Raw genomic sequence first — 72,089 nt, forward strand, 5'->3', positions numbered from 1 at the left:
AGATTCCAGTGATCTTGCTGTACTGTACAGCAGTACAACTCAGGACTTGCTGAATTAGTTACTGTTTGAGGCAGAACACATGATGTAAAAAAGTACTGAACCTATATTCACACACTTTTGGTAAATATATCTGTTTTAACCTGGATGGGACCAGGAGTCAGGATAAAAGAAAAAAAAAATTCTTATTTAGGTTTACCTATTGCAACAGAGTTTTGGGTTCATTTTAGAAGTATGGAGGTTTTTCACATATTTGCGGTCTTTAGACAACATTCCTGCATTTCAGGGCCAGAACTCAATGAAAAAAAACCAAAACAATGTTTTCCTCGAAAAATGTATTTTCCTGGCATTTTTAGGGTCTTTATCACCTCCTGAAACTCCTGAAGAACTTCTGGTCTCAACTGACTTCTAAGTAACTAAGTATGAAAAACTTCAAGACCAGCATGAGAAAAAAAAATCCTACATTTAAATTCCCTTGGTTTTATGAGAGGATTAAAGTGTGACAGAAGACTTGATCTGCATACCATATGACAATGCTTCCCTCCAGAAAATGTCCATAACTAATGCTCTCAGCCTACAGGGTTCACTCTGGGGTAGGAAGAGCCCTTCCTGTGTGATGACATTTCATGCCCCATCAGAGCAATGCTGGAGGCACAGTGAGAAGTTTGATTCATGCAGACTAAGGCATGCTTCAATTCTTGCTGGTGGCAACCAGGAATCAAAGCTTTGTCACCTCTCTTATCCCATTTCTCACCACATAGCTGCTCTTTTCTGGGTGGCTTAGATTCAAGCAGTTTGGATAGGAACTGGGTTTGGGGCCAAGACAAATTATCAGAAGGCAGAACATGTGTACTCTCTGTTACTGGGGTGGAGGAATTAGCTGTGTCAGTAAGTCAATATTTAGACACTCATTTAACGCAATGACTGTTGATGGACCTAAAAAGTCTGACATCTAAATTTTAATTTTGAGTGATGGGTTTTGGTAAATTAACATAAAATTAAGGATTTGTAGTCCTGGTGTAGGTAAAGGAAAGTCTTAACATTAATGATGTCTGGTGAATTCCTCCAAGCAATTGATATGAATTACCCTCTGACCTTGGAGGAACCACAACTTGGCTCCTCACATAGTAACAAGCTTCAACATTTTGTATTAATATATTTTTTAGAAATGTAATCCATACTTGCTTCTGCTAACCCTGTTCAACATAATGTATTGAAGCAGGTTTTAAAATGCCATTAATGTAATACTGAGTTCTTGAAGACATTAGTATGTACTGACAGCACATACTGTCAGCAGGATTTTGCAATTGATATTTTAATAGAGACAGGTTATCATGCAAGAAAATTCCACCCTTTTCTGAGCTCAGCTCAGGTAAGCATGCAAAGGTAAGCTAAGTCAGAAGAGGAATATTCTTCTTCTAGGAACATGGTTTTACATGAACAATTTATTACGTTTTTGTTCCTAATTCAGGATTCAACCTGACGGCGTTTTCAGAGTTGGCTCAGTCCTTCAATTTACTCAGACCTTACAAAGATGCTTTGGCATCGAAATACAGCTTAGCCTTGAGTAAAACAATGATATTGGCTTCTAATAGTCTTCAAAATAAAGGCATACAAAACATTTGAGGAAGTGGGAGTTCTAGCTCTAGGGTGCTCAGGACCTTGGTCGGCATAAAACCAGACAGCTACAGGAAAGAGAAGTAAAAAAATTGAATCCTTCGTCCCTTAAGTGCTGACAGTTCCTTTCTCTCCCATCCTGAAGTACATCTTCTCACTGAGCAAGCCCATCCTAAAATATTCTTTACATGTTTAAAAATAAGACAATTTTCCACATTGGTATTTGTTTCTGTGTCGCTTAGCAATTAGTAAGACACAAAGGCCAAATGATCTTTCAGATAAGCAATCAGCAATTTAACTTTCTGGCAAAATTTGTTTATTCAGTTGGCAGTTTAGGCTAGACATCTTCTGCCAACTGGAACGAAGGCACAGCTTTCAGGATTTTCTGATGCATAAGCAAAGTTTCTGGCAGACTAGAGCAAACTTTTTACTATTTCTTTATATATCCTATAACTAATTCAACAAAAATTGTTATCAAATGAAAAGCTCTGAAAGCCACTTACCATATCAGCCTTTGGGCACTGTATAATGGTTTTCCATTATGGGCTGAAATTAAGCATTTATAAAAAAGCAGTAATTTCACAGTTAGTCACCCAGAAGTTTGGCCATGTTAAAACAGCATTTTAGAAAATTACAGGTAATATTATTCCTGAATGCAAATTGCTGTAACTTCTGTTTGCCTCATGGGATAGGAAAGCTCAAAGAATTTTGCAGGAGGAAATAGCCACTAAGAGCCATCATGATTAGTCTGAATGTCAGAAACTGAGTTGTGAAATGAAATAAAAGTACAAGTAATTCAATACAAGAATATATGAACTCATAAATAAGAAATAAATGACTGTTGTGACATTCCAGTATGACCCTATGGTTTCTGGAATGAGAAGACGAAATACATGGTTTTATACAGTACTCAAAACCTATCCAAACAGCACTGAAGCCTCAAGAGTCTTCTGAAAGTCATGCCCCAGAAATGAATCCACATTAAATAATGCAGCACTCACATACTCCTTTCTATTTTTTCCATTTATCCATGATGGCTTAACTTTAATACACTCTCTTATTGAAAAGAATTTGATTTGATTCACTTTTGCACCTGAAGTGACCAAGGAATAAGAAAGAGCCAGTGACTTGGAAAGAGCTGCACAGTTAAGTAGACAAGGTGCTTGTTCTATGTCCTCTTCTCTGAACAATGATACTCATAGCAGTAACGCTCTTCCTACAGAAGAACTCTAGCCACCCAGCCAATAAATCAACATCAGCAACAATAAAACTACATTACTCATATTTTTAGAATAAACATCCAGTGCCCATGACCTCAAGAGCTTCATTCCTGAAAGGAAAATATTAAATGTGAGCCTTCAGGCCTGCCATCAGCTGGGTGAAGAAGGTGAGCAGGTACTGCAATAATGAACACTGGCACAGAATCATAAGATGCTCCCTTTGATGATTAATTCACAATATCAACCTTCTCTCAGCCATCTATTAGCAAAACATTTTGCATGAACTGACTTTCAAGTACATATTTACAACACAGTGAAGTCGATCTGAAGACAAACCTGAAATCCTTCCCAAACTGTGGCCATAGTTTTGTTGCATTTATCAAACAAACAACAAAAACAATTCAAAAGGAATTAAATGTAATTTTTAATTTTATACTGAAGTATACAAGCATTTAGAGAATTTATCTATCTTTCTAAAATACTAATGGAAGCCTTAAGCAGCGTACTGAAAACAGAATAAAAGTATTGGTTAAGCTGAAATAGTGTTACCCTCCATGACTATAAACATGATCACAGTTTAATATGTAATAATAATTTGATTTTATTTATGAGTTGCTATATTTTGAAAAATAGTTTTGAAATACTGCTAATTTTAAATATCTTCAGACACTTTTTCATTTAGATTTAGAAGTTTATAAAGACTTAGATCTTATACAGCACATTACCTGACAGGAAAATAAATTTGTTTTCAGATTTTATTTCTGACAACCTTATACCCTTCCACATTTTCAAAGTACTTTGTATTTTTTAAGCCCAAGATTCATTTCTTGCCAGTAGAGAGCATTTCAATTAGCATCTTTAACTAATTGTTTAGTATTGGCCTGTCCACTACCAATACTCTGAAATGGCCATTCTGGCTCTGAAACAGCCAGAAAATTCTGGAATTTTCTGGCTCACCATTCAGCTGACAAAACACAGCCATATTACAATACAGAGCCTTGCTGATAGAGCAGTACAAACCTTTAAAATACCAACATTTAGAGGCTTGTCTGTTGCCAGCTATACACAATAAGCATTAAGGAGTCGTGTGTCCTCTTACAGCCACAGTGCTCATCTGTAGAGGAAATAGAAAATCCACACAGACTTTTAGGTGAGATTTTCTGACTGCAAGGGAGTAGATGAAAAATTAATTTGGAATATTTCTCCCTCTTTCTTCTTTCCTTTGAACAAAACTCGATGCCCTTCTATATAATTTTGAAAAATAAAATATTCACTTTTTTAATGAACTGGAGAGGTGTATTCAAAAGTAAAACATCAGTAGGTGAGAAATTTTAAATATTTTTCTCTTCTGCAATGACATGTAAAAATGCAGCATTTCAGCTTTGTTAGTGCACCTTTTAAAGATACTTTGAGAAATCCATAGTACATGGTATATCTTTTAATACAAATGCCTTTTTATCAGATGGTACTACATTTTTAGATTTCATAGTAGTAATTAATGAGAACCTTATAAAAACAGATAAAAAACAGATGAGCAAAACATCACAGCATGCAAAACATCAAGTTAAATAAGGAAAAATGAAGGGCTGACAAGGAATGAAGGAAAAAAACTGATCAGCAAAGACAGACCAAAGATTGCACAGACAATAGTATGAAAGGGTACAAAATTTAGACTGACATGCACATTACAAATTAGATTTAAAAAATATAAATAAAAATCTTGTCAGCCATACAGAAAAGAAGAAGGGAGGGGAAGAGGAGGAAAAGGCTTGGCAGCTGTGGAGCAAAGATACAGAGAGACCCAAATCAATATAACACAGAAAGACTGCCTAGCAGTAACGACAAAATAAAATGAGATTTCTGCATCCAAGATGGAAGGAAAACTCAGAGGCTAAACCTTTCATATGGAGGAGGTTCATCATTATGAGGGTTCTGAAAAGGATAACAAATGAAACAATATGTTGCCTAATTTGACTTGATGTATACAAAAAGCTGGCATCAGTAGTAGAGAGCCATCATATAGAAACCCCTACAGTTACAGAGGATAGTTAAAAGATGCACAAGGAGAGATTTGTTATGCTTACTTCAGTGGTGCAGAAAGGAAGCCATACAGATTTCAGAGGAAAGATTAACTTTGAAAAGAAAAGGCAGAAAATCAAAATGCAGAAGGAAGAGTATTACATAGATTTACCAACTAGATCTGGTAAGACTATCCTGACACTTACACTTAATAAAATAACTGCTTTCCTACACAAGGGGAAAGAAGCTTGTCAGTCTGTTTGGATTACAGCAAAGTACAGCACCACATGGGAAATTATCACTTATATGGAAGAAAATGTAGCTCTTGTACAAAAACTGTAATGCTGTTAGAAAGAACATATTAAGAAAAAAAAACCAACAAAGAACAAAAACCAGACAACCAGACTATGTGCTCATTCTAGATGTATTTTAATGCAGCAGAGTTTCTTGATTGCTTGTCCTGGTTTGATCTTATTTAATATTTTTCTTAGTCATCTCAATGTAAAGGCAGGGAGTGTGCTAATACAGTTTCTAGTCACACAAAATTTGGACGCATAAAAGGATCTGTGTATAATTCAGTAAGCTAAGGATATTAAGAAATTATCTGAAATAATGGCAATAAGTGAATAAAAGGGGTCAGATGAAGACACCTAACACTAAGAGGAAGGATATTCTTTTAGGAACAATAAAAAGACATTGTTATTAATTGGTCAGCAATGGCTATCTGAAACCCATGTGAATTCTGCATCTCCCAAATCGATTCAGATCTGGGAAACATTATTCCTAACTGACATCTATTAAAAACAAAAATTCTTCTGAGATCTCCTACAGTCAAGATGGCACATTCTCCTTGGATAATGTACTACAGAACCTTTTTTTTTTACTGTCAAATCTCTGCTTAATATGTGTACTTCTTCTTCCATCATTCAAGTCCTAAGAAAAATGCTGAATATTATCTGACACAGACAGACTATCAGAAGTCCTCCTCCAATCTGAAGTCATACCTGTGTGTAGAAAATATAGATTTGGGCTGAAAAGGACAAAAAGTACATGGAGAGTCTATCACATGGAGGGGGGAAAAAAGGTGCAAAAAGGGGAAAAAAAGTCATACCTGTGTGTAGAAAATATAGATTTGGGCTGAAAAGGACAAAAAGTACATGGAGAGTCTATCACATGGAGGGGGGAAAAAAGGTGCAAAAAGAGATTTACACTGAAGCATACTTCATATATAACAAAAAAAAAAAAAAAAGCGGGGGGGAGGGGAGGAGGGAGAGGAATAAACCAGCTATGAATCTAAGTAAGGTTGGTAGAAAAAGATTTTTACCCATAAGAGGTACTTGCTGCAAATAGCAGCATCAGAGACCCAAAAAATCCTGGTTTTAAGTTGTTTTTAAGACCATTAATAATGGTTTGTAAAGGAACTTATATGAATGGGTTACCTGAAATAACTGAAGCAAAACTCACGGAAAAGAAGGGGACACTTCCAGACCTCTGTTCCTGGAAAGGGGTCTTTGGCAACTCACAGAAAATATCTTTAGGATCTGATTCAGGTGCAGCAGAGAAAATGTGACAAGAGTATACCCAAAGCACAAAGTGGTTTGGCTGCAAGGTTCTAACAAGTCTCTACATAACCTGTGCAAATTGCAAATTTGAGACTTACGTGATTCAGCTGAAGTCCAAGCTCTCTTACGCAACAAAGCTCTTTGCCTCTCTAGCTTCCAAGTTCTTCTCCAAAGGCTTGGTGAACTAGAGCAACTCAAGGCAAAATGCACAGGAGGGTTTTTTAACATGAGCAAAATAATGTAGTTTTCTTAGTTTTGCTCTTGCACACAGGTTGAAAATTTCCCCTGAAGTCTCTCAAGAAAATTCTGGCTTGTGACAGACACAGAAAGTTATAGCATAAGGGATATGAGCCAAAAGACTACACAGACAACTAAAAAGAGGCTTTTCTATGAATTGTGTAGTCAGCTGGGGGGTATGTGCTGGGGAAGGACAATGACAGGTATCACTGTCATCTTTCCTGTGATGCCAAAAGTACAGGCCTTAGGACAAAAGTCTTACAGTGTTAACAGATGGTAAAAAAAAAAGTGAAATAAGTGAAATGGCTGCAACTAATGTATTTTTGAGTAGACACAGGAGATACCAGATAATGTTCAATGTATTGCATTTAAAGTAAAAACAAGGAGTCCAAATGGGCATTTAGTTCCTTGATAATTAGCAAGCCAGCAGGTATCAAACCAGGCATGGTGCAGATAAGCCCTTCCTGATCACATCTGACCCTGTGGGAATTTTTAAGCTCTGAATGCAAAACTCCATACAGAAGTGTTAAAGACTTTGCTGCTGTTTCTTTGGGAAGATAAGATTCCAAAGAACAGGCTAGCACTGATGTGGAGATATGCATACAGGAATCCGACCCATAAGCATTTGCTTTTTGGGGATGTTGCCAATTCATCCCTGGGCAATTTTACGTTAAGCACTCTTTTGTTGCGGCTGTGGAAGAAAATTAGTTGTTCAGTTATTCACAGTGGTAACACAATGCTCTTGTCACGGCTCTCATCAGCTTGGCTGCAGCTCTCCAGATTAGCTCAGTGGTATTAGCTTAGTCTCCATCCTACCAGGGTCAGAACCTATCAACTTCAGATGCTTCGTGCTCAGTCTGTCACATAAGAGCTGAAGGGTGCACATGAATAAAGTAAGGGCTTTACCTCTGACTTTCAAAGTGAAAAGCTCTCAGCTAATGACGTTTCTCAGTAGTGTTAAGAGGCTAAGAGTGCTCCACATCGTTTTGAGACAAGTGATGATTTGTTGGCTAGCTCTTCTATTGGAGTAATGCTTTAGATTATTCAAGGCTTTAAAGTGATTAAGATCTATTTTTGTCATACAGAGAAACTTACTGGTCATCATATGGTCAGACTGTATATTCCGACATGGAATTTTCATTTCTTCTCATTGAGTTTCAATGCAGAATCTTCTGTAGTCTGATCTGCATATGTTAAATAGTGTAATTATAAACCGACCCTTTATCCAGGGAGTTCAAATGCAAATATTGGCTCTTTCCTTAGTGCAGGAATTGGTTTGTGCAAGTGAATTGCAGTTTAACTGAAGCTACTATGCCCTATTTTACTTAAATTAATGTAATTATTACCTGGCTAATTATCTTGTTGAATTACTTGTTCTGTGAGTCATTAACTGGGAAATTTCTTTCTGGATATAGAAGAATATCTGAACATCCACCTATTTGTATCACAAAATACTGATTAGGAATAAATCGTGTTACCCAGTGAGGTAGACATTTCTTTTAGAAATGTCTTTTATAAGAAAACTCTCGAGTCAGTAGAAATGAGTCTATTGTAAGGACTGTGAATTACTTCTCACCCTTGGAAAAGGCAGTCAGTTTTATAGTAGGAGCAGAAGACAGATACAAGGGAGCCTTCACAGCTGGTATCTGGTGCTGTCCCCTTTCCATAAACCTGTCTTGTGCTGTCTAGCACAGCCCTCTGTTTTATAGCCTCTAATGGTGTTACATATTCAAGCAAGGAAGCAGTGGGGGAAGAATATTTTCACAATTACAAAACACATTCCCAAACACTGATATAAAGTCTATTCCCAGCACGAAATTACACAAATAAGTCAATAAACTTTAAATCATCTTGTGCAGAAGCGACATGAGAAGAAAGTCCAGAGCATCCTTGTTGCAGTAAAGAAGCAGAATTGCAGTGGCTGTTTTATAAGGGTTGTATCTAATTGAGGAGATGATATATAAAAACACATACAGTTACTTTTGTTTTCCAAAGTTTCTTTTGCCATTCCTATTATGTTTTGCTATAAATTAAATAGTTGCTGCTGCAAAGTCTCAGTATAAATACGGGTGGAGGCAAGCCTGATAAATGCTCAACAATCTGTGCAGAGCTAAAGGAAACCTTATATTTTTCACTGCCTGTAAACAAAATCCTTTTCATGTAAGAGCATTTTTATTTCTTTGTAATCAAGCATTCTGATTTTATAACCTTACAGACTCCTATGCATTGAGCAGCTCCTATCAATTTGGAGTTCAATTCTAATCCTCAAATGAATATCCAAGAAAGAGATTGTATTTTTAACAGGAATTCTTAGGTCCCAAAATACCTCTAAATGATGTAAAGCTTCCTGGAATCCTATCTTTTTTCCCATTTGCATTTATGTCTTCTAGACCTTGCTAAAGCTTCCCAGTAAGTTAGATTTAGAGTTCAAAGACATTATCTACAAACTATTGTTCAAAGAAGTTTAAGAAAGAGGGAACACATTTCAGGTAGGGAAAAAATGACATTCACAGGATGACACATGGACAAAATATGAATAAAATAAAAAAATTTGAGAAGGTAATCCTATTAATGTCTCTACCATTGAAATCACTGCTTAGGAAGCTGGCAGAACAGGTTGTTTCTTTACTGGAACAGTGTAGGAACAATCACAGACTATGAAAAACATCCTGAAGCCGAGCCTATGGCTTAATGTCTGAGATCTGTAGTATTCTCAACATGAGGTAACTATATTTTTTTTTGTCTGTGCAGAACTAAATTGAAAAGCTATTGTTGGCAAGTCAATAAGGAATCAATAATTCAATCAATATTTTTTCAAGATGGTCATTGAACAAGTGCCAGTGATTATTCTTTATTCTTGCATTTCTTCATATTCTTCATATTCTTCTGGCATTTACATCCATTTGTAAATCAAGCAGAAGTCCACAAGATTAGTAAAAATTATCAAAACCTTTCTTTTTCCAAGTCTTGACTCAAAGGATTGCTTGACTATTCAACCCAGACCCAGCCATGTTCATGACTACTTGCTAAATTATCATTAACCAGATTATCTTGTTAAAGCAAAATATCTCTGTGTAGCTGTGAGGTACCAAAGTAAGCAAAGAAACAATTACAAATGGGATCTCCAAGAGCTGCACACAGAATATTGACCAAGTTACGTTTGAACACCCACTGACCAAATTAAATGCAATAATCTGGAGAAGAGATATTCACAACTATAATTCAACTGGAAGGTCACAGTCTTCCTTTGAAAGCATGTTGTTAACATTAATAAAGTTTTCAATATATTCATCTGTCCACTTTAGCAAATAAAAAACAGTGATTCAAGGGGATGAGATGCCATAGGACCACACACTTAAAGTTTCGTGGTTAAGGCATGTGACTAGAACTCAAAATCCCTGAAATTTCTCCAGCCATAGCCTGACTTTGAGACTGATGTAAAAGACCTGGTCTCAAAGCCTGAGATTTTCCTCAATGGAATGGTATTTCTCCACTCAGCAGATGTATTGTGCATCTTACCTTCAATGATACTGTCAAATCCCAATATCCAAAAATCATTACCTATTTCTAACTCTTCCACTTACCAAGTGATGAGAACTGGGGGAGTCTTTTTCTTTGCCATTGTGTTTTGAATTTAGACTGTCATATTTACCAGGTCATCTCTGAAACAGGGAGAATTAAGTCATATTTTTCAATGGCAGCTTTTTCTCAGATTCCTGGGGATCTGAAAAAATACAGCAAGCTTCTCACAAATTCACATATCCCCAAAACCTCCCAAGCAATGATTAACTTTCTGTTACCAGATAGATCAATAAGTAGCAAGCTGTGTTTGTATACTCAACCAGCACAGTTTGTGTTGGTGCACAATATCTAATGCATTCGTCCTGCCAGGAAAGCAGCTGGGCCCTAAGTTTTTCTCTTTGTCTACATTCTTTCTTAACCACTGGCATCCTTAAAGTAGAAAGAGTCTCCCTTGGAAGCACAGGCAGATTACGCCTCTGAAGCTTCCATTGTTCCATCCAGCACACATCTACAAAATCTGATTTTCCACACAAATCTCAATGTATTACTGCATAGAAAAATTGATCATTTTATTAGGAAATACCTCAAGAGTCTGCTAGCCACAGATTCAAGGTAAATCTCCAAGTTAATGTTCTTATTTGAAGATAGACTCAGCTTCATTAAAAGATTGTATTACCACTCATTTGAGAATATTACCAGGAGCAGTAAAGACAGTCATATGTTAAAAAGCACTTAAAGTATTTATATTAAAGTAACTGACAGACCAATCCTTCATATATGGAAACGTCCCACAGCTTCAGAATCAACATGCTGGTTTATGGCTTAAGTTAGCTTCATATTGAAAGCAGAAACACTGCAAGGAAAAGGCAGTTAGATTCTCTCCAAAATGTCAGTGCAGACATTGATGCTGTTACCAGGAACAAGTAGACTATATCAGACAGAGCTGTCCACTGCCCGGTATTTGCATCTATCTTTACAAACACTACACAGCTATTTCAGAAGCTATTACTCTGATATTCATTTTAGTCCATTTGTGCCTCTGGATCGTTCTAGAAATCAGGCATATTTGACATATTCCCAAATATAATAGCATGTGCATTTTGCTTAGAATATGTTTAAGATCCTTAGAGAAGGAAAAAAATTCATCTCCATTCCTGGACTTCCTTCCTTTCCTTTACACTTTTCATGGTATTTGAAAACAAAAGGTTTCATTCACAGACCACAGTAAAAACTCAAGTAATTTTAAACCAGCCAATTTATCCAGTTTGCAATTTTTTTCTTGCTTTAATTTTGTCCTGCAGGTGCTCAGTTCATTATTCCATGATCATTTGCATTTGTATGAGCAGAATATTTTAGAGTCTTTTCTTTTACATCTTGTGATCTTTCTTGCAGGCTTCTGGTCTTCTTTCATCTCCTGTCACTCTCTTATCCAAAGTGCTAATCTCAGCTGTAACTGTCTCAAACCTTTCCTTTCGCCCAGAAAGACCACTGAAGTCTGTAATTTATCACTTCCCTATTGTAACTGCAAGAACGGCTCCAAGCAGAACAAGCCTTATCTCACTGATAGCTACTTTGTCACCTTGTGGCTGCAAAGCATTCAGGAATGGCATTTGGTACATTAGCTGCAGATGGCACCAAGGGGATTCTGAAGAAACACATTTTTCTGGTTTCTTTACCATTATTCCTTGATACTAAAATGCCCAAACAACTTTGCAGTGATTGCACTACATTTTTAAAATATGAAGACATCTTCTGTGTCAGGTTTCAAATGTTCTTGGGCAGATTTTTATGGGTTTGGAGCTAATCCAAAACCAGCTTCTCCAATGAACATGTCTTGCCCCATTAAGCCTCAGTATTAACACCACTCCCCCTGCACAACTATTGTTTGTCCTATATGTGGCTGTGGGAAAGTTAGACTTCTCACTAATACCACCAGAGTTTGAGGCTTCTAGGTAGCTATTTTACTGCAATCCATGTCTAATCACAGTATACCCAAGAAGCTTAGTGCTGTGTTGTAGCAGACTACAAATTAGCTTGCTTTTCCATTAAAATACTCCTAGTTTATTCTTTTCTGTGTGGTTATAAAATTGACTGGCTGAACACTTGGGCACTTGTGTGTTTTGTTTGCCTAAATGATTGATATTTAAATGGCCTAATTGCATTCATTCCACCTTTTTATGGTTGAGCAAATGTTTATTGCATATTTTTTTAAGATGCAAAGAGAGCAAATTCATTTGGAACTCAGGGAAGAATTTTATTAATATGTGCCACAGTGGTTTGAATTTCATAATGGATCTTATTTCTTGAATATATATTGTGGCAACATAAGGTTTTAAGATCTTCATAGCCCTGCAAAAGTGCCAAAAGTCCAGCTGGTTTAGCTAGAGAACTCTGTAGCTAGCATTGAGGCTATAAGGGTAAACCCTGTGCTGCTGCTGAAGAAGTATAGAGGCATAGGCAGGAAATGGGGATTATAATATTTAAAGGAATAACCAAAAAGAGGAGGGGGAGGGAGAGAGAGAGGGGGGCTTAGTGCTCTTCAGAAAACCATTAACAGCCTATAGGCAATGTTAGAATCAAACTGGTTTTCTCCAGTGACTCAACAAGATGCAGGCATTTAAAAATCCTTTCTCCATGACTGCAAAGAGGAATTGGAGGGACTTTGACTTGATAACTCTAAGTAGAAAAGTACCAGTCAATACATATGAATGTACATATGAATAGTACTCCTGATGAATTTAATCCTCATGTTACTGTGAAGAGTAGATCATGAGAAGATCATGAGAATCCTCATGACCTACTGTGAAGAGATCCTAACTTTCTACAAATATATGATTTGTAAGAAATGACTGAAAAATCTGAAAATAATATTTCTGTTCTGTACAGCAATTAGGCCTTGACCAGGCCTAATTGTTTAATATTTGTGATATATAGCTCCTTATGTCATAAGGTGTTTTCTTAGAATTTTAAATTAGCATTTTTCCTTTCCAAGTGAATATCCAGCACATTGTTAACAGGAAAATCATGATTAATAATAGCATTTTCATTTCAGCCTCGCAATTCCTCACAATAGAGGTCCTAAAAATGTTTATGTTCACTTCCATATATCTCTTGCAAAATGCTCAACAGGTTTGTTCTTACATAGAAAAAAAACCCAGTTCTGAATTAGATTTAGCTTCATATTCAAAACATCAGAGTAACATGTAAAGAGTCAGTAGATACCTTTTCAGACTAAAACCATCTGAATTACCCACCTATGGAATCCTTTTCCTCCTATGGTTGAAGATGTTTAGTATCACAGATGTTAAATATCACAGAATTACACTATCAGGGACTACATCTGGTCCCACCTCCCTGCTGTAACAGGGTCATTCCAGAGCACATGGCTTGGGAAAGTGTCCTGACACTTCTTGAATATCTCCAGTGAGGACTCTGCAATCTCTCTGAACAAACTGTGGTCACCTGCACAGGAAAAAAGTTCTTCCTAACAAGTTCTTCCTGAATCCTTACTAAAATAGCTTTCTTTTGTCTCTTCTGTGACAGCAATAATACAGAAAATACAAAGAAACAAACCCAGGGAGTGGTTTACAGCTGTTGAAGATTCGTCTAACTTGATTTAAAATAACAACTTTATTCTGCAAACAAGAATCAGACTGAAGTTCTTCTACTGCATTTAATATTTCACAAAGGTCTGTCCTTCCTCTAGGCTGTGTGATCCATTGGTTTATGTGGTGACCAAACAAACACCTAGTTACTGCTACTATGTTGAGGTTAATGTCCTCTCATGTTTTCCTTCTTTCTTCTTCACTGCTATATCTTTAGCAATTTCTTTTCAACATGAGCTTATTAATTATTTTCACCTGTACAAATAAAAGGGGAGGAGAGTAGCATTGACTATTTGGTGCTTAAAATATCTCAAAATTAGTAGGATGAGATGGAAGAAAGACATTTTTTTCAGCTTAGCTTGCAGACCTTGCCTGTTCAAGCTGCATGTCATAGCAAATGATAGAGATAAGGGGAAAATCTAAAGCAAAAGGCAAAATTACAATAGTGGTAATGAGGAGGCAAACTGTGCATGCAGTTGAGAAAACTGATTTCAGGAAAGCTGAAGAACAATTTGCAGGTGAAGCCATTTCTTTGCACTTCACAATCAGTTATAGGCCTGCCTTGTAATCTAAGTCAGTGTCATCCTTGACAGCTAAGACCAAAATTATGAAGAAACACTGAATTCTTGTATTACCTTGCCTATGCACATCATGCAGGGGTACACAGCTCACCTTAGTGTGTGTCTGCATGCTTTCTCCAGTTGCACTGAAACTGGACTTGAACACTTTGTTTTCCTTGCAAGACAAATATATCAGTTCAGTATTATGTACTCCACCATATTTCACAAAGGACTTCTCATTGTACAAACCAAACCCACAAAGTTACTTTGATAAATATCCTTGCCCTTCATTACACATATAATTGCAAGTTAAAGTCACCAGAATTCCAAATCCACTTTGTGGAATTTAGAATCTGAAAAATACTGTTATAGTTCTTTCACGTTAAAGAAATTGCACAGATTGTCTACTAAATAGAGGATCTATTTTTCTCAAAGCTGTTTATGAAATCTCTGACACCCTATTTTCTGCTTTCTGCTTCTGTCTGATGTCACTTCTGTGACAGCAAGAATACACACAATACAAAGAAATAAATCCAGGGAGTGGTTTACAACTGTTGAAGATTAATCTAATTTTACTTAAAATAACAACTTTATTCTGCAAACGAGAATCTGACTGAAGTTCTTCTACTGCACTTCTTCTACTGCACTCTGATCTGATCTTTTCATCTCCTGTGTGTACCTTCTCTCCCTATTTTGCCGGGTCCATACATATTTGAAATCCATATTTCTTTTTTTAGTAGCCATTTCACATGTATTCATTTTGATATCAGATGAATAGTCTGTTTCCCTATTAACTTTGTAATTTTCCTTTTTTCCTTGTCTTTTGTTTTGTGTCTTTTTCACACATCCCCTATATAAGCAAGATGGGGTAGCTTTATTTTCAGTAGTTATATTAGCACCAAATTGCTTAAAATACCTATTTGCAGACTATTATTCTTAAAATCCAGTATACAATACAATGTTTAGGAAGAGCAACAATACAGGGACCAAAGAAAGGCAGTGATGCAAAACAGAACAAATATGTAAGGGAATTAAAATTAAGACAGGATTTTTAGCAGATGACATGTCTGCAGTCCAAGACAGTGTTTGACTTCTAAATTCCTGGATACAGAGTGTGTTCCCCAGTCTGAAGGCTCCTGGATTATCACTTCACCAAGTGAATGTGATGCAGCAGAAGTGAAGTGATCCATGTCTCACTCACCTTGCAATCAGCCACTCTCTCTCTGTGGAGGTGAGCCTCAGCAATGCTAGTATCAGTGACCCAAAGGCCATGCACTTTGGGGGGACCAGAAGGTCCATGCCATGCTGTGCACCTTGTAATCCTGGGAAATCTGCATAAATATTCAATCAAAAGATGCAGGTGAAATTATCTTAATTAGAAAGTGGTGCCCTAAAATATGAACCATTATTAGGTCATATTTGCTCTAACACTGAATTGAAGGCAAGAAATATATATAAGAAATATATATTATATTCTGAAAGAAAAAGGATTTTGACCAAAAATAACTTTTTATCAGACTGTAACAAGAAACCATTTATAGTCAACAGTGAGTCAGGCAAAGGGATTGAGGCAGAAGCATCCATGGCAGTACCTTCCTGTCACAGACATCTTTTATGAAAAATCCTTTCCTTAGGATTTTTTCCTCCTGAGAAGCTGAGAGGCCTCAGGAGCAAAATGTAAACGATGGTTATCTGCTGCTGTGAAATGCAACAGGTGCATCTGTGATTGGTCTCATGTGATTGTTTCTAATTAACGGCCAATCACAGTGAGCTGGCTCGGACTCTCTGTCAGAGACACAAGCCTTTGTTATTCATTCTTTCTTTTGCTATTCTTAGCTATCCTTCTGATGAAATCCTTTCTTCTATTCTTTTAGGATAGTTTTAATATAATATGTATCATAAAATAATAAATCAAGCCTTCTGAAATATAGAGTCAGATCCTCATCTCTTCCCTCATCCTTGGACCCCTGTGAGCACTGTCACATCTTCCAGTTCAGTTGCAAGCTGCTGCTGTGCTGTCACTATTTGCTTCTGGTCTTCCTCCAGCTGGTCTGGTCCCTGGACACCTTTCCACCTGAGTCCCTGGGGACAGGCACATTTCCCAACAAAAAACTCAGGCCTCACAGTTCTGTTCCTAGGACATAAGGAAAAGGCACACAGAAATACATTCGTGCCTAACAAGACAACAGAAATGAGGATAGTCAGCTCCTGCTGAAGTCAACCTTCCAGCACCCCAAATGCCTTTTAAATCTAGCATGAATCAACATTGCTGCATTCCAGTTTGCACCAGAAAGCTGAGCTATTACTCTCTAGCTCCCTTTGCGACAATGGGTAAAAGATTCTATATCAATTTCTCTGGGAGTGTGTTCAAGGCTTTCAGAAGCCTGCAGAAAGTTCTTCAGCAGTTTGGACCTAAATTTAACTTATCATTTAAATAAAAATCCTGTAAATACTGTTCCTTTCTTTTTTTTTTTCCTCATATGAAGCCAGATAACTTCAAGACTGTGTGAGTAGAAGCTAATGAACTGAGTTCATTTCTTTTTTTCCATTTTTCTTTAAGTGGAACACAAATTTCAGCTAAGTGACAAATAAACTTGAATGAATTATTGTTTTGCAGTCAGGCCTGGTTTGCCTGGTATGCTTGACTTTCAGTTGCTTCCAATAGCTTGAAAAAACTGTCAATATTTAGCAGCATTGTTGCACAAACAGAAATCCTTCCCTTGCTTCATGCACCAGACATTTACATGTGGTCAAATTAATGCACAAGCAAATGGACTGATACAAGCACTGGAGTAGATTTAGCTGATTTTGCAGCTCTCTTTGTTTTGGATATCAGATTAGGAATTCAATCCAAGCACTGACACACGACAGAGAAGTTTGGCTCACATTCCCAAATCCACTCCTTTTTATCATGTGCACATTGTCCAGGATCAATCGTGGGTACCTATCCAGTGAACTACTTCACTGTACAGAACAATTACCTGGGTTTGTTTCAGACTGGGAGTAATGCAGACCCTTCAGCTCAAGTATCCTGAGATAATCAGCCACATTATGAAAAAAGATTCTAGCCAAAGTGCAAACACCTCACAGAGCTGCCATTACTCCTGTGAGACATAAACTATTTCTAAATCTATGGTGGAACAGAAGGGGTGATAGCCCACAGACCTGTTCAATTACCAAAATATACCACAGCTGGCATGCAGCCTCCATATTTTCCTCCTTTATTAGCATTATGATTGTAGAGCCGAGGTTAAAGATTTTCTATACTTAAAGATGTCTAAAATCTGATTGGATAAAGCCAGGAGAAACCTGCTGTATCTTTGATGGTAGCCTGGGCTTGAGCCAGAGGTTGGTACCTTCCGAGATCCCTCTCAACCTAAGGTTTTTTATGGTACTATGATTCCTGTCACTTAACCCCACTCCTTTACCACAGCGATTTCCTAATCCTTCACACAAGGAAAATGCAACTGGGGCTCTAAATCATATCAGATGATATGTCATCTAGCTTAAAAAGCCCCCCGAGGATGCAGACCATCCCTAAAAACAAGTTAGGCTAGCATATATTTACAATGATCCAGGAGATATAGGAGGGGCGAAGAGGCAGGACATTGGAAAATCAATTGTGTAGAAAATCTTAAAGCTGATATTTTTGCCAGAGACAAGATATTATCAAACCACAGCTGATACTCTCCTAGGAGCTATCTTTATGGCTTTAACTCAATCTAAAGTTGAATTGTCAGTAAAGTAGGGCACATGGAAAAGTCACAGCTCTTTTTTTTTTTAACTCAAAAAATGCTTTTGAAAAAGTAGTACCAATGGTGCACAAAGCTTTTTCAATCTTTAAACCAAAGATTTTAATATGGAGTAAAGAGGGCTGCCAAATACAAACTGAGATTTCCAGTTACAGGGGAACAAACCATTCCTCTCTTATGCAGTGAGGTCCCACTCATGACTGAGGCTATCAAGTGTCACAGCAACAAGAACAGGTAACACCAAAACTGTGGTAACAACAATAATAATTTTTATGATCTCTGCATTCTTTTGCAAATATACCCAGAACAAAATTACCCAAAGTCAGACTGGCTCCCTTAAAAACTGCTCTTCTCTCTGTCTTGGTGGCATTTTGTGCTCCTATTCCGTGATCCCGCACAGGAATGGGATGCTATGCTCCACCAAAGCCCCTGCAGAATGAAGGTGAATAAGCACAGCATGGCTCCACTCCTGCTCTCAGGTAAGGAAAAATGGCATGTTTCCAGGCATTCATCACTTCTCTAAACAAGGGTAGGAGGCATGAAAGGGATCATATACTCAAAGAATCAGTACCAGATGGTTCCTAGCGGAAAAAATGGAAAGTGGGCATTTTCCTCCAATTTGTTTTAAATTAAAGGCAAACACATAGAGGCCTCTGGTAATACCCTGCACATAACCAGCACACTTTTCAAATAAAGATAGAGTTAAACACAATTGCATGCACACAGCCTCTCTCATGAGGCAGAGTGGAAGGTGGGAAACTGGAGACCAGGGCCAAGAGACATGATTTTTCATAATGGACCCAGTAATAGAAACACATTTTGGTACCAAAATGGTAATTCAGATCAGAATCACCATTTTTCATTTTCAAATAAGCATCTATTCATTTAAGTCTTTTTTTTTCTCCAGCAGAGATATAAAAGCTTTTCTTTAAAATTAAGGATAAAAAGTTTTCTTTGAGGCTGAGTGGTCTGAAATAAATTTTTAGAAATACTTATATAGCCTTGAGTGAGTTTATGAAGGAATAGCAATTACAGAAAATGCCATCTATGCTTTACTGCCACACAAAATCCTGCCTTCTCAGAGAGATGGACTTTTGATTCCTTTTTTTCTGTCCTCTGCTCTAGCATAGGGCACAGAGGGGCTGGACTGATGCATGCAGGATGATGGAAGGGCATGTACCTCCAGTGGCATCCTCTCAGCTCAAGGACACCAACCTGCCCTTTATAGATGTTGGTGGTACTGTGGGTGCTTGCCAGAGGAGTGACTCTGTCTCTTAGTACGTGAAAATGCCACTGCCATTTCCAGACTTGACACTAATTTAGCTTTCAGCATCCTGAATGGCCTTTTAATAACTGCAGCCTTGCTCACAGACCTTTGGAGGCTCAGCAGAGGGCACAACTGGATCTACAGCCATTAATAAGGTTAGAGGGAGGGAGTTGGGAGGTAACTTCAGCCATTTCCACTGATCAAGTGGGAAGAGGAAGAATCTTGGACAGCAGCACACTGCAGATCTGAAGGAAGTCAGATGGAAGACAACAGCAATGATATCTACAGGCAATCCTTTACACATCAAAACATGAAGACCCTAAAGCCCGTTGCTGCCACAGGAGCTCATTCCAAGTGCCCACATTTCCCTTTCATCCCTGAGTGTGCACCTCCTAGCACTGTCAGCTGCACCATCACTCAAGCCATAGACACAAAAGCAGAGGGAACTCAGGGTGTGCCATAACTGAGAAAGCTGGAGATGCCCAAGAGCTGGTGGGTAGTGAGGAAGCTCAGAGCCAAGAAAGTTGAAAAGATGAAGACTTTTTGCACTGGCAAACTTTTAAAGGAATTGGAGGTAGGCCTGAAGAATAAAATACCAAAGGGCACAAAATTAGGACATTTGGGCAGAAAAGCTGACACGGCAAGAGAGGAGGAGAGAAAGCAGCATCATAAGCACCTCTTCCATTGTTGGGATAAGGAGAGAGGGCTAGAAAGAGATGAGGGGCTTAAAACTGAGAGCAGAGGGTGTTTTTCTCTGGACAACACCAAAGGTCTTTCTAGGACCAAACTGGGAGGGTCAATGAGCTCTGGTTCCTTGTGTGATAGTGGTCAGGGATGCTGGAGGTGGTGCTGTTACCAAATTTCTTTAGCCTCTGCCAGGTGTGTAATTCCTGATGCCCTCCTAAGATACAAATGCACTAAATTTGTCCTGTTTGCGTACCCACATGTGCTGAGTAAAAATATCTGTCCACACTTTGGGAACAGATATGATTGTGTTCAGTTTTAATAATGAGAAATCAAAACTTCAAAACAACAAACAGATATTCAGTAATGCAGTCACCTCTGAAAAACAGGAAATATTTTCTTGGATTTTGGTGCTGAAAATATATTAGAATTGGATTTTCCTATTGCAAAGATACATTTCAGTTTTGATGTTTGGGGTCTTTTTTTTTCAACCAGGATTTAGTATTGACAAAGCCTACATGAGGGCTGATATTTTCTCAGGGTCTAAGAATTGGCATTTTAGCTGAAAACTGACTGAGAATTTGGTAATTAACATTTTAATTATTTTGGTAACAAATACATTTAGTAACTGATGAACTAATTGCTGAACTATATATAATACCATAAGAAATGAATATTTAAATGCATTACATTTTAAAATTATTGCTTCTTAACTAAAATGTTATTTCCATATGGATCCTTTAAGTTTTGAATATTCAGTGTTTCAGATAGCAAACTTTGCACTGAAAATAGTTAATCTGATTAATTTTAACAGGCTTCCCACATCAGAAAGGGCACACAGCAGTTCAGGTAAAGAGACTCTCTTTTTTTTTGCATCTCTCACTGTAGGAGTATAGACATTCAGAAGAAAATGGAGTTGAAGCTGTTTTACACCTCTCCACACTTACACCTTCAAGTATTCCAGCTCTGTACCTGATATTCCTTATCTCAGAAGTCAACATGGAAAGATTAGCTATTTTTATTGTTTTTTCAACAGCCATTGAAATGAAATAAAATTAAATACACTACAGTTTTTACACAATCTCTTCTGCAGTATCTTTAACTGTGTTTCCAGGCAAAGGTATTTTAAACCTTATTGGATTTCAGATTTAGCAGTTTAGAGACGGTACAAATGTATTTATTGTGAACATTGAACAAATATTTCTACCATATTTTCCTCAGAACAGTATCTTTTGAGGTTTGTAAGCTTTCTTTTGGAGAATATCATATGCAGAAAGCTCTCACTTAAGTCTACCTGCTTTACCATTTATTCTGCAACAACATCAAACTTTTCATTACCAGAATAAATGAGATATTTTTCTCTTAAATTTTAACTCAGACACCATGTAGATAGGAAGAAAAAACTTACTTTGTCCTGCAGATTCAAGGAGATTTGAAGGAACTATTATCACCGCTGAGCTATTTTCAGTTGAGCGTGAAAACAATGAATATTGAGATCTTGAACATAGTCTTTGTTGTTTAACAAAAAACTAAAGCAAAACAAAAAAAGCCTTTGATAAGAAGAAGTTAAAGAAATAATAGGAGTAGCTGCTTTCCTTTTATCAAAGGAACATTTTTCATCACTTCAAATGACAGCAATTTTTTTTTTCTGAGTGTAAATGAGAGGCGTTCATTTAAATGCTCACATGTTTTACCCAAATCCTAAGCCTCTTCCACAGAGACTTCCCTGGTGATTCAAAAGTCAGGTTCTATTTTGTAATGAACTGCACCAAAGATTTTTGGCTAATCATGTCAACCCCTGCAGGAAAAACTCAAATTAACCGGAGTCCTAACTTCAAAGGTAAGGTGTACAAACTTTCTCTAATCTCTGCACAAAAATGGGAGCATGAAAGTCCTTATTTAATGAGGACCTGATTTCTTTCAAAAAAGACTGAAGCAGATAGGTCCAAATCATCTCCTTATGTAAGATTCTTCTAATTCTAACACAAGACCTGACAGAGAAGATGCTCACAGAGACATAAGTTTTGGGGAGCTGTGTGATACACACCTAGTGAAGTAGCTAGTGGAATAAATCTCAGTCTTTATAAGTCAGCAAGATTGAGGTATAAACAAAAGGGAAAGGTAATATCCATTCTTTGAGGATGAATAACAGCTGTGGCTATCCAAAAAATCTGATTCGACAAAATTGTCTCCAGAAAAAGAGTCCCTACAAAAGACTCAGATTTTGCAGGACTTGATCAGAGGTTCTGAGGGAAAATAGATAAGCTTTTGTTACATTTTAATATAAATTACTATTGTTTCTTTAATATCACGGTCTCAGAGCTGTAGAGCAATGAAAAAATAATATGAATTTTCAAAAATTAATAATATTTCACAAATCTACAGGGGCCCCATGAGACATTGGAAATGCACCAACTGCAGTAGACAAATTTACTGCTACAATTGCCCTTCTTCCTTTTCTAAGTATAGATAATACAACAAATACTGCAGGAAAGATGTCAGTTCTGTTTAATGTCTTGACCTAAAGGAATTTTCTGCCACAATCTTGGTCTTCACAATCTCCATCTACAAGGCAAAGGCCAACATACTCTTAGTGGATCTTTATGGACCACTGACTTGAGAGAAATATGTGAGAGGGAGTGATGAAAGGACTACTCTGAAATATTAATTGTATGGCAAGCACTTTGTATTGGGTTTGCATGGCAAGGTTTTGGTGGCAGAGGGGGCTACAGCAGTGGCTTTTCTGAGAAGCTGCTAGAAATTTCCCCCATGCCCAAAGGATCCAATGCCAGCCGGCTCCAAGATGGACCTGTCCCTGACTAAGTCTTAGCCCATCAGCAATGGTGGCAGTTCCTTTGGGATAACAGATTTAAGAAGGGAAAAAAATGTTTTGTGCAGAAGCAAATTGTGGCCAGAGAAGAGAGGAGAGAATGCATGAGAGGAACAGCTCTGCAGACACCAAGCTCAGTGCAGAAGGGGGGACAGGTTGTGTGTCTGGCACCACAGCAAAGATTCCCCGGCAGCTCATGGTGCAGGCCAAGGTGATGCCGGATGATCCCTTGCAGCCCATGGAGGTGCACAGATGCACCTGCAGCTCATGGAGGACTCCACACGGGAGAAGATGGATCCCCAAAGGAGGCTGTGACCCCATGGGAAGCCCATGCTGGAGCAGACTCCTGGCAGGAGACCTGTGAAGAGAGGAGCCCATTCCAGAGCAGGCTTGCTGGCTCCATGCTGGGGCAGTCTGTTCCTGAAGACCTGCACCTCTGGGAAGGACTCACTTTGGAGAAGTTTCTGGAGAACTGTCTTTCATGTTAGCAACCCCATACTGGACAAGGGAAGAGTGTGAGGGGTTTTCCCCATGAGGAGGAAGGAGCAGCAGAAACAACTGTGATGAAGTGACTGCAACCCCCACTCCTTGTCACACTACGCTGCTCAGGGAAAGAAGGTGGGGAATCAGGAAGAGAGATAAACCCAGAAAAGAGGGAGGGGTGGGGGGGAAAGGTGTTTTTAAGATTTTGGTTTACTTCTCATTTTCCTACTCTGATTTAATTGTTAATAAATTCAATTATTTTCCCCAAGATGAGGGAAAATGTTTTGCTCATGATGGTATTCGGTGAGTGACTGCTCCCTGCTCTTATCTGGACCCAAGAGCCTTTTGTGATATTTTCTCTCCCTTGTCCACCTGAAAAGCGCAGTGATAAAGCAGCATTAGTGGGCACCAGGCACTGAGCCTATAGCCAACCACCACACAACTACATGAGCCCACCACCACCACTGAAATCCTAACTAATCACCGTAAAGATAATGTCTGGGGATTTATGAGTCCACTATAAATTCTGAATGGAAAAATGTCACAGACATCTTTTGTGAAAATCCTTTTCTTAGGATTTTTCCTGCTGAGAAGCTACATCAACAAAATGTAAACAATGGTTATCTGCTGCTGTGGAATGCAACAGGTGTGCCTGTGATTGGGCCATCTTGAATGTTTACAATTAATGGCCAACCACAGACCAGATCGCTTGGACTCTCTGTCTGAGCCACAGACCTTTGTTATTCATTCCTTTCTATTCTTAGCTAGCCTTCTGAGAGGAAACCTTTTCCTTCTATTCTTTTTAGTATAGTATAATGTAATATATATATCATAAAATAATAAATCAAGCCTTCTGAACATGCAGTCAACATTCTCATCTCTTCCCTCATCCAAGAACCCCTGTGAACACTGAAAAAAATGGTGATTCTGTCCTCCTTCTATATTTATATAAAATTCCATTTAGATTTATGTAATTTATGGAAGCTGGCAGTCATAACACTTTACTAGTAGCCCCAGAGATCTCCTGCACATTTCAGGAACATGCAGCAATACTCTACATATTCTACAGGTTCCTGTTCTGGCAGAAATTTTCCATGAGGAACATAATTAAAAGCCAGTAACACACAACTCTCTTCTTTGCTTAATGCATTATAAAGGGCTACATCTTCCACCTTCCTAAGGGTAAATCCAAAACAATTAAAATGGGTAGACTTCTGTGTCTACTGTCTATTCAATACAGCCCATGGAATTTTTATATTGACTTTTGCTCCTGAAAATCTTTGTTACAATCATCTATTAAGTGTCAGACCATTCTTCCCCCAAATACTCCATTAAGCAATATCAACTTGTGAAAACCTATGCAGTTTGTATTTTTAAAGTCCAAAGACCATCTGAAAAGATGAATGGAATACAACTGTAACTCATGATACATATTGGCACCATACCTATCAGAATGGGTGCACAAGAAAAAAATAACTCTAACAGAAAGCAAGAGGTCCTTATGTAGCAAAACCCAATAGCAAAGAGCAATCAGCCTTCTACTAAATGCAAACCCAGAGACAGACGTGGCTACCCTCACCTAGTTAGACTTAGGAGACATATCCAGAATATGAAATACTCAGAGCCAGAACAATCCCACTGGAGAAGAGCCTGGAGGAAAGTTGCTGCATCTTGTTGTTACAGATTCCATTTGATCTATTTTTTCAGTGACTTTGAATTTTCTGCCTGCTTCTGGCTAACTACACATTCATTGAAACAGAGTAAAAAATGTATTATATTATTTGGTAATTCATAGTATGAATAGTAATTTGCATAATAGGCCCCTAAAATCCTAAATGGCCTTGTAATGGAAATTATATAGATAAAAATATATCTCTAAAACCTATGTAGGGCTATGCTTATTTTTGTACAATACTAGGTTTAGCATAAGTACACACTGCAGCCATAGAGGTGATGGCTGCATAGTAGAATTTTGGGCTCCTGTGGTATTTCAGGCATCTCTAGCTATCTTACCTCAGACCCTGGATTGTGGAAATCCTGAACTACTGAATTTCTAGACTTTTCCCTCAAGGAAGCTTTACTCCAATCAAAGTCAAGTAGATATCAACAGAAAACAGCATTTCAGGTAACTGAATGTTTCATTTAAAAAATACTTTTTTCAGAATTTCTTTTTTTTCCCCCCCTCAAAAATATTTCAGATTACACGTGTTGCCATGCTGAGTGATGGGAGTTGCACCAGATAAAATTCATTCTGCACTGCCACTTAGCTTGCCTACCTCTGCCAGAGGCATGGCACCTTCCTGCTCAGTGAAGTGAGAGGGTACATCTTGGCACTCCCTCGGTCACTGGGCCAACAGCAGATGAAATACAGCTCTGGACTACTGAAGACAAGAAGAGCAAGAAAACAAAGAAAATCGCATAATTCAGTGGCATTAGAGGCTCCAGATATTTCCACTGGATAGTCTAGTTTTGACCCTCAAATTCCTTTGGTTTTTCTCTATGCCATTAAAAAAAATGTGCTTATTCAAAGCTCCATCTTGTACTCCAAATCTGCTTTAAAGTGAATGGTTTTGCCAACACCTTGTAATGACTGACACAACTAAAGGCCGTGCACTGGGCAAGCTTCTAGAAGTGAAGCAGTCAATTGCCTTTCATATCCAGTGTGCCACAAAGTTATTTTAAAAACTCAGTAATCCTAAATTCTAGGACAACCCTGGGAATCCAACCTATCATAATTTCATTGCTTAAAACCTCACAAGTAGATAAATCTTGCAGACCACAACAGACATTGTTACTGTTGTGAAATTGCTGCTTGTGTCTTCTTTGCTGTTGAGTCTTCTTTGCTTTCCTACCTTGAACTACGTCAGAATATTTAATGTATCCTTATTTATGCCAGTCATGATGCACTGACTTTTTTTTTGGACAATTTAGGGGATGAGCACTCTGCATTATACACCATGAACACTGTAATCTTTATATTAATTCCACAAGAGATTATGCTGTGTGGATATATATTTATATATACACATATACACACAAAATACCTGCCAGAACAAAAATATTCTGATACCATCATTGTGAGTAAGTCAAGTTAATGCTGGATCTGACAGGCTGAGAAGTAAATATGACCTCTGGTTTTCCAGTTTATGGTATGAAACACATTAAAAAGCTTTAGTTTAATCAGGTCAGCTTAAGCAGATGGCTAATTAGGTTCTTATTGTGTTATGACATTAATTCACTTAGTTTGCATGCTTAATTTATGGTTTTTACTCATTTTAATTTTGCTAACAAAATACACAAAATAGAAAACCTGCATATTCAAACTTTTCTACCTTCATAACATGGGTTTAGGGTAACAGGGTCGCATGGAAGGTGGATATTCAAATTTGTATATCGTTTAATGTAGTCTCTATAATACAATCCCTGTTCCCCATAACACACTTTCAGCTCCAGATATAGCCAGAAAGCCATTCCTCACAACTTTTGAGAGGTGACTTTAACTACATCTCCACAGAAGCCTGCCTTTCTCATGGTTTGGTCTCCCCTCAAAGCAGAACTGAGCCAGCTGTCTCAGGTGCTCCTCTCCAATTCATCTTTGTTTGAGCTCATCATTCGCAATTTCCTGCAAACTCCACATCATGTCTTCATCCCAGAGCTACCTACCCTCAGGATCTGCATTTTCAGGCTTTCAAGCCTTATTCAGATAACCACAGTAACCAGCAAGAGCTCCTCAGTGGCCCCTTTATTTTTGGCATTTCTAGCATTTTGCCACCTCACCTACATGGCTATTGAGAGATGACTCACCTGAAACTCTTGCCTTGCTATTCTGCTTGTCTGTTGTGTTTTTTTCTCCCCAGTAGCCCATATTTGATTCAGTATGCGTTTAAACAAGATAGCAGAGATATACAGTGAATGTGTCATGGTTTATAAATAAAATTATTACATAGAGCAAGCCTGCACCCGTGAGAGCTTCTAAAAAGCTACCACCAGAGCTGGAGACTTAATGAATAAAAAGCTGCTATCCTGCGACCCTCCTTTGGTTTGATTAGTTCCTTTCCATACTAGAAATGACACAGGAGTTGCTGCAAGTCTGACACCACCACTCTATTCCTTCACTCCTTTTGTCCCATGGTGATAAGAGCAAAGTAGAGGGGATGAATCCAAGAGTTTGCCACTGCTGCAATTCCTCCCCACAGGAGACCTCCATTTCACATCAGAAAATATAAAGGTACAAGATGAGGGCAAGATACTGTGAGTGTTGTTTTTTAAAATTCAGATAATTAGGCACGTCTTTTCATCCTAAAAAGAAAATAACCAGGTTAAAAATTGTGTAAATAAAGCTGAGATTCAGCTAACAGTCATGAACCACATAAAGACAGCCTGCTATGTAGTTTAATTGTTGGCAAGTTTCAGCTTCCTGCTAACAGGACTGTACCCACTGAGGGTCTCTGAATCAGTACAGAAAAGGAGGCAGAACACTTACAAAAAGCAGGCAGAAAGTGTTCCTTCATATCCTTCACTGGTTTCAATGTCAGGTCTCGGGGAGGGGACCCCTCCAGTCATTCAATCCTTCATCAAACACTGAGTATTTGTATGAAATAATTTAATGATTAGACTTCTGGTTAAATTTTTCAAAGAGTGATTAAATTAATTACTTCTGGAAGTTAATTTCCCTACATAATTAATGTCCCATTGAAATCCATAATGCAGCTGTTTAAGAAGTGTTGGACTATATCCACCAAAATCTTCCAAACTCATGTTCAGTTTCTTACTTTCTAATCTAATAGAGATTTAATTAGGCCTCAGTGAATATGTGTAATAGAAATAGGGAAAATTAATGCAAAGTTAGTCTTTTTTCTTTTTCAGTGTTGTAAATTATGAATGGGTGCTCATCACAAATTCATCTGCTCGGTCAGCTAGCAAGCAATTACAAACAATTCTCACCATGCAGCATGATAGCATAGAACTGCATCAAATAAATTATTTAAAAATCTGAAAGTTTTTTATTGTCAGTGGGAGTGAAGAGAGATATCTTCTGATATCAGCACCTCAGAAACAGAATTATTAGGATTTCTCACTGGATGCTTCCCATACTTTTGCTGAAATCCAAGGGAATTGCTTTTTATTAAAATTTGCTTTTGATAAGAAAAAATGTCCATAAATGGTATTTTGGTAAATATGTCATATATATGAAGCAAGCAAGAAGGCTAGCAAAGTAAATTGAATACATGTCCTCTGACAGGATTCTTCATTGCTGGGATTTGAGAATTTAAATCAGAAATTCATGTCCTGATGGCTTTAATAGGTTTACATGTTATAATGACCTTATAATGGAAAATGCATGGCTGCTTTCCCCTCTTGCTGAGGGGAGAAATGACACAAATGTCATTACAGCCTCAGGCATTCCCAGAGTGCAGCAGAGCCCGTGTCACAGAGATTTCCCATCTCACATTCATTTCAGAGATAACCTGAGGAAGACTCAATGCTATCACAATGCAAAATCAGGTCAGCCAAGACTTGATGTAGCTGACTTCTGAAATCCTCCACCACCCCCTACTTGTGTTAAAGGTTTTTTTAATGGCCCAATCATTGAAGCTCTAAATTCCTCTCTGTGGATTGCTTTTGTGTAGTCTGCTACCACTGAGAAAAGTTTAGCTTTGCCATCTCTGGCTTTGAGAGAGATGCAGGCTATCACAGAGCTTCTTAGCTTCCTTTTCTCCACAATCAGCTCTCTTTGGTCTCCTCAGAGGTCATGAGCTTGAGGTCCCTGACATTCTGGTCCCTCTCTGGATAACCTATTTAGAACCTGTCACCTATCTCAACACCTCTTTTTAATTGGAAATCCAGATTTGGACCACCTTCATGTACAGCCTCAACAGTACTAGAGAAAAGCAAACAGTAAATTCTCTGGGTCTCCTGGCCATGCTTCTCCTTACACAGACCAGCATGTTTTGTTTCATTTGCATTGAGAAAGCACTGCTGACTTACAAAAGAGTTAGACCCTTCTGAATCAGCAGTGACTGTGAAAGATTGTGGCGAAGATCTGGTTTGCTGGAAATCATTAAATTTAATTATTTTGGACTTCTGAGTACTGGGTTGGAGATCTCTGGTTCTCAGTAATTTATACCCCTGTTTCATCAAATATTTATCAGTATGATTTTATACTACTGCCCAGAGTTATTTCTTTTTTGTCTCAGGATTAACTTTATTCAATCTTGAAAATATTGCTGACTACCAGCAGAAATTTAGGAAGAGTTTGCTATCTACTGATACTGTAGGTTTGGGGTTTTTTTGTTGTTTTTATTTTTTTTGCTGCTCTAATTCTTTAAATTCAAGATGACAACTTCTGCTCCATTACATCAGGCAGAGCCATTACCTTATGTGACAGAGAAGACATAAGCATTACTTCCACACAGTTTTTAAACTGGATCTTTGTTCATTTCTTTCCCCATCTCTCTCCTTTACAATTTTCTAAACTGAGCATCACTTTGTCCAAAAACACCTTATCGCAGTGTAGGCAGAGAAATAAGACAGCTGTTTCTGAGTTCACACCTGAAGCTGTTTCTATAGAACAGAGTCATTAGACAAACTTGGATGGGTGCTTTTCAAGAAAAAACATTTAAATGTTGCCAGTTACACATCATTTTCCTTCACCTCTAAAACATATTTTGCTCCCTTTCTTACAGAAAATTTATTGCACCTTTTATTGTTCAAAGGAGTATCATCTCACATTCCTTCCCATAATCTGTTATAACAAAAATATTTCTGCATTTTTCTGCCCAGCATTGACTATCTGCTAAGTTCACAGCCTGATCAATGGCATTTCCTACTCTTTAGAGGAATATAAGTAGAGCACAGGTTCATTACAGATATTAAAACATCCAGCTGTTTTAATGTGACTGAACAGACCTCTTTTTTATTTCCATTAGAAAAAGCAGGGTTTTGTGGTCCCCATAACTGAAATTTGGGTGGAGGAATATTCATCACGCTTTCAATATAAACTCTCCACCATGACCTTTGATACCTCACAAGAACCTCTGCTTCAGAGGCTGAATATCTGCACAGCTACAGGCCAGAGATTAATCCAGCTCCTCCCAGTACAGGTATATCCATGTGCTCATATATGAGCAAGCAAAGACCTTTTGTGTGGGGCACAGCACGTATGAGCATCTGCATGTCACTGATACTTCTGTTGCTTGCATGGTAGAAAATTATACACCTAGAGCAGAGCTCATTTTCTACTTCCATAAGCAGTACAACAGATCACCTTATTATTCTGCCACAAATTGAGTGTAGTTTTCACTGTGATGCCTCAGAATGCAGACAGCCTCTTTCACTCACAAATGAAACAGCACACAATGCCTGCCAGAGCCAATACTCCCACGTACCAGCGTAATGCCTCAGTAAGTTGAAGAAAGAAGCTTGCCAGCCTTTCGTGGTTGTCATTAAGCTAAATGAAAAGTACAGAGATACTTGCTTAGCAGGCTGTTGATCTTTGGATACCAAATGTTTTCCCTTTCTAAAAATCTCCTTTTGTCTCACAGAAGCACAGGTGGACATTTGGCAGTTTCTCCTTTGGATGTGCTGCATTTCAAGTTTCTGCTCACTCTGCCTCCATTGTCCCATGACACAGAAAAGCAGAAGCTTGGAAAACAACTTCCTCAGCCACGCTGAGCCACCGCTGTGTTGCATCCCTACTGGGAAGTCCAATAGAGCATATGAGCAGGCTAAAGCGAGGCTACCTGGCTGTTATGAAGCTTTTAGGGCTGTGGTACTACATGTGCTGGAGACAGAGCTACAGCAGCATGCTGGAAACAACCAGCTGGCTGGAGCCCATACAGCATGCACATCTAGCTCTAGATGCTCGATTGTCAGGATCCCAGCATACTTCAAATTATGTCAAATGTTGAACTGGCATTCATCTGGCTTCCAGAGTAGGAAGGTGAAAATGGCTTCTCTGCTCCACATATTCACATACAGCACAGCAGCAAACATGATCCTGGTTTTGGGTTGCTTTCTAATGCCATCCTTCCTGATCCAGTAACCTCTGGCTCCTACATCCAGCTTGAAGTACCCTGTTAGTCATAACTGCCCTCTGCTTTCAGTACTAGAAAGAGATGACTGCACATCATCTGAAAACCCCTCTTTGTGGGAAGATTTCAAGGCTACCCTGTGCAGTGGAAGAGATGGGTATGAGCCAGACAGCACAGCAACAATTGGCAGCTGCAAGAAATCAGTCCCTAGTCCTCTGAGAAGAGGGAGAAGAAAAGGGAGGCCATATTTTAGTGCCGTGCATTATGTCTAAGGGGAAGGTGGAGGGCAGACAAAATAACCCTAAATGACCCTGTCCATTGCCTCAGAAGAGTGCCTTGACAGGAGCTGCGGAGGCCAGCCCCAGGAGTGATGGCATTGTGCATCTTTCCCATAGAAAACTTTTTAGTACCATCTCCCCAGCAGCAGTGCCGTGATCCTTTCCCAGTTCCTGCCCGCCCAGCTCACTGCCCCCATCCCACCCCAATGCCTCAGTTCTGTACTTGCTGGCTGCATCTTAATAAACAAATAGCACAATTGCAAGTCCTTGGCATGCACTGGCTGCTTCTCTAAGCCAAAATTTGTAATTGTATTTGCAAGTTTGTTTTAATTGCAAACAATCCAGATGCAATTTCTGATGAGAAGAAGGAAACAATAACTGTTCCTATTGCCAGCTATCTTCAGAATGTTTACAGTCTTACTTTCAAATGCAGAAAAAAAATATATCCAGTCTTTCAAGGGCCAAGTCAGACTGCAAGAAATCTTGTTTTGAGGTAGAATTATTTCAGTGGGTTAGGTGAGCAGAACTCAGATCCCAGAGGTTAATGTTTTAGAAATGGCTACCCATGGCAAATTGCCTGTGTCCTGGACAAAATAATACAACATAAAATAGCATCTAGGGGTGACCAGCTTTATTCTACCCACTGCTATTTCTTCTTGTTTATCTACCCCTCAGATATTCCCTTCCAAGGCTTTTCCACTTCCTTTTTGAAATATTCCCATTGCAAAAAATGTGGTCATATTTTTCTTCTAATTCAATAAAAAGTATATGGAACATCAAAGCCTTACTTTTGTTGCAATCACATTTTCGTATGTAGAGCAACACATATGGCTTTATAGACAGGTACAGACAGAAAGATAGATGCCTCACTCTCTCCCTCTCTTCATATTCAATTCTCATTCATGTATGCTCAATGGAATACAGCACATGGTATTGTAATATAGCTCTTCTATCTCTTTATAGTAGCACATTTTTTTCTATTTGGTATTATTACCTCTAGAGGCTGTAAATAAAATACATCATGTATAAGTCAATAAAAGACAACAAAGTGAAAATATGTAAATAAATCAGGAAAATATGTAAATTAAAAGGACTATTTATTTACTGCCAGAACTTGCCAGCTGTTGAAAATAACCTGCTGCCCCTTCAAGCTGGCTGACTTGACAGTAATCTAGAAAAGAAATTCAAGTGCCAAGTGGTTCACTGTATGATTGAATATTTATTACAATGGGCATATTATCACCTAGGCAAAAGAAAAATGCCTCTGGCATGTGGCAGCAAGAAGCAGCCAGACTAGCTAAGAAAGTCTTTAATTTAGAACTAAGGACTCCTAGATAGATTTTAAATGGACTTCAATTTAGGTGCTCCAGCCAGGAAGGTCCATTGTAAGTGGGTTTTTTATTAATCCTGATGGCATGAGTAGTTCAGTATTTCACTCTGGGTTGCACAAATGTTATGTAAAGAAATTATTGATTACAACTCCTAAAAGTTGCCTAATGTAATTATCTTAGCGTCTCCTTTCAGGATGTCTCAGATCTCATCAAAGATTCCTTTATTAAAAATGGATAATATGTGACAGGATTTCTTATCTCTAAGTTTTCTCCACGTGGAATTTTTCAAGATTCTTTTACCTTCATGTCACCTTCTGCCCTCTGAGTCCATTGCTCTGTAGCTGTATTTTGAGCATTCGCCCTTCACGTCTCATATTCTTGTTCCTTGAGATATTTCAGGCTGATCTGACTCTGGCTGTGCTGCAGCACACCACAGGCACCAGGCACATTTCCTGAGCCTACTGAGGCAACCACAGAGCTTCTAAGCACGGCCACTCACAACCTATGGTGGAGGGAGAGGAAACCAGAGCCTACAAGAAGCTGTCTGTTCATACAAGATTCCTTCTCCTTAGTCTTTGGTTTCTCCCTAAGCATTTTTTACTCCTTTGGCTATGACAATCTTTGATTAACATGTAAAGTTCTTCCGACCATTTTGATTTAATTATCTATGGTTCTAGTTTTTTCTTATATTATTACTACTTCAAGAAGACTCTCATGCAGGCAATGCTGCATAACATGGCTTTGCTAAGTGAAGACCTTGGAAGTTCTTAAGCACTTTGGTGAGCTAATACCAGTGTTCTGTGTACAACCGCTTTAATTCCCTACTTTAGGGTGGCATTGCTGAGCACTCAGTATTTCTAGAGCTACAGAATTGCCATTGAAGTATTCCTAGACTGATCAAGGAGCCTGATTATAAGAGCTGTTTTCCTTGCTCATGCTTATTCTCCTTCTTATACTCTTTCTAATTTTTTCACATTTCACTCCACATAGACATATATGGCACATATCTCCTGAGTTCTCCTAAGAGCTAGGCACTTACATAAATTCCCATTTCAAAATGATGTGAACTTGCAGAAACAACTCACTGTCTAGGGCAATACTGAGTGAAGATGGCTCAGCATGCTACAAATTACACTTCCCATTGCTAGCACAGCTCCCTTCTGCTGCAGGGGAAATAATTTCCTAGGAAAACAGGAGGTGTACCAGCACTGCCTACCCTGAGGGTGATGCACAAGAAACAAACACTGCTGGCTGCTTCTCTGAGCTCTACATGCTCTCTAGGGGTTATAGCTGCTGTGGGAAAATATAGGTTTCTGAGCTGCAGTTTAATAGGAACTAACAGCATCTGAAATAAAAACAAAATAATAATCTGTAGTAATAATAACAATGATTAAACAAAGAACTTACTGGGCTGCTGTGGCCTAAAATTTGGTCCAAATTCCCAGCTGCACTCATATCAAGTTGGGAAAAACACAGTCCGAGAACAGGATACAATAAGTAATCTCAGCCCTTGAAAGCTGTTTGTTCAGGATATAAATTAGGGTGTTCTTAAATAGAAACAAGTATCACTTTTCTTGGTACCAGTCTCAGAGGCTTGGACCCTAAGTTGCTATGGGAATATTTCCTAGTCTCCTTTCTTGTCTCTGCCTATATAACCAACCTCCAAATTTATCAGTAGATTAAGTACTCAAAAAGGCAGTGCAGCTGGTTTTGTGGCTAATTTACAGGAGTTAGAGAGGTTTCCTTCTGCCCAGGCGTTCTGCTTAACCTGACCCAGCATTTGCATGCTGTCTTGTCTTCACCTGGTTAGTTTAATTTAAAGTAAGAAGACACTTTTTTCTTGCCCTGTAAAGAATCACCTCTGCAGTTGCTTCACTGTCTTCTCTTCAGTTTGAAGTCTGCAATTACAGTATGACAGCTGTGTGACTGAGGTTAAAGAAAAGTCAGCAAGTCTGATTCATTGGTGGAAATTTAGAGCCTCCTGAAACTAATAAGCAGAGTAGAGGGAACTGGTGTAATTTAAGTGAGAGCTCTGGGACTTTCTGTTCCCCTCTTAAAAGGAGGTAGAGTGGGAGGTCAGGCAGAAAAATGAATTTTAAGATGCCTGGATAAGATTATTTGATAGATGATTTGCTACTGTGCTCTAACTGCAATGGTTCTGCTGCCTTTAGCATTCTGAAAATAGGGATCATGAGGCTGAAAGATAAAAGGCTTAGTGTTCAATGGGAGAAATGACAAAGAATGGGGCAAAAAAAGATGAAAAAACAGAAATTAGTTTTTTGGTTCACATTATGTACTTTACCTCACAAAGTTTATTTCTGTTAGATGTTCTAACACCTTTGTGGTTATTATATTGCTTAGAGAATGGTTATTTCTTTACAATTGTATTGGAACCATAGCTTATGAATCTAGTACTAATTCACAATTATTCAAATTGTGCCTTAAGAAACTGGTGCTAACGTTTTCCTTTTCCACCAAAACGGTTCTACTTCCCTCACAGAGAAGAATGAAAAGCAAAGAGCATTCAAATGAGTTGGAGAGGGCACATTCTCTTCAGCAGAGGCCGCTGCATGTAGACTTTATGAGACAATGATGCTGGCTGTTAAGCACTCTGCCATCAAATCTGTAATTATATCATTATCCAGTTGCTAAACAATGTGGATTTTGAGGGCTTTTATTACTTTCTGCCTACTCTTATCTGAACTTGCTTCCTGCCAGATAAAATATCTAAACATGTTAGGGAGCTGCCTGTTGAATTTTGTGAGGTTTTGACTTTCATTAAACACATTTAAACAACAGCTCCTCAAATCCAAGTAAGTCTTATAAGCAGCACACGTAAATAAGAGAGATCCAGCGTGATCCAAACCTAACACAACACCCCGGTGTTCCTCGCACCTGGAAAACCCTTCTCTTTGGCCAGTCATTGTACTGAAGTCTCTATGAAATTGTCTCACCTTTTCTTTCTACTCTTCTTTCTGAACAATGCAAAAGGCCAATTCCTTTAGGTGCTGTGTTACCATTATCTCTCCATTAGTGAAAACTGGTGCTTGTCACAGAAACTCTCAGCTCCCAGCTGGCCACAGAAAGAAACAGATTGCACATCAACTCTGAGCATTGCCTATGGCACCCTCACAGCTTGAGCAGGGAATAAAACTGCCCCTGGGGACAGCATCTGACTTTTGTCACTTGTTCCCTGTAAGGCTTGACCATAATATCTGTGGCTGCAGACCAAAGGGGCCCTGAAAGACAGTTAATGGACTTTTCTTAATTACCAGGTAAAACTGTAATTTATTGTGTTTCAGTCACTCAGCACGTCACTGAACAAGAACTGATGTGGCTAAATTGTGTTTAATACCAAGCTGAAAAGATTATTTTTGTGAAAATTACTGTTATCTATATCCAATGGCAAACAGATCCATGCTTTGACAAAAGCAGCAGTATGACTTCAAAAAAACTTTTCCTTTTTTACAAATTCAAAAATTTTCCTTTCTCACTAGACTTCATAGAGCACTAAACACTCAACAGAGAGCATTTCACTAAATGCTGTCATCATTTCAGTTATTTGCTTCTCAGCTGCACCTTATATTATCTAATTTAAAAAGAAAATAGGTTTTCTTTTTTTGTGGGGCCCCTGGCTATATTACATCCTGGGAGATATATATAGATGGTGCATGTGTAGATAGAGGCGACAGCAGTGGCAATGTACAGGTAAATTGTAGTAAGAACACCAGGGGATGGCAATATTGAAAGTTAGTCTACTCTGTTTCCAGAATTATCCTATTCTAATATTCCACTATTGTAGATCTCTTGATAAGAAATTCACAGGCTTGCAAGGCAGACTTAGGTCTACTGAGCAGAAACAACAGGAGGAAGAAATGTGAAATCCACTTCAGAACATACATGTTGGTTGAAGATATGTCTCTGGTTTTCATTTTAAGGCTGCCACAACACAAGAAGATGCTGATATTTTGTTCTTATCTGCATGACACAGCTCCAAACATAGGTTACTACAGCAGTCTGTATATATACTCTTAATGCAAGTAATTACTCTTAAATGGTAAAATCTCTGTTCTTTCACTACACCTTCAAAAATGCCCATTAAATTATACTTAATAGAAATGTAATTACTTATGTCCTTCGTCACTTAAAACAAGCTCACCAGATGGCATGAAACAATCTCAGAAAGAGCCTCTCAATAAGATATTTAGATTTAATTAATATACAGTAAGTAGCTTATTAAGTTAAATGCTTATTTGAGACTAATCGTAACCTCTTTTTTACTATAGTTTCCATTTGCTGTAGCTGGCAGAGCAATAAACTACAGTTATGAAAAACAGCAAACAAAATGTTTTACATGTTCCAGTTTCAATTGGGAAGAGCTAATTTTCTTCCTAGTACCTGATATAGTGCTGTGTTTTGGAATCAGGATGAGACTAACGTTGATAAAGCAGGGATGTTTTAGTCACCTCTGAGCAGCGCTCCAGAGCCAGGACCTTTCCTGCTCCTCGCACCATGCCACCAGTGAGTGGGCTGGGGATGCACAAGATGTTGGGAGGGGACACAGCCAGGATAACTGACCCAAGGGATATTCCATATGTCAAGATTCTCAGTATATAAAGTAGAAAAACGCTGGTCACTTCTTCAAAACTGGTTGGGCATAGTTTGGCAGGTAGTGAGAGATTGGTTTGTGCAACACTTATTTTGTATGTTCTAATTATTTTATCATTATTATTATTAACCTTTCCCCTTTTTTTGCACAATTAAACTGGCTTTATTTCAATCCATGATTGTTACTAGGTTTTTTCTTCCATTTCCCTCTCCATCCCATTGGGGGTGGGATGGTGATTTAGTAGCTGTGTGCTGTTCAGCTGTCTGCCAGGCTAAACCATAACAAATGTTTATCATCTCTGATCACCTCTGTGGTGAAGAAGATGAGAGTAATTGTGTGGTATTTCTGCAAAGTAGCATAGTAAGAAAATTATTTAAACAAGAAGAAATCTAATGTCAGGTTAGGTAGTATGGGAAGTAGCCAACCCCTGCAACAGGAGATCTCATGATCTGAAGAGCATCCCAGCAGGTTACTCACAAAGAAATGAGTTTGGACTCCAAAGCAGCTTCCAAGTCCCATCCACCACAAGAGAAATATGGCAGGGAGAAGGAATCCTATGCAAGACACTGAGAGACTGAAATATCAAGAGGAAAACCAGGAGGTCAGTCTTTCACAATTCTACTGATTTCCTTGGCAGCCACTTGAGAAGCACAAACCTAAGGCACATGTATATGTACTAAATTTTCTTTTGAGCTGTCAGTAAAACACTGAGTGCTTCATGGGTATGTGAAAGCTGAATAAGGTCTGTGCAAATAGCTCCTTTTAACAATACAAAAATTCATATGGTAACTGTTAATTACATCTGCACATGACACAATATCTTTAGCAGCATGTTAGATCCCAAGTATGGGGTGGGAAAAATATGTCTCACTGCCAAAAGAAAGGCATCAAGACACTATATTATTGAACTATTTAATTTAATTTAACATGTTTGGATAGTATTCACAGTGTTGGTAACCCCCTAACTTACTTTCTTTTATTCAAGACTTCAATATTTTAATATGGTCTTAGAATCTTTTTAAATTATTAAATCTGAATTAAATCTATTTAATTCTATCTAAAATCCATTTTTAACCTTTTTAAAATATAGTATAAAAATGCTGCAGGTTTTCTCTTAAAAGCCATTAAGAAACCAAACAACTCAAAACTACTTTCTAAACATTGTAATGATGTTCATCTAAAGCAATTACAGCTTCAATTAACTGCATTTTGAGAAATGTTCATGCTTGGAAAAAAAATTTCCTTTTATTTAAAAAATCCCAAACATCCAAGTACCTCACAAACAAAATTAAGCACTTGTGATTATCCACTTGAATGCTGGTAATGGAATAATTGAAATTTGACCCTTCCTCTACTACACAGCAATGTTAATATAATGCAGGTCAGACCTGTACCTTTTTATCTTATAAGAGTTGAAATAAATAGGATCTTTAAGATAAGTTTCCCATTCTCCATTAGGCTGACAGCATGGAGTCTGAAGATGAATTAATGGAAATGAGTGTGTTATGCAGCCAAGAAATGCATTTAGCATGCCCAAAGCAAAATAATTATCATCAGAAGAGACCTCGGCAATGTGAACTTAAAGACCACCAAGTTGTGAGGAATGAAAGCAACTTGTAATGATGAGAATATAATCTACCACTTGTTCCTCTGCACATAGCCCACCTGCCAGGCAAACAAGTTAACATATCTCAGCTACGAGCATCTTCACAATTAAGTTTTATTATTAATTGACTGCTGTTTCTGTTGAGCGCCTTTGAAGTGTCCATCATATTTTTTTTTTAATCCAGTGATGGGGCAAAAAGCAGTATCTCAAATCTTTTATATTTTCCTAAGTAATACCCCTAATTCACCATAAGCCTTTGCTCAGGCTTAAAGGTTTTCCAAATTATGTCTTCTCCAATGAATGAGGAGAAGCTTTTATACTCCCAGATCAGATATGTTTCAATTATTATGGCAAAGGCCATTGCTACGTGCACTCAGCAAGGCAAGAAATATCATGTTGGAGTAGCCCTCTGTCTTGTCATTGTTGGTGACAGGCACCTGTAGTTCAGAGGAATAGGAAATATTTTACTGTTAAGATAAAATATGAGAACAGTACACCAAGAAATATATTTTCTCCTGTTGCCAGTCCAACCCTTATAGAAAGATTGGATCAATCAGGCAGGTCTTTTACTGGACTTCTGTTTGAAAATTAATGAAGAATAGCTCCTGATGTAAGCCTAGTGGCTAACACTTTGACATTCACAGAAGCATGGCAAATGACAAAGCACTTTGATAGGTACATATCTCTTTTTTTCACATATTCACTCAGCTTTAGGTATTATATATTTTCTGCTAAATCTCTGTTCTGCAGGACTGATTCATATCTAGTGTAAATCAATATGGCTTGAATTAGGTCAGTGTAGCTGTGCTAATTTACACTGGTCTTCAATCTGGAGCATTGATTTTAAACTAATATACTACATTTCTTTACTAAAGAAATACAGTTTTCATCTTGACATAGTACTGTATTTTGCATCTCTTCAAGGAACAAGATTAAGATGTGGTTCATACTTTTTGGGTGACTTTCTTATCAAGCTCCTATAAGCATTTATCATTTGCACAGAGATTCCTGAAGATCTTCAAAAGCACCAACAGCATCAGAGTATCATCCAACAAGACAGTAGACTAGAATCATCTGTAGAGAGTCTGACACTGTGTATTTATAAATCTTGTTGCTTATTTAAAAAACAACCAAATAACCCTAAGATTTTCAAAACAAATAAACTACTATAAGAATTCCCACAGAAGAAAACTGTTGTTCTTCCTTTCCCCCATAATCATAGACATCTTTGGGGTCAGCCAACTCCCCTGCCTTCTACTGACTGAATCCAGGCATCCTATTCACAAGCTGCAACAGCAGATGGAAACCCCAGCTCCTACCAACAGGAAAACTCATGAGCCAGGCCAGCCCCATCACAGTCACTCTGAGGATGGAGGAGCCAGCCTGATTAAAAAGACAGGGCCTGGCTCAAAAGCCTGAAGGACTGGGGCAATTAAACAGCCTGTCTAATGAGCCATTTGGTCATAAGGACATCCCAAGGAGCAAAGTCCAGATTATGGACACAGTAAGCCAGAAAGATTGTATATAGTTGCCCAATGCCCCTGCCAGGCAATGAGCAAAGATGCCTACAGAAAGAGCAGGAAAATGGAAAATTAAACAACAAAAACCCTAGGAAGCATCATTATTGACAGCATCTCCTCTGAGCCTTGAAGGAAATGACAGATCTTTGCAAAACGCTCCAATTCATCAAAACATCATTTCTGACAAAATAATGTTCTGTGAGAAAATTGTCTTTGAGTTCAAAACTTTATATTTGTGTTACAAATAGCAGAAAATTATATTCATACTTTGTTCTTAATGCAGTGCTGAGGAACCTTCTTGGTAGATATAAATGTATTATCAGCATATGTCTAAAAACAGAAAAAGGAAAAAGAGGCCCAAATATTCTTCATGGTTTGATTGAAGATCAGGTAGCTCAAAAAGAAATTTGGGAGGTCCACAAATCAGTGGGAAAATCAGTTCAAATTCCTCCTACCCATTTCAGTGTGTATCTCCTTGCAATGAGCATGTACTTCACAGCTTATAATTTACGTGGTCATGAAAAACTGTGAAACTGCAGGGACCCGATACCAGAGACAGGGAATCACAATCAATTCATGCTGTAAGAAGCACAGAGAAAAAAATAAAATCAATATAGAATTTCACAGCAAGGAAGGGTTGGGACTGAGTAGCACTGATATGTATGAGTAGCTAAATTTATGCTATTGGTTCTTGCCTAGAGAAAGAAGAATCACAGATGAGCTGCACTTTGGACTTGATATAAGAGAAGATATAAAAAAGCACAAGGTTCTAACCAGTTAGTAGAACAGACATGCTTAAGAAGTTTCCCTTGTGCACCTGAGCTGTGTCTAAAGGAGTTTCATGCTAAGGCACCTTTTTTGAAGTATTTTCTGTCTGAAAACGTAGACTCTGAGTAGAACACAATAAACCAGGTTAAAATCTCAGTAGATCTATAACCAAATTGCAGTCCATATACTCCCTGTAATCCCAAGGTTTCAAATTGTCTGAGAGGTCAAACAACTTGTGGCCCAAATTTTCAGAAATAACCAAGGTTTGCTTCTGGATTTGCACTTGAAAGAGTTCAATAGGGCCTGATGTAGGATTTACTACAGTTCAAGTTTGGAGTTCCTCAAGAATGAAAACTCAGAGAGCCTGGATATGCAAAATCTACTAATCAATCATGCAAGAAACAAACCTAAAGAATTCAAAAGCAAGAATTAATATCTTTGTCCCACACTTACTAGTTAAGGACCAGATTTTCAGCATAGCTTCCATTCATTCAGTGTTTTTGTCTCAGTAGAAAGCATCCCAGGCTTTCATTCATTCTCTGTACAACAGACAGCTATGGCTGAGGCTGTACAGTCCATGCAGCTAATAGTAAAATGGAATGCACCTGTATTCCCAGAACAGCAGATTTTAACACCTCAAGACTCTTGCCCACCCAAGCACTTCAGTCTCCCAATTAATCTCTTAATGGAATAGCTAATTCCCAAAATGTTTTCACTTAAGGACTTACCCAATGAAGTCCTTTTAGTAAACTGACCTTATGCTCTAATTGTCACTTTAAACAGAATACTGTTAGTGTGGTACAGCATTCACAACCATAAGAATAGATATGATCAACAATTTAGTATTTGGCTTGCAGCTTTGGCCATTGGGGATATTATTTTCCCTGACAATATTTTTAAAGATATGTTTTCAAAGTGAATAATTTTAGTCGTACTTTCTCTGAAGTCTTACTGATGACCTAGATTACATGAATACTTTAATCACATACATATACATATAATTATATAAAAATAAGATGTATAAATACCTCACAGATTTCTCTTACCTTTTTCTGAGGATCCATCTCCCGCTGGGACAACTGGGTGTATTAATGAACTTAGGAGTGGTGAGGCTCAACAGATTCAGTGACCAGACTGCAAAGGTGGCCCAAGGGATTTGCTTGCTCAACTCTCATCCTGGTGCAACAGCTTCCTTCAGGAATGTTATTCTCATGTTAGAGTAGTACAAGGACCTCCTTACTTTCTACAGGACAATAACAGACATAAAAGGCCAACAGTAAAACCAAGAAATAACAGCCCTAGCCTTCCCTGCATTATTCCCTGCCTTGTCTATCACCAACAGAGAGGGAAGATCTGGAGAAACATTCCCTCCAGGCTGTTCAGGTGACATTCAAGGACATTTAAGGTGATGGTAAAAAATAACTCTGCACTGAGGACTTCTTCCAGAGATCTGGTTGGCATAAGCACTTATTTTTCACTTCTTTTTCTTTACATCAGTTTTGTCTGTGGTTCTCATTCACTGTGAACTGACACATATAAAAACCAGTGGGACTACTCTAGTCCATACATCCTGAAAATTCTGTGTGGGTTGGGCTTGTCTTTTTATTCTAAATTTGCAAAGCCTGTAAAATAGAGGTCTCCTCTATGGCCAAGGTATCAGGATGTTGAATAAATCATTACTGTGTGTTCACATAAATTTGAAGATTTCATTCAAAACCAGTCCATTAAACAAAAATTAGTTAATGAATTGAGATAGTAGATCCAAATATCAAAAATAATAGTTATGATGTCATCTTTTCCCCTGCACCTTTACAGGCTGTAAAATTTCAATCCTGCATCAGCCAATAACAGTCTTTTGTAACAGGCTTCACACTGAGAACACTGATTCCTGTCATAACTATTAAGATTAAAAAGATCATCTTTAGTCACTTTTCAGACTGGACCAAATACTTGTGGGATTTCTTGTTGTCTATGCTCAGAAATAGCCACTAAGATGACAGACATTTTTAAATCTTCTAATTTTTACTGTCTCATAGCTTTGTCAAGGTCTAGAACAATGAACTGGAATTTCAGAACACTGAAACATAGAGAGATTCATGCTAAGCTGAAGGAATTGGCTTGGAATTAAAGACTCATGAACCTTGGCATATTTGGGCACAACATATGAAAAATCTCTCCTGGGAGCATGTGAACCACAGTGGCTTAAACTGTGACTTGCTCTTGCAGAAATCTATGTAGCCATAGTAATAGAGACTTCATATATAAATAGAATAAACAAATAAGAAGTAATGCCAAGTTAACCCACAATATGTCCACAGCTGGGAACCAGACATCTGTGATTGAACCTCAAAAGACATACGACCACAGTCTTCAAGAAAGCAGTTACCAAGTTTGAAGTGAACAACCTGTGCCAAGACACTAAATTTTTTTAAACAGGGCCATAGTATTCCTCACATGCAGATTACACATCACTTTTTAGTCTCTTAATTGACTGTGATTATCATATTTACATTCCTGAGGGGTTTACTCAGATGGTACCTCAGCTATATTTTGAAGGCAATAGATTTGCACATATAAAACCGAAGGAAATTTAATTCACTGAAGAAAAACAAAGGCCAGTGACAGCTTCAATTGCCGATGTGATCGACCAAAAAAGAAAAATAATTCATCTGAAACACAACAGGAGAAAAAACAGACAAAAACAAAACATAAGGGAAGATGAAATGAGAATGACACAATTATCATAAGCTGTTAAACCTTGGTCATATTAAACACAATATCTATGTTACCTCAGAAGTTCTTCAAGAAAGAATTCCAAGATGTTTTAACACCACCCCAGGCACTGACAGTCAGTAGAGGTGTGTGAAGTGGTACACACCCCTTTCATTCTGCCCAGCACAGGCTTTGCTCAGGAGATCATGGACCTGGAAAATACAATTTCTTTCCAGGATATTTAAAAGCATTTAGGAGATGATGGATGGCCTAGAGGAGGCAAAATGTGATTTAACCTGGAATTTTACCCATAATAGCTATAAGAAAAAGATGAAGTTATGTGGAAAAATACTTTAGCAGCAAGCTCATCAAAAATTAGTATTTTATACCAGCCTAATGTCTAAATGCCATTGAGGATAATGCTAACCAATTGCTTGGGGTTTAAGTGATTGCTTTTAAGGACATCTGTTAACTGTCTATATCTAAACCATGGTGCACCTAACTCTATTATTACTATTATTGTTGTTATTTCTGATCTTTTATAGACAATCTTTCTTTTTGCATGATTATTTTTTTAAAGACTATTTTCCTGAGCTGTTTCTCTTCTCCTGACCATGAGACAAGTGGCCAACTTTTCCGTTCAGCAGGAAGAAATGCATCATTACAACTCAAATAAAAATGATAAAGATAAACTGTTTCATAAGCAGCAGTCATTACTTGGATCACTGCAGCAATCTGAAGAGTTTGGACTCCTAATTAAAGTAATCCAGACTCAAACATTTATGTATGGTACAAATGTGCGGTAAAAAGTTGTTTCTTCAAACAGATTTATGAATGAAATTTGCAGAGTATCTGTGAATTACATCCATTAGTTAGGTAAAGTATCATAATTTTTGAAAGATGAAAGGATTTTTCTACTTTTTCTGATAAAGTTTTCACACTTGTTATAAAACAATTAAAGATGAGGGAATGAGAAGGAGAAAAGGATTGCATAAGTGAGGTTCAGGCCTCAGACTCCCAGGAGACTCAAAAAGCCGAAGAATCCTCTCTTCTCTCATACTCAGAGAATATTTAATCTTGTTGTGGGAAGTGCAAGGACTTCATATGATAACCTGACTTCAGAGACTCTCCTGAGAATGGATCCCCCTGAGACAACAAAACACCTAAAGCTGATACTTCAAAACACTGAATAAGGGCCCTAACATGTTGCCAAAGGGAAAGAAAAGGAGAAAGTGGTCATCACTCAAGTTTTACAGAAAATTGCTGGAGGCACCTGCCTCCCTTGCCAGGATCTGGGGCAGGAATTGGAGTAGATGGAGAATGGGATTTAGGACATATTTGGTCCTCAGTATTTCACTGTCAGATGGAAGAAGGCACCTTCCTTCCCAAACATCTCACATGATGAATACCACTAGCTAAACACGCTGATGGCATTCAAAGGCTTTTAGCTTTCTGTACGCCCCTGCAGACCTCCCTGCCAGGCATCCCAGATTCTGCAGCTCTGTGACTGAAGACTGCTCTCTGACATTCATCACTGATGCATTTAAGCCCTTCTTCAGATCTCAGCTTCAGAGTTTAAATCACGGTTCTCAAGCAAATTTGGGACTATCAAGTTAGTCCTCCCTGAAAGAAGCTTTTCAGAAAAGGACCTGATGGTCCTGGTGGACAACGAGCTGACCATGTGCTGATGTGTCCTTGCAGCAAAGGAGGATGGCTGCATCCTAGACTGCACTGGGATGACAACTGCCAGCAAGCTGAGGGAGGTGGTTTTCCTTCGAGGGAGGTGGTCTTTTGTCTTTATTCATCCCTGCTGAGAAAAACCTGGAGTTATCAGTCGGGTTTTATACTTCCCACCATTTGAAAGGGCCTGTCTAGGGCCTGTCTAGCAATAGTTATCTGTTTTAAAACAAGCTCCACTTTGCCAACAGGTAATAAAACCTAAGTTTTTCAATTCTAGATAAAAAATGTTAAAGAAGGATGAAAAATGGATTATGCTGTTCTGCAAACAGAAGTATGCTTTTCTCTCGGGCTAGACTTAACAACATTATGGAAAAAAATGTTTTGCTCAAAAAAGATGTAGATACAACCAAAGCACTAAAAACATACCTCCTAAGGCAGAAAAAGCTGCATTCATTTAATGATTGGCTAAGAAATCTGAAAAAAATGCTCTATCACAGCAAAGGACACAGATTGGCTGCAGTTCCAATCTATATAAAATCTATCAGATAAAGTAAATCTTCGACCAGTTCAAATTTATTTTATATAAGTTCAAAAACATTGAGACATAAGTAGAAAGTAAAATCTGAAGTACCTGAAGGGAATTTACTATTATGCATTTATCTTGACTCTGGTTACTAGTTCTCATTTTACTGCATCCTGAGTCCAATATTTATATATCTGATACCTTTATATACTATTAGATGTTACAGATATTTTCTTAGAAGCAAATTATTTGATTACAAGGTATACTGGGAGATTTTAAGAAAGTGAACTACTACTGACATAAGTCACTCAGGCACAAATGTTTGTAAGTTTAAAAAGTGTTTTGCATTTTATCTTTTGCCTCTTTTTCATCTCCCTTGCCTAAGATGAATGTGCCAAATCTGTGCAGGAGTGAGCAATATCCTCAAAATCTATTATCATTTCATAGGTCAAGACACATGTCTACTGAAACATCAAGTTTGTTATTCCCTGAGTCAGCTGATAAAGCACAAGCAATGACATTACTTCCTTACAAGCAATGTTTAGGAAGATCTAAGAGACAGGGCTTGCCTTCTGAAATTTTGAATGTAGTAGTCTAAACTGATTTCAACAGATCATTCACCTGATTGAACCAGATCCAAACATCCAGGATGCTTAGGCCTGCCTCTAAGCAGGAAATTTGTTTGTCATTAAAAGTAGCAAAACAGAAGTAATAGTAACAATCTTTTTGGGTTACTTCCATTGGAAGAGACAGTTGCTGGACTTTGGGATGCCTAAAAGCTTATACAAAAAGACTGAAAACCATTTTAGTGTAAATTTTTGGCAAATGGCAAAAAGCTGTATCTGAGACACAGAATACAAAGTAATTTCTATTCATGTGACAGTCTTACATAATAAATAACAGACACAAATAATCTTTCTGTTGATGACCATATAAATGTTGTTTTCTAATTAGCAAGCAGTGTCCATTGTTTATAAATAACAAACTGTTTAAACATCAAGAAGTGTGAAGTGCCCACATGGCATTTTAATAGTATTGTAATAGTACTCTGGAGAAACTACTAAATTCATGTATTTCAACATGTCTGCAAGGGTTATGAATTACTCTTTAACATAATAATAATTTACACAATATTTACAAGATATAAAATGCTGCCATTGCTACATGTATGTATGTATGTGCCCCCTTCTTATACATAAATACATACATATATATACACACACACACACACACATATATATAAAGGGGAATGCTCAGTCTGTCTGAAAAATAAAGATGCCAAATGTGGAGATTTGCCTAAATAAATCTCAGTGCCCACTTCTTTCAGTGTTAAAGTCATTAAGAATGTCAGCACAGGTTCCTGAGTAAAGTGACAGAAGTCACAGATGCAGCAGACACTGCAAGTTTGCTTTATTTTCCTTCCTCTCTCATCATTTCATGGACAAAAAGGGCACCATCAGAATGCCACAACCAGCAGTAGCAGCAGTTTCTTTGGTATTTGGCAGGTACAAAGTGACCATAGAGAGTGAAGCAGTCAGGCTTTTAACCCACACTTACCTTTCTGTCTTAAAATCTCTTCAAGCATTTCACACCAAGTTCAAATAAATGACACTTGCTCCAGAACCTAGGTTGATGTTCTGAGGACTTATTTAGAAGCAAAGCATCCAGATACAGTTCCATTGGACATGATTAATAGGGGTGTATTACTGTGCATATTCTGCATTTCAAGTTTAGGCACACTCATATAAACACCTACAAATGTCTAATATTCTCATGACAACATTTGTAAAGCACTGAATGCACAAATTGCCTATAGTTTCCTCGCTGAAGATCCTTTGAGCTATGCCACTGACAACACTTCAGGATATCTGAAGTGGCTGTTTGCTCTGAGTTCGTCCCACTGTGCTCCCACTGAAGCCCTCCCAACAGTATGAATTAATAATAAAATAATAACAAAATAATAATAGAAATAGTAAAAATTAGCACCACTGGCTTAAGTGCAAACTACCAAAAACTTGTTATCAAAAGTCAGATTACTTGAGTAGTTTACCTAGAAGCCAAAATTACCAGAGTAAGTTATTTTAAAGCTTCAGGATACCAAGGCATTCTGTGTTTCCCAGTACAAGTGAGACATGGACATACTGAAGAGCCCAGTGAAAGACCATGGAAATTATTAAGGGTCTGGGGCAGCTCTCCTGTGAGGAAAGCTTGAGAGCTGCAATTGGACTGTTCGGCCTGTAGAAGGGAAGGCTCATGGGGATCTCATCGCTGTTACAAATAACTGAAAAAAGGGTGTAAAGACAGTCAGTCATTTCCCAGTGATTCCCAGAGATGGGATCAGAGGCAGTGGACACAAAGAGAAACACAGAAGGCTCCATCAGATCATCAGGAAACATTTTTTTGTGTTTAGGATGACTGAGGACTCCATTGTTGGACATGGTCAGAGCAACTAACTTTGCCTACCTGGACTTTTGCAAAGTGCCTGACACTTTCCCACATGACATCCTTGTTTCTAAACTGGGGAGACATGAATTTGATACATGGACCACTCAGTGGATAAAGAACTGGCTGGATGGCAGCACACAAGGAGTTGTGGTCAATGGCTCATTATCCACATGGAGACCAGTGACAAGGGGTGTCCTTCAGGGATCAGTACTGGGGCCAACACTGTTCAGTATCTTTACTGGTGACATGGACAGTAAGATTGAGGGCAGCCTTAGCAAGTTTGCTGGTGGCACCAGGCTGTGTGGGGTGGTCGACACATTGGAGGGAAGGGACACCATCCAGAGGGACTTTGACAGGCTTGACAGGTGGGCAGATACAAACCTGATGGAGTTCAACCCAGTGAAGCACAAGGTCCCACACCTGGATCGTGGCAGTGCCAGACACAGCTACGGGCTGGGTGGAGAAGTGATTGAGAGCAGCCCTGTGGAGAGGCTCCTGGCAGTGATGGTTGCTGAATAACTCAACACAAGCCAGCAGCGTGTGCTCCCAGACCAGAAAGCCAATGGAACCCTGGGCTGCACCCAAAGCAGCGTGGCCAGCATGTCAAGGCAGATAATCCTGCCCCTCTGCTCTGCTCTTGTGAGACCCCACCCCAGAATGCTGCATCCAGCTCTGGGGCCCCCAGCATAGGGAGGACATGGGACTGTTGCAGCAACTCCTGAGGAGGGACACAAAGTGGATAAGAGGACTGGAGCACCTCCCCTGTGAAGATGGGCTGAGAGAGTTGGGGCTGTTCATCGTGGAGACAAAAAGGTTGCACAGAGATCTCACAGCAAATTTCCAGTATCTGAAGGGGGCCTACAGGGAAGCTGGACGGGGACTCTTCATCAGGAATTGTGGTGATAGGACATGGAGTAACAGGCACAAATTGAAAGAGGGGAAATTTAGGTCAGATATTAGGAAGAACTTTTTCACTGAGAGGGTGGTGAGACACTGGAACAGATTGCCCAGGCAGACTGTGGATGCCCCAGTCCTGGCAGTGTTCGAGGCCAGGTTGGGTAAGACTTTGAGCAGCTTGGTCTAGTGTGAGGTATCCCTGCCTGTGGCAGGGGGAGTTGGGACTAGATGATCTTTAAAGTCTATTCCAGCCCCTGAACATTCCATGGTTCTACAAATGTATGATTTTATGATTAAAACTACTTAGTGCTTGATCTGCTCATCTCTGGGGTCAAAGTTGATGTTGCATATGGTCATTTGAGGAATGATAGGACTGATAACTTTGAATCCCCTGCTTTCATCCTTGGTCAAAGGACTATTCATGGACTGCAAAGATAAAAGGGACCTTTACAGCTCTTTCAGAACAGTCACTCAGAGAAATGCAGAGCAAAGTCCGGCAAACCAGTCTAGTACCAGCAATGAGTCCATGAAAGCAAAGTCCTCTGGGGGCCTGTTCTGGGAGGAGAAGATATGGGGAATGTCTCAAAAGATGCTGGCATAAATGAGAAATGCTCCCCTGTATTTATTTAATGGAACTCCTAGTTGTGCCACTCCCTGTTTGTAACGTTTTCATTTCCTCTTCTGCTTTCGTTACTAGCATCCAGTACCACCCTCCGCTGAGTGCAGGGATAATGGAAAGGCAAAATAACAGGTTTCTTCACGAGAATAAATGGTGGAGGTCTGAACAAGAGAGAAATGGGAATCCAAATATTTCTTTTAATAATTTTTATCAATCCTTACAAGTCAAAAGAAAACTTCTAATCCAGTCTTCCCATTCAGAATCTCATTGATTTTTATGCTGTCAGTCAGCATAAACCTAATACTGGTGGAACATATCTGCTGAGACAGATATTAATTTATAAAGTAGTGACCTCACCTCCTCTTATAATCACTGGAGAAAAACAAGCACTTTTGGATTCCATTTAATCTTGAAAAGAATGTCCAAAATAAGTCAGATTAATCTTATCCTAAAAGTACCTATATCTTTCCACAATGCTTGAAGAGAGCTGATGGCAGCCAATGCAGGCAGACACTTACATGAAGACAAACATCAGACTGTGATGCTGATTTATTTACAAAGACAGCACTGCTCTGACCTGATACACAGGTTGCAGATGAAGTAGATTTTCATTACCATTTGAAATTCTTCTGTTGTTTACAGGCCTCTATGTCAACATAACTAAGAATCAGGCATCTCAGCAGGAACATGCCCTCTCAAGTGGGCATCCAGAGGGGGCAGAACGGAAAAATAAATACTGACAGCTGCCCCTACCTTATTTAGTCTGCTAGAGGACATTTTAGGTCTGTTAGAAAGAGATGCCGCTAGTTTTTAGCATTGTGGCACTTTCAGTCATGAGGAGCCGCTGCAATGACAGACTCAGAAGATCCCTTGCTAAACCCTGTGTTTCCTGCAGATACTATGATCAGCCATCTTTCTTCAACAGCTACCTCACCCCTTGAGCAGATTTTCAGGCATTGGTGGGACAGTATTGGGGACTCTTAATTCTGTTATCCAGTAGGATCACAGACCACAATGGGAGAAAAGTATTACTGAAAATCATGTGGATAAAGGTTCAGGACCTGGACATTCACATGCCACAGTAATTTACAGAGTTGCTATAAAACTGGTAATAAAACAGCCCCTGTTGTGCAGCAAGCTCTGTTTACTCCAAAATGTAAATTTTCTTCTTGACTATAATTTCCACAGGAATAAGCGTCAGAAGATGTGAGTTTGAGTATCTGTGTGAAATATATTTATTTGAGGATGCTTTCTTCCTCCCCTTACATGGCTTTTCAGCATTTCTGGGTACTAATATTCTCAGAGAAAAAAACCAGAATGTTGGCTCAGAAGAGCTATTTCAGTGCTCTCCAGTATCCAGTAGCCTTCACCACACCCCAAAGATGCACAGCCCTTATGAGCACAGAGAGGCAGAGATCAATCTGAATTTTTACTGAAAAGAAGTGTGCTGGCTCTGACTAAAAAAAAAAAAAACAAAAACGTAGACTGGTCACCAGAATCAAATCACTCTTCTGGAAGTGCAGTGAAAAATAGCAAAGCAGAAAACACAGAATCAGCCCTTTCAGGTCAACCTACAGGCCGCTGCTAAGTAAATAGATTGTTACAAGTATATCATCACATATTCAACATAAACACGCTGAGATATCCTTTTCTCCTCTATTCAGAACTACTCCCTACTAAGGATATAATGTCTGTGGTACTTCAAAAGTCACAGATTTGTCTAATTATCTTCAATTCATATGTTTGTTAGAGGCTCACAAAAATCTGTGACACTGAAAGACATTATGGAAAGATACCGTTTCAATAATTGGAAGGATTGTAGGAACATTATTATAGTCATTTCAAAGGAACAGAGCACAAAATAATGGTGTTGGGATATGGAGGCGGGTAGTTTTTCATTCACCCTTACTCTTTACACTGCAATAACCAGCATAAGATCAAAAATATAAAATCTTTCCCTCCTCTACACACCAATAACACATGTCTCATGAATCATTTTTGCAATGTCTGCTGGTCATGTTTAGTTCTGTAATCACTTCCATTTTATTTTACTTTTTCAAAGCAGGAAACATCTGCTTGTTTCATACATTGGAGTCTGCATTAAGTCCCCAGGAAAATAAAATTCTAAGCTCCTCCAAAGTAAATAGGAAAAAATGCACTGATTTCTCTGAAGGCCAGAACTTCATCTCAAATCTTTCAGTTTCAGCTAAATTTTCAAGGTTGAAAGCCTTCCCTGCATTTGGGAAAACGTAAAACCATAGTCTCCATCATCCTTAGCCATTAGCTTTCACATGATTTATGCTAAAAGAGGTCACAGCTGCCTCAATTCAGTCTTCAAGTATTTAAGTTCATGCAGGTACATGCAACATGAATCTGGAACCAAAGCTGAATCTCTTTTCAGTGCTAGTTACTGCTTTTCATAATTTTAAAGCACCAATAAGCATATATACTCTCTATCCAAAATAAAAAATATCAGATAATGGCATGCAGAAAGAGATCAGTTCTAGGCAAGAGATTTTGTTTGGTACTAAGTCTTGGAGTTACAACATTATGTCTCTGTTGTTTGATGTACTGGTTCACCTTTACCTTTGCTCAACCTATCCCCATGTGTTGCCTCCCCCCTTTCCTTCCTCTCCTTTATGTAGGTGTATAAAAGCTATCCAGTCCTAATGATATGAAATATGCTGGTTTATGCCAGCAAGCCTGTGTGGCTTCATTTTCCCTCCAAATATGGGCAAGCCACCTTTTTTTATGTACACTTTTTTTATAAAAGTGGTAATTCTGAAAAACAAAACATACATTATTGCTTTGAGTTAAACATGTCACAGTATGTATTAAAAGCCCATTTACACTGGAAGGTGCTTTCCTATGGCATGTAGAAGGAAAATGATTTAGATTTATTTAAGAAATCATTTACACATTTACCCTTATTTTATATATTGCTTTTAGTGTGCAACAATTTCTTTACTCAGGAGAGTTCTTAATACTCCCAAATGGCCAGGAAATAAAATTAAATGTTCAACGATTTTGCCATCTGGTGGGTGCAGATATCACACTTTTGATGCTGAATTTTGGTTGCCAGACCCAAATGTGCAGAAAGCAATTAAAATTCTTTACTTTGGTCATGCAGGAGGTGAGAAAAAAAGGCTCAGTGTGCAATGTGACAGATGTGAGTTCTTGAAAACACATGAACTTCAAAGCCTATTATGCAGGGAGATATGGTAAGCACTGCGGACTTGTGGAATATTCAGAAAATCTTTTAGATCAGTGCTATAAACATTATGTGCAGAGAAAACCTCACTTTTCTGAGAAAATTAGTTTATATCAGCTTACTCCAGTATCAACCAAGGAGGCAAAGGATGAAAGAAACATCTCTCCTCAAAGCACGTACACAAAGCTAAAAAACTAGAAATCTGACAAACGTGCACCTGCAATTTCCCAGGATTCCGCAGAACCAAAGCCTTACTAACCTAGAAAGTAGGACAACTATTTCCAAGGTTTTTTTCTTTTCAATTGTTATTATGTAGTGCTGGGTTCTAGAGGATGAATATGCCACCTTTGAAATCCAGTTTGAAAGTCCCTATTTCACTTACTTCTTGCCCCAAAAGGGCACACAGAACTAAAGCCAATGCTGCATTTGGGAGTGTCCCATTCCCCTTGGTTAGCCTACTAGCTTTCTCTATCAGAGCTCTCTAATTCTCATGGAATCTTGGAATTCTCCATGATTATCCTTTAATCACATGACATTCCCAGCCTCTGATGTGTTCGTCACAGCAATATGATTAATCTTTGCATAAAGCACATAAGACCATTATCAATGGAACATCTTTTTTTGGAAAGAGAATCATCAGCCTCCCCATCAGCTTTCTTACAAAGATTTTTTTTTTACACAAACATCTTTTTGGCACTTTATTGTTCTCAGGAAAGAGCAGAATGAACTCAGGGGATGATATTTAAATGACATTTACTCCAATGGTCTCTAGGGTGGGCTTTACATTTTCACATTACAGTTGCTGTCTGCATAAGTATTTTAATTGCACCGATATTTACATAAGAATACAAGAAACAACAGTATCCCTCTTTCCTAGCTCATGGAGAACACATGACTGACACCACATAGCAAATATCACTTTATGCTGAGCCTGTTGATGTGCCTGTCCTCAAGCCCTTAGCATTCCTGCACAACTACAAACCACAGGCTATAGTGAAAAGGCAAACATCATCCTGAATTTCTCACAGACACTTAGCAAACTGGAAACATTATTTGCTCCTGCTAGAGTGGGAAATCACAGCCACTTGGTGCTAAGGAACTGAAAGCAAGTACAGTGACAAACAAAGCAAAGAGGGCATGCAGAAAGAGGTCTGTGTATCCATTTCAGATCGGGAGTCTGCTGCTCTCAGTAGCAGCTCCTATGCTGCATATTCATGAACATATTTCTGAAACTATAAGCCAAAATTAACTGAAAGGAATGACTTTAAACAATGCCACAGGCAGCTTCTGACTGCTAACAAGCCTTCACCAGGCTCACTGATACTAGTCTCCTGCAAGACTTAGTTTCAGACAGCCATTATGCTGCACTGGTGGGAAATTCCAGGTTAATATTGCTCTGAGACACATGGTCCTTTCAGCCAACTCACTCTGAGCTTCTGTACCAAATATTCATGGGGACTGGCTAGTGGAGAGGCCAGGTCTGCTCTGTCCATTGCACAGAGGTGCTTGAGGAGCTTGCATGACTCCCCAGAATGAGAGGCTTGGAGACTGTACAAGTTTAGGATATTTGCTATCAACAAGGATCCTAAGACCTTTCAAAAGTGATGTAAACTCTGAAGCCTTTGTTGGCAGTTAGAGATTTCTGGGCACGGTGGTTCATACGCTGTGGTTCTGCTTCCAGGGGTAAGCCAGGCATGCTGAGATCATCTTCTTACCTTAACACACAAGGAGAACTTGTACACTGCGGAATGCAAGCATGCTTTGAGCTCAAATAACTTCAGGCTATCAATGCAGCTCCTACTGCTTCATCTTTCTACAATCTTCCCTGGTTAGTTTGACCATCTGTAATTTTTATTGAAAAACTCCATTCAATCTACTTTATTAAACATATTTATTTAAAAATCCTTTTTTTCCCTTCTACTCTACTGCCTAATTTTCTCTGTTGGTCCAACTTTGAAGTGCTAGTCCTTCAGCTGGCAGCTTTTTATTATAGTTACATAGACACCGTAATTTGAAAGGCCAGGAAATCCCTCTTATTCTCAGTATAATGCTTGCTGTCATGGAACTATGCATTATTAATTTCATAAGATCAGGCAAACATGACACTGTAGGAAAATTGGCACAGCATCAGTTAAAATGCACTGTAAAGGTTGTCCTTTACAGAATGTTTAGGCTGGTAAAGGGGGCTGGCAGAGTTGAGCTGCCAGACAGGAGCCTGAGGCCTTATTGACTTTCAGTCCAGAATAGTCAAGAACTAAATCCCATTCTCTGGTCCCACCAATCTCCTCAGAAGATGTTGTGACTGTCCAGTGGTTATCACTTACTCTGTCCTTTCGCCACTCCTAAAAATAATGTTTAAACTATAACTGAGGAGGATCATCTTTTTCCAGCCAATCTATAACCTTCCCTCTTCATCATTTCCATCAGAGTTTACATGCTTCCTTTTCTGCTGCTTCTGTTATTTCTGGAGTATTCCTACTATGTTTTGCCAGTCTCTGACATTGCCATGAAAGAAACCCAGCAAGGAAACAAGTATATACAAGTACTTCAAATAATTAAGGCTATTCTACTCTGTTCTAACTAAAAATATAAATAAAAAATATTTGCATTTAGATAAACTCAGAAAATTTTATGAAAATCACAAAATTCAGATAACTGCAAGAGGGGATCACAGAAAAAGAGGAAATTAGACCAGAAAGGGTTTGTCTGATCTCTATGCCTAAGTAAGCAATTCCCTCAGGATGCCCTGAAGTGTATTTTATACACTTCATAAATGTCTGCCTGTCAATATTTGTGTGTGTTGCAATTAAGGTTTGTAGAACTGTAATGTCACTCTTCCATAGAAAATAAATAGATTACAACAAAACTCTGATGAAAAATGTACAATATGTTGTTAATCAACACACATTTATATGTATATAATATGTGTAAAATTATACATATGAAATGTGTAAATAATTGTTCTTGCATGAACTGGCAGACTGCCTGAATCCCTCCCTTTCTTTGTTTCACCCACTCTCAAAATCCTGATTCAGAAGTGTTTTAGTGTGTTTAACTTCAATGTCCTGAAAATCTCTGTAAAGTAAGTGCTGACTTGAGGATCTTGGCAGGGGCCCAAATGACAAGGGAAGTTGATCTTTCTAGGAGAGTGTATTTTGAAATGGCTTCTGTCTTGTTTGTCCAGCACCTTCTAAGCCATGATATCACAATGCAGTATTATGTAAGTGCTGGAAGCAAAGATTTCTTGTTAGAGTAAGCCTGCACACCACTGATTATAACGGGATTTTAACTCAATTTTTTCTAGAACTACTGGGTTATGACAAAAATGATAATGCTGCTAATGGAAGAGCGGACAGTGACAATGTGACAGTTTCCATTGACCTTTACAGATAATGTAAACCTACAAAAGGGCATTGTAAATGTTATGCCTTCAACATCTTTATCTACAGCTGAAACCAGGCTAAAGAAATCAAATGTTTCTTATGTAATTATGCAAATACTAAAGTATTTCTATCAACACATAGATAGAAAAACTGATCTCATTATCACTTGATGATGCCAGTTTGGTAATTTGGGGTTAACCAAGGTGGTAAGTTTCTTATATCAATGCAAATTTTAATTGCAAACTGAATAACTACAAAACCCTCACTAGCAAAAATGAGAAATAGGCTTCTTAGAAAAAGTCCCTCAGTTTTGCAGTTCATTTATGCACAGTTTTTTACTAGTTAATTGGTTTACTATTTAGATGGTTGGGTGAAATTTTCTCGTTGAATTCAAAATCAAATTTTAAGGATTTTTCCCAAATTAGAAGATAAACTTAAAAATAAAAGTAATTTATTTTATTTTTAAGTGATTCTTCCAGAAATCTAATCAGAAAATTATTAATTCCCACAGAAGACCTTCAAAATTCTAATGATAGCTGCTCTTAAGCAACATATGGATAAGTATGTTTTCAAGGAGATCAAGAGAGGGGAAAGAGTTATAATTCATAGAACTAGGATGGGTTATTCACATTTGAAGGGAATAAATTTTGCAGAGAAAAACAGAATGTGAGACAAAATGACTTTGCAGGAAGATCAACTGCTACAGACAGAGTAGACATGAAATTCATCCATCATTTCTTCCTTGAGGAGGGTAATTCAGCTGGAAGCACCCAGTCCCCTACAGTCATGCCTATCAGATGAATCAGTTTAAAAATTAAGTGGATGGATAAAAAGGAATGGCATCTATATCAATTACATAAAGAAATCCCTTTGACAAAGGAATGAGAAAACAACAGCTTTTATCCACTGAACTGAGAGAAAGGATAAGGTGATTATTTTTTGGCAAACTGTCCCAAAAGTTCTGCAAAACAGGATGGTTTGACTGAAATATTTAATCTGCAATGAGCATATTTCGTAGTTTAAAGGATGGTATGGACCCAAAATGCCACTTTTGGACATGAAATATAGAAGAATAAACATTTCATCCCGTATACCATTTTTGTGGGCTCACATGCTACTTCGGTGAGTATCTTTTTCATTCAGGAATCTGATACATCCACATTTAGTTGCAAACCACATGGTTGGAATCTGTGTGATCCACTAAATTTCACTATATTAACAGAAGCCCATGCCATGTAGACTTGGAAACACTTAAGCTGTTTGACAATTAGTTAAACTCAATGAGAGATTAATTTTTAGATCAGCAAATGATTGCTAGGTAAGAGTTTGTGATGATACAGTATTACCCTGATTTTTCATTATAAGACTTGTTGTCAAAGCTAAATATTTGAGATGCTTCTAAAATTTTTCCACTCCGGCGGGAATTTGTTATACGATTATAAATAAATCCTCTGATCATGAATAGAAATAAGAAGCTGCTACTCACATTGACAGAGCAAAAATATGTATTGCCACAAATTACTGTCTTACCTAATTTGAGATGGAAAGATTCCTGGGAATTCCAGGGAAGGATGACATTAGCACAGATGAAGCTGCTGGACAAAACTTCAAAGGGTAGGAGAAGATACTATAAAGAGATATTAAACAAATTAGACAGAAAAGCAGAAAAATTTCTTTCAGAAGACAAATTTCAAAGCAGTTCTAAAAGTACACTGATTAAAGTGCTGCAAGGTCATTATACAATATTGATACAAGTTTTAGTTTTAAAACCAAAGAAGTGATATTTTTGACTAATGTCTAATCTAAATCTTGAGCCCATACAACTGTAAATTTAAAATATCTTTAGTCACCAAAATAATAGAAATGCTAAGAATAGAAACAGGAAAATTATTGTTCTGGGCCATGGTAACTCTTTAAAATTCTCCAGATTCCTTTATTTATTGTTTTTTAGGTGAGATTTGGGGTCCAACAACAAGAACTCAGTAATGTTTTGGAGCATTTCCCCAAAATATATCTCAGAGCTAATGAGCACTAGATATTACTGTCTTACAGGACCTAGACAGACATAACAACATTAAGTATTTTGCTACTCCTCTGGTCTCAAGATTAGCACTAGACACGTCCTCACCATGCCTAAAATGAAAGGATCCCACTAAGATGTCATCTGAAAGTCTGTTCTACATAATTCTTTTGCTCCACAATCTGCTGGAAAAAAAAAAAGACTTGAATGAGAATGACTCGTTATGGATACCTTCAATTAATACTAGAATCATTTGCCGAAGGCACAGATATGTCAATATTAGGTTATATAAGGTTATTTCATGTAATTAAAAGAAATGCCTTTTCCACTTCCAAAGCAGGCTATTTCAGTCCAATCACATGCAAAGACAGAGGAGCATTTCCTTCCTTAGACCACTACTTTTAGACTCTTCACAAGCAGAAGATTTTAGTGTCTGCTCCATTAAAGCCTCTGCATCTTTTATTTTTTTGGTTGTTCCTTTCCCTTTTTAAGCTCTCTGAGCTCATTTCTCAGGATTTGACCATGAAGAGGCACCAGAAAATCTACCTCTACCCTGTCTGCAAACTTGAACACCAGATTCAGAGTGAATTTTGTTAAGCCAGCAAGCCCATTTCCTTGTGTATGTGCCTCACCAGCTGGGAGGCTGGTCCTAGGTGGATGCCCTCTGCTGCTAAGTTAAGCAACTGGCTAGAAGCTACACAACAATTTCTCGTTATTTGGAGGATAATACAGTAATAATGTTGCCAACAGCATGAAAATTATATTAATAATTACATGTTTCCTTGGGTTTGGAGTTCAGTGAAAAAATAGAAATTTCTTAGAGGGTTTCTATAATAGGTCATGATACCACTACACCACATTAATGCAATTTTAAGTAATTTCTTGACACACTTTGTGAACTACAAAGTTTTCTTTTTGAATTCAGTAACTCTACAAAAATTCTTTTTAACTACAGACCCAGTAGTTTATTTCCTTTTCTAGCTTTTATCCATTTAATTTCATTAATCTTCCATACAGGGCAAAAGTAAGGATTCACGAGTCTCATCTCCAAAAGCAAAACTATTGACTGACTTTTTTAGATGGCATTAATCATGTCATCTTAAGCCCTTAAATTTTAATACAAATGCTCTTATTTTAGTGAAATAGACAAATGCTTGAATTAAGATGTCAAGTTTTTGATAAGGATTAAAAAATTGCCTTCTAATATTTTAATAATATTTCCACAAATTATACCCACTTGCAAAACCATACTACCAAGCAAAAAAACAACTATTCACAGAGGAAACTATTTGCCATATTAAGAAAAATTTTTGAAGTTAGGAATAAATAAATAGGTATTTTTCTGCTATGTTGGTAACATTAAGCACTGCTGTAAGTAGCATTGGTGATGTTGGAAGAACATTTATAAAAATAAAAGGAATTAGATCCTTAGTACCTATAAATGGAGTTAATATCACTCATTTCTTTAAGATCTAAGGATGTCTTGAAGTGTAAGCTTTCTCAGAACAAAGAGAAAGTGCACTGACTAGACACTCTATCATATGTTTTACTAAAAAACTAGTGAATATGAATATTTTGAATCAAAGAAAGGTGCTTCCAAGGTGAAAAGTTTCTCTTTGAAGATAGTTGAAATCTGGAAAATGAGTCTGCAAGACTTATGCTGTTCCCCAAAAACACATGGAATTTTTTATCCCCAAGTGTTTTCACCATTTCTTTTTGTTTTCCCACTACTTTCTTCATGCCTCTGTTTCTGAATGTGGTGTACCACCAATTTTCACATTATATTTTAATAACTAATGACAGTGGGACATTCTGGCTATCCACAGGCCTTACATCACGTAGCTTCACATATCTCAAAATGCATGGCAAATTGAAGCACGTCTTTATCAAATCTGGGGTGCTCAGAGATTTGCAAGTGTTGTCTAAGGTCTCAGAAGGACCCATTGCTGAATTATGAGTAAAATCTCTGGTCCTTCATTCTCAGCCTCCTGTTGATGTGTCAGGTCTCTGCAGTTTCTGTCATCGCACAAACTGCTGCAGCCTGATCCAAAAGAATCCTGGGATTCCTTTTCTAATTCTGGTAGCAAAAAGAGCACGGAAGTAGTCCTCCAAGGCTTACATTATAGCCTGGTATAACGGGTTTTCAAGTATGCAGCCCCATTGGTATTAATAAAACTGCTATGACTGAAAATCTGCACTTAACTCCACGATTGCACTGGATCCCATTTTCCAGCATTTATTCACCTGGTAGGCAGGACACTACTGACATCAAAATAGTGCAGTGGTAACAAAGAGGAAAAGCTGACATTGTCACACCCATCTTGATGAGTACTGTTTGATCATATGGAAGTGACTGTGTACAATGTCATCCTACTGAAAAACAGTTTATTTGCAGCCTGAACATTGAGCACCGTATTGCTCCACAGCACCAGGCTGATCAGCTGCTGTTAGTCATCAGCCAGAACCTGATTCTTTTGAAATCAAAGGTAGCTTTAATATTGAATTTAATGGGACAGTCGGGGTGAGTTAATGGAAAAGGTGAACACAGAAGAGATAGAGCAAAATTTTTAAAAAAGCATCTCACAAAAATGCTCTTCTGCATGTGTCAGTGACTGAATGCTGCAGAGTTCACTGACAGACTACACATCACACAGGGATTTGAAAAGAGCCTGCAGAAAACAGCTTTAATTCCTACCCTCTGAACACAGAAGAGCTGCAGAGAGACATAGGAAAGTATGTTAAAAAAACTTCATGGGGAAATTATAGATTTTTCTGTTTATTTGGGAATAAAGAATAAAATTAACTGTGAGGCAAAAATCAAGGTATTTGGAACTGCAGGTGAGTGGGCTAGAAAATACATATTATTTATGTGATAAAAGGTAAGTCTTTCATTTCAAGATTTTTTTTAATTTATAATTTCATCCATTTAAAATGTTTCTGAATCTTTTAAAACATGAGTTAAATGTCAAAAAATGAAAACTCATTTTAGTAAGAAAAACATTCACTGTATATTGAGGAAATAAAAAGAAGGGGAATGTACTGTTTGTTTATTTGGGTTTTTCAGAGATCATTTTAGTAGGAAAGTACAGTGTTTCTTGATATAACATCTGGTGTATTTGGAAACGTTGAGCCTTTATTGGCACAAAATCCCTCCACCAGGCTTTAGATTTTTTGGGGAAAGGGGACCAGGTTTTTACTGTTGTGAAAGAGTTGTTCAAAAAGAAGAATTTCAAACACTCTCCAATGTCAAAAAAACTAAATTTTTCAAATTAGATGGACTTTCTCACCATTTTGTATTAAATAGCACATTTTTTACTTCCATTTCCTTTCTTTTTTCCTGGTTCTTTATCATGAAAAAAGGCAGTTATTGTACAAACTGACCCCCTATATTTAAAACACATGCCAGATGTCTTAGAAGGCCATTTTGTGGTGTATAAAATACCTATTCCTGTGTAGAGCATACTACAGCCTTGAGATCAGAAGACAATAAAAGAAACCCCACTGAGACCCTCTTCTACCACATACATGCAGTACCTCGCACTTTGGCTGAGTCCAGGAACCTCATTTGCAGTATCAGACAGAAGGAAACACCTTCAAGATTATCTTCCTTCCAGATGTTAATCTAATTTCCACCTGCTAGCAAAGGATGATGAGAATTCACTGACCTGAAAGAGTGAGTAGTTACAAGGTAAAAACATAAAACGCATAGTCGCTGCTTCATCTCAAATATATTTCTTCTTATGCATTTCATTGCTCATTTTAAACCACATTTTTCTGGGCTAATATAACAAATATTCTTGGCTTTCCACATGGCGTATAATGTACTCTGAGTTAACAATACATATAATCTTTTCCTCTCCCCAGTATAGTTTCGGAATAATTTCATGCCAGGAGGAACTTCTTGAATGCTAATTTCTGAGCAGTTGCCTTGACAGGTTGGGATAGAGAATCTTCTGTATTTATTTATTCTGTACTACATAGAGAGTTGATGGACTACAGAAATGCTTGACTGGGTGCAGCCGCATATCTTGCCTACAATGGACCTAATTTAAATTTCTCTTACATTGATTTAACTGCACTGGAATCAATAGAATTCCTCTTGATTTTCATTAGTGTAGTGTAAGAGACAGGGATTAGGCTCAGTATGTTGAATGCAGAAACTTTTGTTGTTGATTAAAAGAACTGCAAGTGAAGTCCAATGAAAAGAATGTAATTAGTGTCATTCCAGGCTGGCATTCTCTTTTGTTCAGTTCTCAATTTTTTTTTGTTTCAGACCAGCCTATAGATGAGGGTTATGGATCAGATTGTTTTGTAGTACTAAAAAGCCAAGGAGAGGAAAGCAAGAAAAACTGACTGTAAAAGAACCCTGCAACTCCACTGAAATTAACTGAGCTGAACAGATGTGAGGAACGTTAAAACTTACTTTCAAGAGGTTGGAAAATTACAGGGATATAAAGTTTTCAGCTTCATGAAGACAAAAAAATGAAATTGTTGTAGAGAGGCAATCCAAATGCTTTAGATTTCTCCCTACCTCTGATTAAGGTTTATGTCTCATACTAAAATCAGATGTAACCAATACCTGGGAAGGATCATGAGAATTACAACCTCAGAGCTCAGGCTGGAGGTAGCCTACAGGTGGAGATTAAAGATGCCAATTTATTAGGAAAGGCTACACCCTGTCTAAGGCAGAAGGAATAAATGAATAAAGATCAACTGTACCTATTAATGTTGATTGTTGAGGGCAGAATAGTCTAAATTAGGCTACAGAAAAAAAAAAAAAAAAAAAAAAAAAAAAAAAAAAAACCACACACACAAAAAAACCCAAGCAAATAAACACACACACACAAAAAAAACCCTCCAACCTAGAAATACATCCAGAAAATATCCTCCAATTTCTTACTCATTGCTGTTTGGCAACCCTTTGATCCTTGACTGGGATATGAAATCAGCACATTTCAGTATATTTGCCAGTCTGTGCTCAATGCACAATGACTGTCTTTTCTGCTTCTGCTAAACTGGCAGACACATTTTGAAAATATCCCCAAGACTCTTGCTCAGCTGCAGTTTCCCTTAGAATACTCCTTGCATTAACCAGGACGAAATCCCAGCCGAGCGCTACTCCAACACTGCTCTTTTTGGCTTTGTAGCTTCGCACTCTCTGGTTGCCTTCATGCAACACCCAGAGGCATGCAGCATGATTTCAGGTTCCTGCTCTAAAAACACCGTTCTGAAAGGCTGCTACATAATCCCCACACTATTTCAAATCCTTTAAACTGAAAAGAAACACAAAGAAAATAACAATTTTACCCCCCATCCACTTGGGGCCCAGTGGAGGCAGAAGGTCAAGTGCCTCAGAGTTTGGATGCAGCTTGTGACATTTGGCCTGACAGCCAAGAAATGGTCCCTGGCCTAATGCTACTTAGTAGCCCAGATAGGGCCAGAATTTTTTTTCCAATTAATGGTAATCAGAGATAGAAACAGAAAGAAAGGCATTTTTGAGACCCTCAAAAAAACTTATGAAATACCTACTTTAGCTGCTATAGTAGGGTAAGACAGAAACAGGGAAGACAGGAGGTGTGTGGCAATGTATTAGATAGCATTTATTGCCTAGCTGCAAAGAGAACAACACATTATTTGAATAAATATGCAACATGTTTTCCTGGCAGTGCAAAGCACGTACACCAGAGAGGTACAAAGCAGAGCTGTTCAGTGAATAAAGGATGTGTTCTGTTTGGTGAAGCGGGTCCAAAGGAGTCAAAGTTTTTCTGGTCAGGGATCAAAATCTGTTTTAAAATCCTTTACCCAAACACTATTCCAAACAAAAACAGAAGAAAGAAACATAAGGATTTTGAAAAATGTGGCAGGGGGAAATTCTGGTACTTTATGGACTGAAAAAGAAGGTTTTTAAAGAACAAGGGTTTGGCTGCATCTGATACTTTGGCTGCAGTAAATCTAACGTGACTCTTCAGGATAAAAATAATTGAGATAAACAGGGCATACTGAATAATCATCACCGATAACTAACCAGTAGAAACTCAACAAAGATAAAACTTACAATAAAGATATTTTTTTTACCTTTGTGAGGCAATGCTGTGCTGTGCAAAGCTGTGGACCAGCTCCTGCACATTGTAAATCTGGGATGCACACAGAAACGTCTGTGTAGGAGAAAACTGCTTTTGCAAAGATGGAAAAGCCCTTAGTGACCTCTTCCAGGCACTCGGGGTCAGAACAAGGTTTGGAGACAAGTCAACTCTTCTGAGCAGTTTAGATGCATCTCAAACACCGTCAATTCAATCGAGCTAATAAAGAATTATTTTGAGGTGCAAAGCTATTTCACCTTAGAGAGAGCACCAGGAGTCATTCTGTTTCCTCTATGCCACAGGCTCTGCAAATCTAGGATCTGACAAAAAAAATCCTAAAGCCCATTCAGGGCTCAATTTTTTAAAGATTTTGACACAGTCAACACTTATTCATTGAAAGGGAGTTGAGAAACCTCTAAAAGTAAAGACTGCAGGAACATAATAGGATGAAGGAGACAGTCTTTCTTTTGAAATCTGTTTTGAAACACTTAACGTGTACAACTGAAAAACTTTAATTTGAAGCTTATCTTCAACAAAATCAATACTTAGAAAGCTTGGCAGACTGAACTGTGTTTAGAAAAGGAAGAAATTTTTCACAGTGCCCATTACAAGGTAAGAAAGGACTTAATAAATTTTGTGAGTTTTAAAAGGACCGAAAGAACTAAGATTTGAAGATAGACCATTAGTTCTACTTTTGAAGCAAGTGCAGACTCTGTCCTGAGTGTCTTAGTAAACAATAACTCTTGCCAAAGAGCACCATATCCAGCTTGTTGATCACTGAAAACGCTTGCACAATTTCCCGAAAAGTCAACATTTTTCAAGGGAAGTGTCTGAATCAAGTGAAGCTAATCTTCAGTAAAGCAAAACCAGGAGGTCAAGACATTGAAGCTGATGTATACCACTGAGAAACATAATTGCACCTTTTCTGTGTTTTCATTATATCTTTTTAGTTAGATATAATGATTAAATTATATGGATTTTTCATCAATTTTTTATTGAAACTGACCCTTCAATTAATATATTATGTAATAAATTTCAGGCCATAAAAATTCAGACTGTTTTAATTTCAAGTCTCTACCACAAAACATATTATGAAAGATATATAACTAGTCTTGAGACACTGAAAGTGACTCTCCATCATCCATACCTTTATCATCTTTCAAGAACTTAAAGATTAGCTCCAGCAATTTTTCATGCAATCTATAAATGTCACAGATAATGGGAAATCCAAAGCTGTAACTTTTTTCCCTGCTAGTACAGTGGACAAGATATTTGTGAAAAGGTATGAAACTTCTGAACTTCTAGGATACATTATTTTACTTCATGGTAAATCTTGGAACAAATTACCATTTAATTTCCTGATACAATCAAGTGATCTCTCCCACTGACTACACCTGATAAAGTCTAGTTATCTAATTCAGCCTGCACATTTACTGCACTGATGATGTTCCTGCAAAATTACTTTGTCATTTCCTGTATTTGGGCATTTTTTTATTGACCAAAGTGCTTCAAGAGTTTTGTTCTTAAGAGCTGAGCTAGAATTATGTTTACACATTGACTTCCATCTGACAGTCCAATGTAAAAAATTGAAAAACCTACGCATAAATTACTTAAACCCTATGAGAACTGTTGCTACCTTTACTGGCCTATGTGAAATCATTTTTCTACTCCTGACAGAAAATGCAAAGCTTTTCTTCTCTTGAGGGCATGTACCTAAGTTGTTGATGGAATGTGACCATCACAGTCACTGTCATGCTCCTAGTTCCTGCAGGGATGTAATCTGAGACACTAAGACATTAATAGTTGGACTCCAGACCATAATAACTCTGTTTCACAGCCTCTGTGCTAGCCAATAAATTCTAGATATCGAACAGAACACTATCAATGTGTAGCCAACTATAAATTTACAAGGTATTATCATCATTAAATACACAGATCATTAAGTTTATATGGCAGCACTTGCTGCATTTCTTTTAGATACAGAAAAGTTGCACTGAAAATACACTTCAGATACAGCTTGGGGTTTTTTTAAGTGGTATGTCATTCTACATGCAGTTTTCAAATAAATGTAGGGTCCTTTGCTTTAGAATACACTGCACAAGTGTATCACACTTATTTGTGCACAGCACACAATTTTGGACAGAAAGTTGATCAAAAATTTACATAGATTTCTGTAAAAGTATTTCCAACTTCATTGCTCAGAAATCTCTCCTTGGGAGGTGAATGCACTCAAGAATGTCCCCAGTATTTTTCTTCAAGCTGTGCTTTCCTGTCTGCATGCACTGGTGTAGGGATCTTTTTGAGTAAGACAGATGAAATCCTCACCTTCTGTTTCCTTGTTTTTAGATGTCATTTCACAACATAACTTCTCTGAAACCCTCACCCAGCCCTTTTAATAACCTAACTGAAAACCTATCTTACTCCTATGACCATCACACATGTCTAGCCTACCCTCCTACCATCTGCTCAGCAGTCAAGAGCTCGTGGCACACCAGGTCTACCTCTCCACCAACATTCCCCACTATTCCTAGATTCTTGATGCAATTTCCACAGAGTGTTTAAGTCATCTCAGAACCAATGTCACAGTCTAGCCAGGAGGAGCTGGCTTCCTACCATGCTTTCAGCCATACTGTGGGGACAGTACTCACTCAGCCTTTGCAAGAAAAATACTTAGTGCCTATGTACTGGAAGCATTTTTAAACCAAAAGAGCATAGATTTAGACTGGACATAAGGAAAAAGTTTTTACAATGACTGTGGTGAGACATTGGAACAGGTTGCCCAAAGAAGAGGTGGATGTTCCATCTCTGGAAAGGTTCCAGGTCAGGCTGGATAAGGCTTTGAGCAATCTGGTCCAGTGGAAGGTGTTGCTGCCTGTGGCAGGGTGGCTGGGATTATGTGATCTTTAAAACTCCCTTTCAACTCAAACCATTCCATTATTCTCTGACTTGCTGTTTAAATAAGAGACCTTTCAAACTCTTCCTCACGTGCCATTTCCTTACCTGTGTTAAAAGAACAAAAAGTAGAAATGTGGTATAACATCAGGTTTCAACAAGCGTAGGCATAACCTTGCAGACAGACACAACTTCTGTTTCACGTGTGATGTGTAGTGCAGGGGGTTACTTGTCTTTCCTCAGCTTTGAGACTAAGTGTCCCCAGCCTGAATTCTGATGCTACCTTAATTAGCAGTAGCATTTCTTTGCAGTGCTCTACAAAGGTCCTAATTGAGCTTTCCAATTATTCATGTGAACAAAATAAATGAAAGATAGGAGGAGCAGTCTTCTAAAATAATGCATATGGTATAGATTCTCCTCAAAGCCTTTAGGCACTAAATGAAGGAAGGCTGGATTTGCTTAAAAAAAATATTTAGAAGGAAGGATGACAGCCTTTTCTGCCCATCCTCTCCTTGTGCACACATTACAATATACATGTCTATCATGACTCCTGGCAAGGAGATGAGACATGTCTCAGAGGGATGACACTATGGCCATCTCTCTCCTACATCTAGAAAAGTATTCTGAACAGGACCTCAGTAGGTGTAATGGGGAGAACATGAAAGAAATAGGGAAAAGGGAAGAGCATGGTTGTTCTCAGCTCTTTGTGCTGTTGACAGGCATTTGTGCACCCAAAGAGTGAAGAAATCATGCAGTGGGAAGGACAGCAATTACAGGGAATGGACCTGGGGCTTCAGACCCCATTCCCTGAGATTTGCATACATTTAACCTGAGTCCATTACTGAGCTAAAATTAAAACACAGAAATCGAAACTTTGGGTTACTTTCCTCCCAGGAAAGCACACTAATCATTAAGCTACACTCAGTTTGCCTCACATCATCGTCCCCCCTTGTCTGGATTTGACAGGGTCCTCAAGCTTCAAAAAGACCCAAAAAATGCTGTCCCTGTGTCTGGAGCCTGCATTTCCCTGTTAGATACAGAGAGGCTTGCTGTCACAGGGCAGGCTTCCACAGGCAGACTTTGGTCTCCCCTTTCTCTCCATGGCAGCAGCATCAAAGAACGGTAGAGAAAATTGGAGGGGGGACAGCACATTATCTGCTCTCACTTGCAGACATCCAGCACACCCAACAATGAGAAACCTGTAGGAAGCACCTTTTAGTGCCTAGTGAACATTTTTTTTTCACTTTTGAGAAAACTGGTGACACGAACTAACAAATGACTATACAATTTTCAAGTTATGCACACAATAAAGAGATCAAGGTCTTAAATCTAAGGAAAATTAAGATCTGTGGAAAAATATCAGAGTAGCCAATGGTGATAGCTAGATTCCAAAAAAGGCTGATTATTGCGTTGTGCCACATGTGCCATTTACTTGACATCTAAAAATATATCTATTAAGAGCTGGAAGCACTTACTCCTTTCTGTGTGTACAGACATTTCCATGACCAGACTCGGGCTTGTATCAGGTTCCTGGAGAGGAGACAAACCTCTGGAGTGGCCATGGACACATCCTGTCTAGCACAGAGCATCAGCTGACATATAGGCTATATCTCTGCAAAAAGCAAGGAATTGAAGAATGGACCCTAGTTGCAGCTAAAATTAATGAGAGTAATGGAAAGAGCAGAATTTTAGTAATTCTGCTATGAAATCTAAAAGACTGGAGAAAATCTAAAAGACCAAGAAACAATGGTGAAGCCAGTCTAGATTTACTGGGTGTTTTTCCAGGTTAGACGATCTTCTCTTTTAGATTTTAAAAGAGAATACTTGAAAGTTATATTGCTTTTCAGAAATTAAGGAAGGTTTAATGATAATTAAAGATAGACACACAGAAAAATGCTTTATGGTTCTTATCTTCATAAGTCAACAGTTATTAATAAACACACTGTAGTGCTCTGATTAAAAAGGTTGGAAGAAACAAAGTTTCCTGTTTTCAGTTTATTCTTCAAAGGCCCTTGTTGACAGTGTTTTGCTTGCTGTGAGCACAGGAGGAAGACAAGAACAAAGTGAGGTTGTGTAAAAATTTCAAAGTATTGCCTGATGAATGATTGATTATGCTTGATTGATAATACCTCAAGGTGATTCTGCAAACCAGAAAATCCTGTGCTGGTCCCACACTGAGGTGCATGAGGTAGACAAATTGCTCACTTCTGTTCACAGACTAATAGTAGAAACCCACCTTTCCAATAAAAACATCAAAGAGTGGAAAAACAAACATATGCCCCAGTAAAGTATATTGCTAAGGTTTGTATTCCAGCAATTGAAATTTATGGTTTTGTGTAAGACTAAATATTAAATTGAGCACAAAATGTTTACAATATATTTATGATCTTTAATATGGTTTAGGTAAAAGTTATTACTTATTTATTTTCTTCTGTTATTGGTAGAGGTGGTGTTACTGCTGTTTTGGTTTTATTGTTATTGCTCCTCTGGAACTTCTTTTCTCCTTGGGTCAAAAGAATTTTGTATTTGAGTCACTGGCTCAGTTATTAAATCCTATAAAATTCATTCATTTGTTCTAGTCAAACATGATATATTTTCATTTAAAAAAAATAAAAAGGGACATAATCTTCTGAGGAGAAACCTTAGAAAAGGCTTTTTGCTTCCGGTTATCTTATGGCTAAAAGTCTCCTGAAAAACTTTTTTTTAAGTATAAAGATTTTTCACGCCCCAAAAGATTGCTAGGGCAGTAGATTATCTCGTTGTGATGCTCCAGGGACTGCTGTGTGCACAGTGACCTCTGCGCAGAGGGCGGGTGTCTCAAAATGTGCATTGACCAGCACTGAAAAAACCTGCACTGAAGTCTGGCAGCACACTGAGGTCAGCACAATACTCTAGGCAAGGCCAGCCCACTGGATGCAGACTGACCTTTGCCTCACCACCCCCCAAAAGGCCAGGCACTCAGTTCCTCCTGAGAGACCCAGTTCTGAACCTACAGAGCCCTATCACCACTGGGAAGCAGCAGGAGGGAATTTGACGACTTCATGTACACAGAAAACTTCACCAAGGTGAATTCTGGGGGTGCCTTGAAAATCACTAGAGGCTCAGCTCTCAAGGCTTCTAAACACCTCAAACTCCTTGCAGAATGAGAGCCAATAAAGCAAGACCAAAAGTATCTTTCACAGCATGAATAGATTCTTGCTAGAAAAATCAATTCCATTGCACCATCTTTACAAAATTGATTAGTAAATATGATGATGAAGCACATCTAGCAGGAAGATATGAAAAAATCAGATTTAATTAAGACATGTTGGTCCCACAATCCATTTAAATGTCTGACACAAAGGTCCAAACATGGCTCTCAAACACCAACACAAAAGGTCTCACCTCGAAAGAAACAGTTAAAGATCTGTGAAGCTCAGTAAGTTTGAGCCAACGGAGAGATGGCTTCAGTGTGAAGAAATAATAGCCTGGGAGTTGTCCTCTTTGTTGCAGTTTTCCCTCTGGGAAACTTAAAATTTGAATGAACATGCTGTTTGAAAAAATCCCAACTTACAGTAAACACACTGCCTCAGTTCATAGCATCACCAGTGCAAGCACAGGTTGTCACTTGAAGGCAACATAAGGATATCTGGGGTAGCCTGAACTGAAACCTTTTTCATCCTAACAACAAGATGGTAACAATAATCTCTAGTTGTTTTACAGTTAAAATTAGATGCTATTATTTTCATCTCACAGTCAATCTTTAAAAGCCCATATGAGCATTATATGAGACTTCACTCAGAAGAGGCTGCTTTCTTGGTCCACTGGATTGTCACTTGAGAATTAAGCCTGCTGAAAATCGAGTACTCTGGCATAACTATTGCACAACAATATCCAATCCTGGGCATTTTGTTGAGTCTTCGAAACAGCAAATTCCACTATTGTGTTTCCAAATAGCTGTTAGTTTCCCTTTTCTTATCTTTCTTCTTTCCTCTTATGATATAAATTGAAGGAAAGCAAACTTAGATAATAATAAAACTTTTTATGTATCTCTTGGAACAAAAACAAACCATCTGTTTGAAGGAAGCTTTACTATTACTTTTCTGGTTTTCACCAATGATTTTATTTACTTACTTTCATTACATTAT

The sequence above is a fragment of the Melospiza melodia genome, chromosome 3 (genome assembly GCF_035770615.1).
Source record: "Melospiza melodia melodia isolate bMelMel2 chromosome 3, bMelMel2.pri, whole genome shotgun sequence".
NCBI classification, from domain to species: Eukaryota; Metazoa; Chordata; class Aves; order Passeriformes; family Passerellidae; genus Melospiza; species Melospiza melodia.